The sequence below is a fragment of the Cucumis melo genome, chromosome 8 (assembly GCF_025177605.1).
Source record: "Cucumis melo cultivar AY chromosome 8, USDA_Cmelo_AY_1.0, whole genome shotgun sequence".
NCBI classification, from domain to species: domain Eukaryota; kingdom Viridiplantae; phylum Streptophyta; class Magnoliopsida; order Cucurbitales; family Cucurbitaceae; genus Cucumis; species Cucumis melo.
In genome coordinates this window covers 33,403,877-33,474,933 of record NC_066864.1, presented here as the reverse complement: position 1 = coordinate 33,474,933, position 71,057 = coordinate 33,403,877, and the positions used below count along the sequence as shown (strand labels likewise).

The window sequence follows — 71,057 nt, the reverse complement described above, 5'->3', positions numbered from 1 at the left end:
ATTTAGTGAGTTTGCTATTAAGAGAAGTTCGATTTGATGCATCTCCTTCTTCAATACAATTGTCAATCTTATTGGATTATGGTATCACTGATATTCAAACTGTGGTTCAAATTCAGGAAGATAAAGATGTTACTCGGTTTCTAAGTTTAGTTAAAGGGAAAATTACAAGACATCCATTAATTAGTTGCCCATGCTATTGCTCATGTCTCTAATATGGATTTAGAATGGTCTAGTGTTGTTGACAGTGTGATGGATAATTTGTGTACTTTACTGCCTTCTTCTTCCATTGACGATGATTTTCAAATTCTTACGGATATTCACGTTAGTAGCTTGTTTTCTACATTCGATTTGAAAGAAAAGGATATGTTTGCTAGCAAGGAACTACTATCAAAGTCATTTTACTACATTGCTATAAAGAACAACTTTGAGTTCAAGACTGTGAGATCAAATTCTAAATCTATTAAGTTTAAGTGCTCCCAAAGATAATTGTCCATGGTATGCCCGTGCATCTTGTTACAAGGGTGGGGAATTATGGCAACTAAGGAAGTATATTGCTAATCACAATTGCTCCATAAATGTTATTCAAACCACTCATAAACAAGCATCTTCATCATTGATTAGTGATTGTATTGTAAAAGACTTTAGTTCTTTTGACCATTCGACTCCAAATGATATTATGATTCACATGCGTACTAAACTTGGTGTAAATGTTAGCTACTATAAAGCGTGGAGGGCAAAGGAACTTGTTATGAATTCTTTTAATGGTGAAGCAAAGGAATTTTATGCCTTGATTCCAAACTTTTTTATGAAACTAAAAGAAATTAACCCAAGTATGTTTTTATTCTTACAATTTATATATCATCAACCAAGCTTTTAATGATATGGTCTATCACTGATAAGTTCTATCAATGATAGGCCTTATAGTAAACGAGCATATCATCAGACAACTGGTGTTATGGTGGTTTACTATAGAGTCTATCAGTGATAAACCATATATATATATTAATATTTTTTTTATTTCAGGTTCATTCACTGTTTATGAAACTGATACAGAGGGACATTTTAAGTACTGTTTCATGGCTATTGGAGCATGCATTAAAAGATGGAAATATTATAGGCCCAACATATCAGTTGACGGTACATTTTTTAAATCTAAATATGGTGGAACTCTTTTGATAGCCTCAATAATTGATGGTAATAATCAAAATTTCCCATTGGCCTTTAGTATTGTAGATTCTGAAAATGATGCATTCTGAAGATGGTTTTTTGAGAATATAAAGAAAATAGTTTAGGGGATCGGAAAGATTTAGTTGTAACATCTAATCGACATTTAAGTATCCCAAAAAGTGTTCATAATGTTTTTCCAAATACTGAATATTGCGTTTGTTTGCAACGCCTTCTAAAAAGTTTGAAGTTGATATATAAGGACCCTATAATTGATAAGCTCTTTGTTAGATGTGGAAAAACATATACAGTTGTTGATTTTGAGACTAATATGAGATGGATGGAGTCTATGTATCCTAGTATACGAGACTATTTTAGTAAGGTTAGTTTTGAAAAGTGGGCTCGAGCATACTGTACAAGGAAAAGATATCAAATAATGACTACAAACATTTTAGAAAACTTAAATGCAGTTCTAAAAGAATCTAGAGATTTGTCTGTTACAGCGTTGCTCGATTCTATCAAACAAATACTTCAAAATTGGTTTTATGATTGGAGAAAAGTTGCATGTTGTATGAGAATTATTTTAACTAGTTGGGCTGGGGGAGAATTACGAATACAACATCAAAACTCAAGAAGCTTCAGAGTAAGTTTTTGTGTTTCAATGTTTATTTATTTAATTAGAGGGTAATGTAACAAGACCTATCAATGATAGACTCTATCGTTGATAGATTTTTATTAGTGATTGTTTATATCAGCAATAGATTCTATCAGCGATAAACCATATATGTTGACTAAGTTTTTTTTTCCTGGTTAACGCTATTAATGATATTGAATTTCAAGTGATTGATGGAAGAAAACAATTTATTGTACAGTTATATTGCAAATCATGTATCCGTCGCGTTTAGGATCTTGATGAAATTCCATGCGCTCACGCTCTTGCTGTTCTTCATGGGCGTAATATGAATGCTTACTTTTTTGTTTCCAAGTATTTTTTGTCAAGTACTTTGATTTCAACTTATATTGGATCAGTTTGTCCAGTTGGAAACCATGCTAATTGAAAGTCTATTAGGATTGAGAATAACATACTACCTCTAACTTTAAAGTGTCGAGCAGGATGAACGCAAAAACAAAGAATACTATCAATTGGCGAGAAGAAAAGTCACTCAAGATGCAACCATTGTCATCGTGCTAGTCACAATCGTAGAAATTGCAAATTTCCACCATTTTTACAATGACGTGATATTATGTTTTTTATAATAATCTTTTAGCTTGAGCATATAAAACATTTATTTTGTGTGTGTAGTAAAAACTTTCTATTTGTTTGACTCAAACCGTTCAATAATAATCTACCTTTTTCTCAAGACTATAAAAGTAAAAGTGATTTTATTGTAAAGTCTATCACAGATAGTTTCTATCAAATGATAGATTTTATTGTGTAGTTATCACCAATAGTTTCTATCAATGATAGAAACCAATATACAATTGAAGGAACTAGAAGGGATAATTGATGAAAGGAATGGTTCAAACCTTTCAATAATAATCTACCTTTTTCTCAAGACTATATTGTAAAGTAGTAATATGAAGTAATCCACTATAAAGTTTATCACAGATAGTTTCTATCAATGATAGACTTTATTGTGTAGTCATCACCAATAGTTTCTATTAGTGATAGAAACCAATATACAACTGAAGGAACTAGAAGGGATAATTGATGAAAGGAATTGTTCAATAAATACTAATCTCAATGCAAACAAAGACAAAAAACTTGTAATGTTTCAACTTGTAATCCAACATTTCTCTTCATTAATATGGTAAAATCAACTAACAGCATATGAAGGTCCAATGTGAACTCTGTCACAAACATCCACAAAATAACTAATGCACTACAATATCTATCTACTAAATATTGAGAGATTTGTACATTAAAACAATGTAAACTCTATCACAAATATCAACAAAACTACTGCACTACAATATCCATCTACTTATGATTGAGAGATTTGCAGATCAAAACTAGGTGCAATATCCTTTATTCTAGGAGAATGTCTTGTTGGTTTTGGAGTATCATTCTTCTTGCCTCTTTCATTCTTTTGCTCTTTCACATTCTCCAACACTTTCTTTGATGGTTTAGGTTGTCTGTTTGGACTAGCATTTTCAATATTCGTTGCTATTTCCATAATTTTCACTTTTGCCTTTTCTTGAACAACCTGAAAAAATAATATTGAATTAGAGTTTATGCATATATACATTAAGTCTATCATAAAATAACAAAATGTGATTATTATAATACCTTCACTTTGTTTGATGTGTCATGCACCATTTTTGACTTATTTTCATGATGATTATCATCTTCCTCGGTTTCCTCGTTATCTTCAATCTTTTGCAGATATTAATATTAGTAGTGCAATGAAAAGAATTATAGAAATTGTCAATATCCTATCATTGATAGACTTTTGAATCACAATTGAGATCTCAGAATAGTCTATCACTGATAGAACCCTATCACTAATAGACTTAAATCATAGAAAGAACAATCTATCATTGATACAATTCTACCATTGATAGACTTTTCACACACAAACATAATAGTCTTGGAAAAAAATAAAAGTAAAAGAACTAGAAGCTTTAATAATTTTACCTCTTTGTCTTACATCAGCATCAATCATTTCTAAACTTATTGATGGAGGAGGATTCTTTTCCAAGGGCTCTTGAGATTTTTTTTTCACTTTTACATTTGTGCAAAAGTCTTTGATTTACCACTTCTGTCAATGAAAGTAACAAAAGAACAATCTCCTCTTGTCCCTTCTTTAAGCAGTCTAAATCTTCTTTATGCTGTTTTTTTAAATCTTTAATATCTTCATGTAAAGAAGATATTCTTTCTGCCATATTTTTGTCCTTCATAGCACATGCTTCTTCATCCAATCTATCATTTTCTAATTCCAAAAAATATCTGAAGTACTCAGATTTCATTTCTTCTTCTGATGCAACAATGGGAACCACATATAGCTAAAAAACAAAATATATAATCAGTGTTAAACAAAAAAAAACTATCACTGATAAGGATCTATCAGTGATATGGATCTATCACTTAGTAACAACAAATTTAGAAAATACTAAAAAAGAAAACAAATAAAACTTACATTTTTTTTCCAGAAAGATGTTATCTTCAAGATCTTGTCAATCGAGTTGTTCATGGATTCCCAATTTAATATTCTTGGACACCCTTTCCCTATTCTTGTCACATACCCGCTAGCAAGTTGAAGAAGTATTTCGTCTGCCTAGTAAGCTAGAACCATAGGGAAGCCTTGTAGAAAGGCATACGCTTTAGATTCTGTTTCTGAGTTCTTAGACTTTCTTTTGGATTTCACCGCATTTTGAATGAATTGCTTTGTAAGACTAAAGCACAACCTTCCCCAAGGATAATTCCTAAACTTCTCTTTATCATCCAACATTTTTACATGTTTTAAATCCAACATATTGTGATTTTGTCTAGGAATTAAAACATTGTACAAGAAGTAAAGGTTTGCTAATTTTACTAGCTCTTCTTCATCAGTGCAGGATTTACAATGATAATAGTTAAAAGCAGTCTTCAATTTTTGTCTACTAATGAAATTGTTGTTTCTAAAAAACAATTGTTTAACCATAGACTCATTTTCTTCCGTAGCATCTAAAACATTTTCTATAGGATATTCACCACAATTTAATCCTGTAATCAAACAAAAATCTCACAGTCCAAACTCCATAATGTTACCTTCGATGTTGAAAAGAAGAACATTGTTGTCCGTCGAGACACACTGTCTTCTAATCAAGTGTGCTAATAGTTGTAAAGGTATTTTTGTCATTTTTAAATTTAACAAGTGTCCAAATGGTTCTTCTTTAAACAAGTCTAGACAACTATGTGATAAACTTTCGATAATATGGTCAGAAGTTTGTAGATCACAGTACACAGTGATTCTCAAGGTTGACTTCCACATTTCTTTGGGAATAATTAATTGTTTTCCCTGTTTAGAGCAAAATAATTGTTACAAATATGCAACATACTAACTTAGAAACAAAACAATATATATATATATATATATATATATATATATATATATATATATATATATATATATATATATATATATATAATGAAATACCTTCTTTTTTTTTTAATCTTCTTTTTGCTTGATGAAGCTTCATGTGTTGAGGCTCTTTTTGCACATTTTTCATTTGGTTCGCTTTCCATAATATCTTTTTTCTTATCCATCTATTAAAATTACAACAAACACATCAACCCAATGAACTAAACATCCCCCAAATCTATCGGTGATACAAACATATCAATGATATAAACATATAATAACAATCCAACACAACCAAAGTAAAACATCTTTCAAGCTGATAGAAACATATCATTGATAGAACATAAACACCATCACATAAAAATATACATTAAACTAAATTATCTACTAACATCCCAATGCAAATAAGCTAAACATCTCTCAAGACTATCAGTGATACAAATATATCACTGATAGACCCTAACGCTATACACTAACACACAAACCTAAAACATATCAACATGTTATACATTCCAACATAAACCAGTTAAACATCCTCCAAATTCGTCAATCAGTGATAGAAACATATCATTGATAGACCCTAAGCAACATAACACACAAAATCTAAATTAGACTAGAGCTTCTACTAACTTTCCAAGTCAAATAGGCTAAACATCTTCTAAGACTATTAGGGATTGAAACATATCAACGATAGACCCTAGGCAACAACATATAAGAAGTGCACATTAAACTAAAATATCTAATAACAATCCAACACAAACAAGTAAAACATCCTTCAAGTTGATAGAAACATATCGCTGATAGAACATAAACAACAACACATAAAAATATACATTAAACTAAATTATCTACTAACATCCCAATGCAAACAAACTAAACATCCCTCAAGACTATCAGTGATACAAATATATCACCGTAGACCCTAACTCTATACACTAACGCACAAACCTAGAACAGATCCGCATGTTAAACATTTCAACATAAACAAGTTAAAAATCTTCTAAATCTGTCAAGCAGTGATAGAAACACATCATTGATAGACACAAACTGAAAAGTAGAGCACAACCAAACAAAAAATGAAGAAATCAATTTCAAACAAATAGAAAAAGAAGAAAATCTTCTTCAAACAGGTTACGACCAAACGAAAACAAAGATACCTTACGAAAATAACTTACTATTTCAAACAAAAAGCAAATTACTTACGATTGTAAGATGGAGTGGAGAACGTAGCGAAGTGGAGAGTGTAGCGAAGTGAATAACCAAAGCAAAGAAGTCTGGAAGATGAAGTGGAGAACGTAGCGCGGCGAATGGAAAACAAAATAACGCAAACTAGTACCGGCACAGGAAAACTAAATGGAGTACGAAGGAAGTAGAAAATAGGAGGAAAACATGAAGAATCTGCTTGAAATCGTATTCCAGAAGCTTAATGCGTATATGTAGGGGTAATTTCATCTTTTGTGTTAAAAATTGTCATATTTGCAAAAAAAAATTTAACTTTTGCTCTATCTTTAATTAATTTAGGACCCAATGCTATATCCCCACTCAGCCCTTTAAAAAACTCATAAATAAATATAACAAAATTTAATAATGATAGACTTTTATCTTGTTTATCAATAATAGATCAATATTTATAACATGATCAATCAATAATAGATTTCTATCATCGATAGATTTTGACAAATTTTGTTATATCTACAATTTTTTTAAAATATTACTATCTATTTAATTATTTTAAATCTAATTGTTATATTTGCAACTATACACCAAAATACCTCATAAAAAAAAACATAGAATCATATCCAAAATTATAAAATTCAGAAGAAAACAAAAAATAGGATATAATTTTTCATTAATTACTTAAACTTGACCGATAATTATTACATTACAACAATTAAAGTACAAGAACACAAACAGGAAAATTAAAAAACAAAAAAACATAAAACAATGCATATAAAAAGCATACAAATAATGCATATATAAACCCGCAGATTTGAATGCTTTAATTTTTTAGCCCACAAACTGCTTTCATTAAACTCCCAACATCTTCAAATTTTCTAAGCTTTCCAGCAGGAAGGGATGCCATGAAAAATCAAAGAATTTATGAAAAATCCATTTGATATTTTTTTGGGTCCTTCTTTACAAATGAGATTTCAAAGAAGTCCCTCTCTTTTCCAATTTGATTTTGACTTGAGAATATTTTTGAAACCTGCATCCAATTAATCATAATATATAAAGTTATTAGTCAAATTTAAATGTAAATTAAAAGTGTTTATTTAAGTTAATTAAAAGGGTGATATAATTCCCTTTTTTTCTAATTTTTACCTTTAAGCTCTGAAGATTGCTTGGTTTGAAGATTGGAGTCCCAAGTTGGGAGCATTGTTATTATCTGTGGAGGAAAACAGAAAGAGAGAAATGAATTTAGAGAGTGTTGTTTAATTAGCTCTTACAGATTCATTCACCCAAAGTGTGCAAATATTTAAAAGAGAGAGGGCCAAAAAGAAAAGAAAAGAAAAGAAAAGAAAAGGAATGACCTTCTTGTGTCTTGGAAACAAAGAAGCAAGCAGCAATGATAATGTAGCAAAGAAGAAGAACTAGGCCTTTAATATAATGAGAGGTTCCATCTTGTAAAGTGAAGGCTGTGGCAATAATTGCTAGTCCAAGTGACCCTGTTTCCATTATGTTGAAATTTAGGTCCATGTCCACTCCCATTGTCCAAGCTACTATCACACACAATGGAATCTGCAAAATTACATTTTCTTCAGGGGTCATCAAGTTTACAAATATTATTTCCACCTTCAATTTCCCAGGGAGCTTTCAAGTGTTCATTAATCACACACAACATACTTACCACAAATAGTGCAATTTGTGTTGCAGATCCCAGGGCAACCCCCAAAGATATGTCCTGTAAACCAAAACAAATTTAAAATTCAATGGTTAGATATAATATAATTACAGTAATCCTCCCTCAATTGCATCATTTATGCTACACAAATGTTAGAATTAGGTTTTTAAATAATTTTGTGATCGATTTGAATTTTTTAAAAATAAATTGATAGATATAAATATGATTTTTGTATTGAAAAAGTTTTGATTTTTAATTTTTAAGTTTAGTAAATTTGTGAATTTTAATTTATTGAGAGCTTACCAACTTATTCTTGAAGGCAAATATGATAGCTCCGGCGTGTTCGGCGGCGTTTCCAACAATAGGGAGCAAGATTATGCTAAGGAAACTCACGGACAAACCCCAAGTAGTAGATGCTTCCTACAAAATAACACAACAAACCAAAAGTCAGCATTATTCGTGAAAAATCAGAAGTACAAATTAGTTGTAAAATCTAAGACTAAATAAAAGACCAACCAGCCCGGCCCCAAGTAAAAATATACCATTTCAAAAGTTAAGAAAGTGAAGAATCAAATGAAAACTAAACTCGGATCAAATTCAAAAATTTACAAATCAAATCAAGGGTTAGTGATTTTACCTCAATTGTGTTGACAACGTACTCGGAAAGCAAAGCAATAAGGAGTGTCATTCCAACAAGCCATGCAAATGCACTCCAGAATCCGATCACTGCCTCTTCTCCTGGAACGTCATCGTCTTCACCTTCCTAATTCATTTTCCAATAATAATAAAAAATTATTTCTTTCTTTCTCAAAATTTTCACTCAATTTATCTAGTACAACAATTATAGAATAATGGAGATTATTTTTTAAAATTTATTGACAAAATAAAATATCAAAGATGATATTTTAATCCTTTTATCAAAATTTTGTCACGGTGTGGTTGATTTGTTGTCAAACAATCAAAATGATCCACACACCTTAGGTTGGTTATACCTAGAAACAAATTTCCATTCCAGTGCTTGATTCACAACCATAGTTGTCGGCAAATACTAGAGTTTGTTTCCTATCAACATCACTCACTATATCATCGATTATTCTAGTTGATTTATAACTAAAAAAAATCAATTCCATTGCGAATTTAAATTCTAAAAAATCGTGTGATCATCGAACAAAACTTTATAACAAACGTAGCTGAAATAAACATGCATTAGATCTATTAAACATAAAATTAAATATTCAAAAGAGCAGTCATCGTACCTCAGCTTCAAATAGTTGTCGATGAGTCCAGAGTTGAAAGACCAAGTAAGCAATGTAAGCAGAGAGCATCACAATGCTGCTAGCTCTGGACAGATGGAGGGTCGAGGCGGCGGCCGTGGAGGCGGAGGAGGCGGAGGAGGCAGCGTAGCCAAACAGTAACGGCAATAAGTGGCACAGTAAAGATAGCATCAACATGAGGGAGTTGACATCAGCTTGCCTCTGTTAAAAATATTACTTAGGGTTAATTTTCAATTTCTAAAGTCAAAACTATGCCATAATAGAACAAATTAGAGAGAGAGAGAGAGAGAGAGAGAGAGAGAGAGAGAGAGAGAGAGAGAGAGGTAATAATTACTCTGTCATAAATTTGTTCCCGTCTGAGATTAGCAATTCCACCACAAAAGAGAGAAGTTCCAAGAACAAGAAGAAGGTTTGAAAGAACAGAACCCAATAGGGAATACTTCACCACATCTATCTTTCTTTGTGTCAGTGCTAATATTGCAATTATCAGCTCCGTTGCATTTCCACATGTTGCATTCAAAAGCCCCCCAACTACATATACATACACATTTAAATTTCATCCATTAATTTGGAGTCCACTCGATAACGTTTTATTTCATGTTTCATATTTTTATAAGAAGAATATACTTGTCTGATAATACATCTCATTTCTTATTTCTAAAATATGAGAAACATTTTTCTTCTTTTTTTTTTTTTTTTTTTTATAATTTAAATGATTTGATGATTTGATATCAAATATATTACTTGTTTATAGTAATTAGAACCCAAAAAACAAAAAAATAGAAAACAATACTTAATCAATAACCTTACCAATCTAAATATTCTCCTTCACGGGACTCCCTTATGTATGTCAATGTCACTATCATTTTAGGTTTTCAAAATTATATAGTAGTTCATTCTTTTAAAAATAAAAATAAATGGAAACTGTTTTTGTACGGTTGGCTTTTCCCTTGAGTAGCAAAAAGCGTACATGCATTCGTCATCATCGGTATTGTGTACTTGTGGATGAGAAACGGATAAGAAACAAATAAATTACATTATTGTACCTAAAAAAAAACTCCTCTAAATATATAAACAAAAATTACATTATACTACCTCAAAAAAATTCCTTTATAGACAGATGTAACTCTACCTCAATTGATAAAAACATATATTATAATTAGAGGTGAGATATTCAAATTTTCACAAAATATATAACTTAACCAACCTTTTTCTTTTATAATTAATAATAACGATGATAACGATAAAGTTATTGAATAAATAATTATTTTTTAGAAAAATCAATGACTATAAAGGGTAGAAGACAAAGCATAAAAAACTGTATGATAATTGATATTTTACTAATTAAGCTATGCTTAGCCACTTTTCTTTTCTTTTCTTTTCTTTTTTTTTTTTTTTCATTTGAGGAACATTTGGTGGAAACATAAACAATTTGCATATTTAAATTAAAATTTCTACCTATTTCCAAGGGTTATATGTTACAAATGAAATAAAACATAAGCAAATAAATACCTGTTGGACCGGTGAAATAAGCGATTTGCCTTCAAAGTCGAATCAAAACAATAGGAAGAAGAAGAAAAAAGTTAGTATTATAATATTGGAAAAAGTCTCGGAATATAATAATTATTTAATATATTAATTACCAAAATTAAAAAAAAAAAAAAAAAAAAAGATTAATGAAAAGCTAGAAAAACTTACTCGGTCAAGAAGCTGACACGTTCAGCCAATGGCGTAAGGCCAAGCAAACTCAATGCAAAAATCCAAGGCTAAAAACAAAATAATTTATTATTATTATTATACATAAAATGTCCAAAAATAATTATAATAACGATAATAAAGAAACGACATGTAGTTTCACGAAGGTTATGGGTTCTCACTCTTCCAAAGCCAAAACTGTGAGCGACAATAGCGAACGGAATCGCGGGGAAGAGAATGGAAAGTTTAGTTCCCAAAATGACCTCCTGAAGATTAATACAAAACTTACGGAGACAGCCGAATTGGATTTTGGAGACGAGGGTTAAATCGGACTTTTTGCGTAAGGAAGAGGACGACATGTTGTGAGCTGTTCGACCATGGCCGTGTCGATGCTCTTTGGTTAGGCGCTTGAGGGTTCCATTTTCCATCAGCCAAGGCTCTGTTTGGGAAGCCATGTTTTTGTGTTTTTGATTGGAATAGGGTATCCAAATTAACAGGGGGGAAATCAGAGAATAATAATTAGGGAAGTTGGGGAAGGTTGTGTTGTGTTGTGTTGGTGTCAGATGTTTTCTTTGAGAGATATGGCGGTAGGAATAAACATTTTATAGAATGAAAGGATGGTTACGAGTGAAGTAGTAAACAAAATAGGAACCTTCCACGAAGCTTCCTACTAACTAACTTCACCTAGCTATTCTATCGCATAACAAAGCGGGTCGACCATGTTTTCCTCCTAATCGAGATAGTGATTGAAGCAATGATTTTAGAGAAAAGAAAAATGTATATATATCGAGGAAATAATTGAAAAAACCACACTAAATTACGGTGGTACTTACAATTGTAGTAATTCCAAATTTTCAAATGTACAATTATTAGAAATATTGGTATCGTCTAAAATTAAAATTATTAGGAATATTGGTTTCGTCTAAAATTAAAATTAAGAATGTTTTACAAATGTTGATCAACTACATTCTTTAACAAATTGAACGCCATGGTTTAGATTGATTTTCCATCACCAAATTACCTCAATACCAAATTACCTACCAAGTGCTTTTTCCAAACTCAACCTAAAATGATTTTAGATTTTTCTAAACCCAATCTTATTTCATGTCAATCATCACCGCTTTAAAACAAAATTAGTTGATATCATGTCAATCTATCATCACTTTAAAAGAAAATTAATTTCGGGCAAGAGAAACAGTACTTTTGAATTCTTACAAAAATGTCTACCAACACATAGCCTAAATATCTTATACGAATAATGCATTTTCTAAATTAAAATTATCAAAATCAATAGGAAAAAAATCTAAAAATTGTGTTTTCAAATATTAGAAAATGAATCAAAATATCTATAAATATAATAAAAATTTAAAATCTAGAGACGATGAATATTGATAGAATTCTATCCTTATCTATTAAATTTGTTAATGACATTAATAGCTTTGATAGAAGTCTATCAATATTGTCAATAAAATCATTTATAGTTTTAAAATTTTGTTATACTTGTAAATATTTTCTAACGATTTATTTTACTTGAAAAAACTCATTCCAACAAGGGATTGTTTTAAGTTTGGTGATATAATTTTTTTTTAACATATACAAATTTGAATTCCATATTTTATTTAAAGAAAGGAAAAAGAGCTTATCAAAAAGTAAAAGTTGAATTTTGTTTTTTAAAAAAGCATATATCATTTTATTTGATAACCCAACAAATTAAATGGAAATTCAAATTTATATATAATAGTCAAGGAATCTTTTAAAAAATACAACTCGCATAATATATTTAGTATATAATTTGGTTACACGATTGTGTAGATTTCGTTACAGAATAGTTTAGATTTCTCTAATCTAAACGATTATTTTTTCAAAATTTGGTATAGGATTGTTTAGATATGGTTAAACGAAAATTTTCAAAATTCTTTTGGTACATGATCGTTTATTTTTTTTAAGATTATTTGGTATACAATCGTTTATTTTCTTTTTACACATTCATTTAGATGTGGCTACTTCAATCTAAACGATTTTTTTGGTAAATGATATGAAAAGAAAAAGATGATAGAAAAAAATGGTAGCAAAAAAAAAAGAAAAAAAAGAAATACTATAGAAAGAAACCATACTTGGTTACCAAATCTAGACGACGTAGAGAAAAAAAAGTGGAAAAGAAGAAAGACGATAAGAAAAATCATAACGGAGGGTAGAAAAAAACGGAAGGGTAAACCTAAAATATTTTTTAAAAATTCTAAGCTTACCGTTACCCGAACAATAAATATTTTAATAGTTTGTCATATTTACGAAAATCTACCGTATTTAATTTAATTAAGGTGACACCAAAATATTGTTTTATTTGGAAAAGTTTTTGGTAGTAAAGTAAAACAAAAAGATGGGAGTGGACAACTACCCAAAGACTTTCCAAGATGATGAGTCCTAACAATAAAAGAAACTTTCACTATATAGTTTGTTATTTTTTGATCTACAAATAAAAATAATGAATGAAATTCTATTAAGTTTATCCAGCAAAATTAGATTAAAAAGGTTATTAAATTACAAATTTAGTTCTAAACATTTCATTAAGTTGGTAATCATTTAAATCTTAAAGGGTAAAATAATTAAGTTTTGTTCGCTTTTGAATTTTAATAAATCTATAAGATTTCAAGAGAGTGCAATGAATCTTAAATTTTTAATTGTAAATTAAATATAATTTTTTAAAAAAAATTATCATGAATAGAAAAAGGTTGAAACTATTTTCCAATACTCTAAAAAAAGTTAAATGAGCTATTGAGAATGTACGTGATACATTTGGATCTATTTCAAAATGTCTTGTTCTTAACTATACTTTTTATTCAATATATTTTTTAGAAAATTGTTATCCATGAATTGTTATGAATAAATAAAGACTTTTTGCAAAAAATAACAAGAATAATTTTAAATGGCTACAGAGAGTTTGATACCTAAATTTTTAAAGAAAAAAATTGTTATGGATAGAAAAAAAAATGAAAATATTTATACATATAGAAAAAAACTTAAATAAGAAGTTTTGGATAGATTTTTTATAAATAATTTTAATATTTTACTATTCTTAAAAATATATGATACCTTTTTGGTGAAGTAAAAATCTCTTTAAATGGTTATGATAATTGTATCCAACAGAAAAAATAGTGTGAATATATTTTTGATTTGATCAACTTTCTCATCCCTTTTAATGAAGAAACAACATCAACAATAATTATATTCTTAAATTGACTTTTTAAAACAACTAAATTTAATTAGAAACCAACCCTTTAATAATTAACTAACAAAAAGAAAATTATAGAGAAAAGATTAGTTCAATTTTAATGTTAATTTGGAATCTTTTTGGTGAGATTTTGAGTTGATATATTTCTTTTAAAAATAACTGCAATAATGAAAAATATTCAAAACTTATGGAACACCTTCTCTTTGCAAGTCTGATTTTATTCTTTACCACTCAATAAATGCTATTTATAAAATTATTAATATTATATCCACGTGAAAAATACATTTACAATATAACGTGAAAAATATATTATATTTAATAAAATCTTAAAAAATTTAATGGACCAGAATAACTCTCATAATCAAGAGATGAATTATATACTAAACAAATAGTCATATTCAAACATAATATAAAGAACCAAAATATTTATAATAAAATATATGGATGTCCTTCTATCAATGATAAAATATAACATTTTAACTATATTTCGTAAATATTTTTATTAGTTTACCATTTATAATAATTCACTCTTTTTGCTTTTTTTTCTTATGGATCTCTAAGCTTTAACAACCTTGAAAGTTAATGGACTAAATGTGCAATTGTAGAAGTCTTAAACTAAATCAAAGCTTTTTACAATGGTACCACCACTCTAAACTTTTCTACTTCCCTATAAATCTGTCGTATATTTCTCATATATTGGTTACCAGTAAAGTATGTATTTTCTAAAAAAAATTAAAGATCAATCAAACATTTATTAAAGGAAAGAATTGAAACATAAATATTTCTCTAATATATATCATGTCAGTTGAGTTAGAATTTTGTTGGCATCAAAATAAATAGACAAATTAAGTACTATGAATTAAAAGACTAAACTTATTCTTAAAAAAAAAACTAAAATTATAATTTATTTGGCAAACATTTACATCCTTTTGTAACCCTTTCATGTTTTTAAAATTAAACTTCTTTTTAACCACGATTTTCATTTTTTTTTAATAAAAGAGTTGAATTATTAATGTTTACTTAAACTTTAAAAATATTAATAAAAATAGTTAACTTGATAATGTTGAAGATATATTTATAGATTTAATTTTCAAAAACTAAATTATTAGCAAATAGAACCTAAAATCTGAAGATGGGTCTTTTATTTCTTAAGAAATGCTCATGAAAATATTATCAAAGGTCAAGGCGTTAGTATTTTAAGAAAAATACAAATTAATAAATAAAAAAAAAAAGTTATGTTTTATGTTTATTATTTATACTGTTTATATAAGTAATATATTTTTATTTGTTTATGTGAGTGAATTTTTTTAATAATAGTAATGGAAATATTAATTTATCTATAATAAATATATGGATGAAAATATCAACAATGTTACAAATTTAATTCATATATAGCTATTAGAAAAAAGAAAAAGAAAAAAAAAGAAAAAAAACATAATATAGCCAAGAATGTTATAATTATCACGTCACAAATGGACAATACAAGAGAAATTTCTGGGAAGTTTCTTGGGATATATAAATCACCTTCAATCATTTCCAACACACACACTTCCTACTCTCAACCTCAATCTAAAAACCCTTTCCAATCAAATTATTTCATAAAATTTTGTAAAATATCATACATTCCTAAATCTACCATATCTATCGCATAATATATTATAATATTTTTTAATTTCAAAAACTAACTTCATCATTTAAAATAATTTTCTGATTTTATCTCTCACATTTTAATAATAATGAAACATTATCTTCTTTTAAATTTATTAAAGAGTATTTATTGTAAAAAAAAAAAAATGAGATGACTCTCAAAGAAAAAAAACATAAGGACCGAAAAGATAAACAAATTTTAATATCTTTTATAAATAATTTTAATATTTATTTCATTTTTTAAATTGCCTCTTTATTTTACTAGTCTTATTAATGGATTTTTGTACTTATTCTCTCATTTAATTATCCAAGATGAACTAAAAGTAAAAAAAAAAAAGAATAATTACGGAAGTTTTAAAGTTTAAGAGAACAAAATAAACTACAATAACAAATATCAAAACGAAAATAAATAATAAAATATAGTAACAAAAATGAAATAAAATATTTAAAAATACATAGACCAAAATTTAAATAGTACTATTTAAACCTATAACATATATTAGTGTTTTACTACTTCTGTGTGGGGGTAGGATTGAATTCGCTTGAAATGTACAACAATAACAACAACTAACATATAATAAATTCTAAAACTAAACAATTACTTAATGGCAAAATTATTGAAATAGTATAATTGGTAAAAGCATTTATAAAATATGGTAAAATTTTAGATTTTATTAATATAGACGTTTACACTGCGGTCCTTGGTCCTTGGTATCTATTTCCATAAAATCTAAAATTTTGTTAAATTTTATAAATATTTTACTTTATTTTTTAATATTTAAATATGCTTTTCATTTAATTAAATATAAAATAGTGATGTGTTTGTAATTTAATTAATTAATTAATCATTTAAATGTCAACAGAAGAATATTATTTAACTTAATTACTAAAATAAATAAATAAATATATAAAAGAAACCAATAATTAGGAGATTAATAACTAAAAATTAAAAGTTAAAATATATTAATTGAAATTTATTAACTCTAAATAATATATTTATAATAAATAAAAATGAATAGTAATGATTCATGGATATTACTTTATTAATTAATCAGACTATATATATCTTTTTTTTTAAGTGTAAAACTCTCACTTCTATGACAGCCTTAGAAAACATATGTTAGGTTTGTTTTAAAGTTTACTCAATAATTATGAAAAAAATAAGTGACCGCTTAACATTCAAGTTAATATGAAATAACAACTGAGTAACCATACGAAAAAGACAAAATAGATCATCGAAAAAGATCACCCATGTTGGTAACCCAATTCGATAACGCAACATCCACGTCTGGAGGTCTTTAATCCGATTGAAATGATCATTTATAAAGATTGAAGATGATAACAAATAATTATTTATAAAGATTGAAGAGGATAACACAACTTCTATGTCTAAGGGCCTTTAGCCCAATTGAAAAGATCATTTATAAAATTGAAGAAGATCATAAGTACATAACTTATCAAGAATCAACTGTCTTGATTTATATGACTTTTACAATTAAACATTTAGGCTCCCCCTAAACTCTACTTGATGTGAACAAGGAATTCGATCTCGACTTCCCCTAGATCATATGTTTTATCCTTCACACTTGCATCTCAATGTGCACGCTCTCCTGAGAGACTCCTCTTCTCTCTGTGTGAGACTCTTCAAAATAATCTTCAATATTAAGCTCCTCTAACTTGCACGATATTCTCAAACAAGTGACTCGCAATATGCCATAGACAAAGTGTGCAACACCACACACAAGCTAAGTACTTTGTAAAAGACTTCTTCAATACATAATTTTGTTGCATGACACACTTTTGTCTTCCACAATCGTAAATCTCTCAGCACACAAGCCACATGCTGTATTTCTTTATTTATTTCTTTTTGCTTAAAATAACTAAAGCCAACTACATATATTTATTAATAAATATTAACAAATTTGAGAAAATATATAGTAACAACCATAACTTTTATCTTTATTAATAAATATAAACTATATATTTATTAATAAATATTAACCCAACAAAACAACCAAATGTCCAGGACAACTTAAATAAATATTATATTAACCAATCTATAATCTTCAAAGCCAATTATATATTTTATTAATAAATATTAAAAAATTAAGCTCCAAATTTGTATTTAATAAAAACCGAATTCCTCTTAATCTAATAAAAACGATAATAAATGTTACATAAAATCTTCACGTAAAAGAAAAAAAAAAAGACCCTTAATTATGTTCACTTTCACTTTGTCCAATTGTTTAAGCTAAATTTTAGTATAGTTTTAATTTTGTCTCAAAAGACTACAATTTTATCAATTTTATTTCAATTTAGTTACTATATTTTACATTTTTATCTTTACTTTTTCATTAAATACTTATTTTAGATTTACGGAATTAATTTTGATGTGGATTAATTTGAAAGAATTATAATTAATTATAAAATAAAAAATTCCATTTCTTAATTATTTAAAGAGCAATGGTTATATGCAACAAGTTGTACTTACTTACCATACTTTTTTCATGTTCACCACCCAAATAAAAGAAATTCAATATGTAACGACTCAACTCTTTATACTAAGCTGAGGTCATTACTAAAAAGAAACAATCACAAACACTACTTTTTTTTGAAAGGAGGGAAGACTAAATTTTCATTAAAAACGGAATATTAAAACACTGAAACATAAACGCGGAAGCAAAACTTGAGTCCCCATATGGCATGTCACGGATTCTTCTTTGTCGCTCGCCAGCTTTCCTCTACCTTTACCCTCGCCTGAAATATTAAACATAGAAAGAGTGAGTATAAACATATACTCAGTAAGGGACCTACTACTAGTCCCGCTAGGTGTCTGTTAACTTCCCATTAGAGTCCTGAAAAGTGGTACCCAAGAACTGGCACGTTCCCGAACATGTGCAACATGCGCTCCCGTAGGAACGAAATCTGGTCTTCGGCATCCCGAGGGAGCACCTAGGACATACTGGTCTGTAGCGAACCCGGAGGAAATACTAAGACAATCGGGCTGCGAGGATCCCGTCAAATCACTTCTATATCCATGCTAGACTGGCGGTCCCGTCGGACTACGCAGTCCTAAATAGGTGGTGATCCCGAAGGACACCCATGCAGGTACGACTCTAATAGACAAAGTTAACAGAACACCCTATCCATAGCATGTAACACAACATAACATCATAACATGGCATGAATATTAAACTTAACGTCCTTGATCATGTGATTAATATATCATGCATTAACAATCATCAACATCAATCTACCAGTCATTAACATAACATCAATCATCATCATCAATCATCAACATAATAATCTCAGTCATCATCATCAACATCAATACAATGAAAGTCATTATCAATAGCATCAAGTTATGCCTTTTAGCTACCATCAATGCATAATCATAATTACATGCGGTCTCTTAAATTCAGTTCGAAGGTCTAGTAGGAGAATCTCTTACCTGGAGATTTTAGCCAAACAAGGTACTCCCTAGTTGACCGTAAAAATTCTCCAATTAACTTGATCCTAGTCATAAAAGGAAAACTTAGTATCTTAATTAATGAAATTAGCAATTGGCTAACATCCAAAAATTCTCCCAAATTAATTAACTTTCTAAAAAAAGGGTTGAAACCAATTCAACCTTAATTGGGAAAAATCTAAGATTTAAATCTTAAAAAGTTTAGCCAATTGAACCTTTAAAGAAACCCCAAATAGATCCAAAATTAAATTAATAAAATATTAATTTAATTTCATTGGCTTACCAAGGTTACTTAAATGGAGGTTGGAAAATCCTCTTATCCTTGATGAAAAATTCATCACTTTAAATCCTCAAGCTTCCAAAGAGACCAATCTTAACTTCAACTGATGAGACGGCGGCGACAACAACAGAGGGTTATCTTAGAGAAGAAGATGAAGAACTTTTTTTTTTTCTTTACTTTTTAACTTAAGCATTCCAATGCTATTTATAGATCCAAATAATAACAATAATATTTATTATTATTATTTCCTTTTCCTTTTCCTTTTAGGATATATATATAATACCAAAAAATATACATATATCTTTATTCCCATTATCTTTCCTAAATAAATGTCTTAATCTTAGTCATTTATAACCATTAATAATAATAATACTTCTTTATTATTATTATTTTTCTCTCACCAAAATCTACAATAAATATATATTTATTTAAACCATTATTCTCTCTTATAAATATATATCTTTTTCGTCCAATCAAATCAATCATTTCTCTTCTCATGGATTATCTTCTTTTCCAAACAAATATAATTATATTCCATCATATAATTAACTTCACTTTTCCAAATTAATAATTAATTATATATATATATATATATATATATATATATATATATATATATATATATATATATATATATATATATATATACACACTCAATTAAATCCAATTCCACCAAAACCAACTTTTCCCTCTAAAATCTCAAATTAACTTAAATCCTCAATTATTTTAATCAATCAAATCTTTTCCAATAAATCACTAATAACTTCCCACATGAATTATCTTAACCCAACCATAACTTCACTCCAGAATCAATATTTATCTTTCTGCGGAATAATTAATTATCTTCCACGATAATTAATTATTATTTATCTTTCTTCCAAAATAATTAATTATCTTCTACAATAATTAATTATTATTTATCTTTCTCCAAAAATAATTAATTATCTTCCACAATAATTAATTATTATTTATCTTTCTCCAAAAATAATTAATTATCTTCCACAATAATTAATTATTATCTTTCTCCAAAAATAATTATCTTTTCCTTAAATAATTATATTTCAACAAATATAATTATCTTTCCCTTTCACATAATAATTATATATATATATATATAACACGTATACATATAATTATCAAATCTCCAACAAACTTTCCACCCTATGGTTTAATTAAATAACGTCTATAATTATTTAATTAAATTCAACTTCAACAACACTAAAAATCCACAACTTTACTTAATCCTCTTAACCTACCATTTAATAAAATATCAACAAACACCACGTGTCAAAACCTCTAATTAATTAAATATTCATCCAAGAAATATTTAATTAATCTTAATTCCCACATAAATCAAATAATTCTCATTAAATGGATTCAAAATAACGCCTAATAAATTAAATCTAATTAAACAAAATTAAGATAATTAACTATAAGATTATCTTAATTTTTGGGGCGTTACACAATATATATATATATATATATATATATATATATATATATATATATATATATATATATATACATGACATGTTTTTGATTGGATAACAGCCGAACAACTCAAAGAATGATTGCGACCAACCACACTGAGAGTTTTTCCTTATTTAAAATTAATTAGCTCATATTAATACCAAATATTAATTAGTATTTATTGAGATGGTAAGAATCTCACATCGGAAAAATCAAGAGACTCACTCATAGATGAAGTACTTTTTTTATTGTCAATTTGTTTTAAAATGAAACTTTATACTATCAAATATAATATTAGAGCTCATTATTCTATTCAAAATTAATGAACCAAAGAGGTACCATCGTGATGGAGTATGTTGAGAATCTCACCTTAAGAAAATGAAAGAGACACATTCCAACTCTACACTATCAAATAAGGAATAAATTTCAATATCTTAAAATATAAAAACCAAATTGAAATTAAAAGGTGAAATTTAAAGATAAAAGAATGGAATATTTAAAATGTTAAAAGACGGAATAAAAAAATATAAAAACGGGAAAAGAATAATTGGGATTTTGCAATATTTAAAAAAGAGAAAAAAGAAATATTTGAAATGTTAAATACATTTAATAGCAATAATTGGGATTTTGCGGAATGTTTGTTGTTTTATTTAAAAGAAAAGAAAAGAAAAGAAAGGGAATCACATGGGGGGTTTTGAGTAAATAGGAGCGTTTAATTAAAAAGTTGTTTGTCTTTCTTATCAAACAAACGGCCCCATCACTCTCTTATTCATTCCCTTCCTCATCTCTCTCATAATTTCACGTTTCACCCATTTGCTTTTGTTCCCCTTTCTCTTCTCTCTCATACTTTTCATATAATCTAACCAAAATACTTGATATCAGTATCCCTTCCACAGACTTAGCTTTTTTTTTTTTTTTATTCAATCCATATCGATTCGATTATGGTTTTTTTATTTATTTATTAAATATTCATATCCATTCCAATTATAAAGAAGTATAAACCAACTGTTAGTCGATCAATTTGTTTGTCTAAGCTTTTAAAAAACATTTAGTAATAAGCTAATGTAATGAAAATTGGGTTGGAGTAGGTAATGGCTATAGTCCAATTTTGTAAAGAAACACGTGTGAAACATTTGTAGTTAATTTGATAATTATTAGATAGGTAAGATTTTCATATATTCGAGAATATGAAAGAAAATGTAAGTGAGGTGGAATTAAGTATTTATTTGGTTACATACATATATATATATATATATATAGTCCGATTGTAATATGAAATCTGTTGTTGTGATATCACACATTGAAGTGTTGTGTTTGAATAAGTAACCATCTTCTTTCTTAAATTTTAAGCAAAAGAAAAAACAAAAGTTTCTTTCCAAATTTGTTTTGATTTTCTAAAACATTAACAAGGAGTTAGAATCAATAGATAAAAGTTTATACAGAAAGGTAATATTTATAAGTTTATTTTAAAAATAAAAATTTATAATTTAAATAGTTATCAAATAAACAATTGAAGTAATTATGTAGATGAAAATTTCAAGACAAAAGAAGAAAAATAAAAAAATAAGATCGTAAGTAATTCATGGAGACGAAAAATGTATGTTTGTAGAAGAAAAAATTATTAAGTAGTAAGTATAAATTTTAGTTACTAATTTAGGAGAATTAATATAAAGGATAATAAATTGTTGATAATATTTAGATTGTATCCATGTTTATTAGCAATAGATTTGAATTTTTTTTTTTGAAAATATTGATAATTTATATAAATTAAATAGGGATTAATCGAAAATTTAGAATAAATCAATAATTTTGTATTCTTACCGTAAATAGTAGTGGAAAATTTTCGACCATCAAGTAGAAGTTTGATTCTTTTTCCTAAGTGTTCTCAACACCTTAGGAATAATTAAACTTCTCTTATGTGTTTGACCTATGACTTTGGACCAATGACTTCCACTTGTCTGTAAAGAATTTCAATTGATTGTTTTTTAAATAACAATATTACCATTTGAACATTTATACACCCATAGGTGTATAGCGTATTTCCTATATGTCACATTTTATAATATATTTCTAATTGTTAGTAAATGGTTCCACGTACCTTATTTCATCACCTTCAAATTAATTCATTATTGATTGATTGGTTATGTAGTTGTTAAAGAATCTGTTAAGATTTTCTTTTCAAGGATGGTTCCATTGGTGGTTATGATTTGTTTCGATAAAATCACGTGTGAGATATGTATGATTTGAAGCAAGGAAGAAAATGCATATAAGCTTTTGATGATAAGTAGTTCTTTATGGAAGGTAATAAGAAAAATTGATAGAAGAAACAACAAGTCGTTCGAGCTTGAGTAGAATACATCATCTGTAATTTTATTGTGCTCTCACATATTTAGTTCTGATGAATCAGTTTTGTGATAGCGAATGATAAATGTGTAAAGTGAAGTGTTGTATCTCTAGTTATAATTATGTATTCAACGATTATTCCATGCACAATACATAAAATCTTCTATCCTAGGTAAATAGTCCCTTAGATGTAGATATGTAATCATCAAACTGGGAATGTTGATGTATTATTTGTTTATAAGGAAAAGTTTCTTCCGTTATGTTTCTCAATTATTTTTATTGGTTTACTTTTTCTTAATTTATTTCTATTTTTCCTTTTCATTTTCCTCGATTATTTTTATTGGTTTCCTTTTCATTTTTCTCAATTATTTTTATTGGTTTAATGTTCCTGTTTGTCAATTATTTTTATTAGTTTCCTTTTCCTTTTTCTCAATTATTTTTATTGGTTCCTTTTCTTTTTTTTCAATTATTTTATTGGTTTCCTTTTCTTTTTTCTCAATTATTTTTATTTGTTTCCTTTTCCTTTCTCTTGATTATTTTTATTGGTTCCCTTTTCCTCTTATCTCCATCGTCTTTCCCAAATAATCATCTTTCTCCTCTTACACTCATCGTCTTCTTCTGTACACCGTCACTACAAGAAGCGGGGGGATTTCCAACGCAGAAAAACGTCGAGAAAAGATATCCCAACGTTGGAAAGGTCGTCAGTGGAAACACGTCGGGAGAAGTATTCCCGACGCATCAACAATAATGCGTTGGGAATAACTTTATCTCGACGTTTGATTGGCTAATGCATGTCACACGTCAGGAATCATAATTCCCGACGTCCCTCTGTGCGTCGGGAATGATTTCTCCCGATGTACTTATAGCCTACGTCTGACGTGCGTCGGAAAAACCTATTTTCGACGTGTCGTGTGTAACCTATTCCCCAAAGTTGTTTGCGTCGGGAATTCCTTTTTATATGTTTTTTTAATATTTAAACTTTTATTTGTTTCCTAAAATATTTTCCTCAAATAAGTTCTCTATTTTGTGAAATAATCATGTTCGTTTTGGATTAAATTAAAGGAAATTCAAAATAAATTAGTAAATTACGAAATATAAACACAAATTGAACAAAAAAAATTAATATTGATAATACGAAGAAGTTCAAAAAACATAATAGCGTTCATAATACAAAAAATATAGTATTTTGGAAGCGCAAGGAAAGTCATACGTCTCCTAATGAGCCTCGTACGCGCCATTCTACATCGTGGGTCCTACAATGATACAAAAGTAGCTAAGTTTAGAATAATAGAGGTATATATACATATCGCAAAGCTAGGGATCATGTGGTAGTCCTTACTGTGCCCGAGTCAAGTTTTGTATCAGCTTTCGCATTTGTTGCACGTCTGAAGCTAACACTTGGTGATTTCTATCTTGCACTTCAATCCGTTCCAAAGCTTCATTAATTTTAGCTTGTAATTCAATCTCTTTTTCTGTGGACTGCGGACATGACATCGTGGAATTGCTTGCACTCGTCGTCTTGCAGACCTTCAGCTTGGGTCCCCAACCAAGGCCTTTTAAGTAGCCTGGTCGTCTACCCAATACCTGATCGCATATCTCATCCCCAGAGAGTGGCTGACTATCCTCTGGGGTAGGCTGAGACTAGAGTTTCAGCATTTGATTTTGCAACAAATTTAAAAACTAAGTTAGGTAATGCAAAAAAAGGATAATTAATAAGGGCATAAGTGTTGCTTCAACAACTTACATGCATATCCTTTGCGGCCTGTGACACAAACGTCTCGAATCGAATGTGTGTTTCTCGGAACAACTTCACACGGTCAATCGACTCCTCTTTTTTCTCAGCGAGCTCGTGCTGTCGTTGTAGAAACAACTTTGACCCGCTGCTATGATTGTAAGGTTGTTTCTGTTTAGCAACCTTGTTCGTTTGTGATTGCTCCTATATTAAAAAATTTATATATTGTTTAGTTCTTGTACATATTAAAAGTTAAAATCATAATTAATCATGAAAAATGATTCAATTATTCACCTGGAATGCACGACTCATATAGTGGTCGTAGAGGAAGTGCCAATCCTCATCATGTTCCACTAATATGTTGGGTGGGTTGGAACGAGTCTCCTCGGGGTCGTTGTACTTTTTGAAGTGTCTGTGACAGTTGACTCGGAACTCTTTAAAGGTGTTGAGCATCTGATGCTTAACAAACCTATTCATTGCTTGATCATTGAAATCAAGCACAAAAAACCGTTGCACATTACAAAAATAACACATTAGATTGGTTAACTTAGATATGTTTCAAATGAAATCATAAATGTATAGTGGAACTTAATTACCTGGAGATCGCCCTTGACGACTTCAATGTATTCTCTGTCAATGTCCGTCCACTTAAGGCAGCGGATGAGAAATGTCTTTCGTACACACACGTCTATCACCTGGCTGAAGCGAACGACGTGTGGGGAAATAGACTTCTCCGCTTCAGGGGCGATCGTCATCGAAATGCGCCAATTGACTGCAACGTAGCGCTCCAACTCTAAGAGTCGAGATTGCGCACGTCTCTTAGGAGTCAGAGTCGCAAGTGGTTGAGTAGACGACTTCACCCCCCTCCCCTTCAAATTTTCAATTCAACTCTAAACTTTCCCTTCAAAATTTAAATTCAACTAAACCCACTTAAATTTTCAATTCATCCTCCACCACTTTCAATTTTAAATTAAACTAACCCCCCATCGACTTTAAATTTTCCATTGAAACCCCCCTTCCCCCTAAAATTTTTGTTCAACCCACTTTAAATTTCAATTCAACAACATTCAAGGTTTCAATTCAACACACGTTCAATACAACAATACATTTCACTAACAAAAATCAATTCCAAAACAAAATCCTAAAACAATTTTTTTTTAAAAAAAACCCTAAACTATCTAAATAAACTTAAAAACTAACGATTTTAAACTTACCTCAATATAGGGCGGCAGATGGCGGCAAAGAACGACGGCGGGCGAAGGACACGACGACGAATCCTTCTTCCTTTCGCTTCTCTCTTATTTTTCTTTGTCGTTTCAGTTCTGTGTTTCACAGAACCAAAATAAAATTTATAGGAGATCTCTCGACACAACCCAAAAACGTCGGGAGATCCCACTAATGGCGTCGGGAATGCTCCTTATTCCTAACGTTGTTTCCGACGCACAACAATAATGTGGGGACTGCTCCTTATTCTCAACGTTGTTTCCGACGCACAACAATAATGTCGGGACTGCTCCTTATTCTCAACGTCGTCCCCGACGCATGATGCGTGGCATCGAGAATACATGTCTGCCATAATTAATGTGACCTAATTTTCGACGAATCTTTCCTGACTCATACACATCGTGACGGGATAACACGTAATTTTCGACGCCTACCCCGACGCATGGTGCATGGTGTCGGGAAAACATATAATGCCCGACGTTGTTCCCGACGTATATTTTACGGCGTCGGGAATAGCATTTTCTCCCGACGTCTTACACTGGGCGTTGGAAGATCCTTTCATTTTTTTGACGCTTTTTCTCCCGACGTCGTGATTTGCATCGAAAGAACCCCAATTTCTTGTAGTGCATCTTCCTCTTCGCCTCTCATCGTCTTCCTCTACAACCCGGACTCTTCCTATTCGCTGGACTGTTCCCATTCGTCGGATCTATAGTTTTCGTCTGACTCTTCCTCTTCGCCGGATCCATAGTTTTTGTCTTCCTCTTTGCGTGAATCTAGTTTTTCGTTGTGAGTTTTTTTCTAAAACATCATAGGTAGTAGAGTTAAATGTTAAATTTTGTTTTGTTTCTTTTAAATCTGAATATTGAAGACATCATAATTTACTTTAAAATTAATATTACATTCTAGATGTCACAAAATATCGATGAGGTTGTTAAAATTGATGGATTAAGAAGTGAGTCAACATTATATAAAAGAAATGGCCCGAGTGAAAGATGATATTGCCAATCAAATTTAGCAAGATTTGAAGGATAGATCAATTTTATGTTTATGTTATTATTTTTATTCGTGCATCGATACTTCTTTGTATTAAATGAATAAATTTTTGATAATTTTATTTTTTATATTTGATGGATAATCTATATTTTTGTTTAATGTTTAATTGAAGTAGATGTGGAAAATAAAAAAATAAATCCTAGAAGAAAATTAGGAAACAAGAAACAATTATCACACATTTTTTGTTTTTGTTTTTTTTTTCAAGAAACAAGAAATAGAAACAGTTATCAAACACATTTATGTTTCTTGTTCTAAAAAAGAAGAAACATAGAACCTGAGATAAGAAACAAGAAACAAAAAATAAAGAATGAAAATGTTACCAAATGAGCTCTGAAAGTTCATCTCATTACCTTATTACTCGACGTAGTCCACACATCTTATACATTCAAGTGATGTGTGCCTGTTGGGTAAATTCAAACATTAATTAATATTCTTTTGTTTAATTAATTTAAAAATAACACGCACATATATTAAATAGAGAGAAGAAAAAGGAAAACTAGTTGAGGTCGTAGGAAACTTCCTAAAGATTTTGGACTACTTTGAAATAGGACAAAATGGTTGCATGTTACTTGTCACAATTTTATTTTATTTTCCCAACCAAATAAACATATATATCTCATGAACTCTACATTTTTGTTAATGTGGTGTGTAGCATTCTTTTGGGATTTTATTTCTGACCAGATCCCATCCTTTAAAAAATGAAATTAAAAAGAGTAATGTGCACTCAAGATAAATAAATAAATAAAAAAAGAAAAAAAAAACAAAATTATATATACCAACGTGTCCTTCATATTAAAAATATAAAAAAATTTGATAAATTATTTATTCTCGATGAAACAAAATTACTAAAAACAAAATTTATTACACTTTATTTCTCTACTTAGTATAAATATTCTGTTCGTATTTTTTTATTTATTTATTTGTATTTTGATGTATAGATCTTAAACTATAAATGGATAACATATGAAACACACCTCAAAGGTACCAAAACAACTAACATGCTTCTTCAAAAAAAATTTCTTCATTTCTGTGCATGTAATTTGAAAGTGATTTGTTAGATCATTCTAACTAAAGTTAAAAGAAAAAAAACTTTGAAACATAAATTAATTCATTTAATATTAAATACATTTGTTATATCAAAATGGGTGTTTGAATGAATAAATACACATGTTTTACGAAATGATTATACCAAAAGGGATTCCAAGTAGAATCATTTTCATGCTTTTTTTTTTTCCCTTTGAAATCTATGCAAAAGATTTAAATAGTTGGAACTATAAATTCACGCCACTCGATTGAATGAAAATATCTTTCAAAGGGAGTGAGAATGATTTGTGCTCAAAATTTGGTAATATGAAAAGTTCAAATGGTTCAATTATGAAGTGTTGTTTCCGTACAAAGTGTGATGATAAATTCTCAAAGTTTAGAAGTACTTTTAAAAGGACACTGCCAACGTTTTGGTTTCTGCCCATCACGGACTTTTGTAGTTTTCTGCTAATCAAAAAGACCAATTTCATCTTTTTAACACTTTGATTGTGATTAAACTTATATGTTTATCCTAAAAATTTTAAATCCAGAAATCTAATAAAATTTAGTAGTGCGTTAGAATTATCTAGGAAAGAAAATGTTTTCTAAAAATACTTTTTTTTTAACAATTTCTTTAAAATAAATTTCAAATATAGACACTGTCAAGTTTGGAATTTTTTTATAAGTTTTCTTATAAATAATTTTATTTAAAAACCTATTTTTCACCGTTTGGTTTTGGGTGTTTTTTTAAAAAAAATGAATTATTTTCCAATCTTACTTTCTTAGAAGTTTATTTTGAAAAATTATCAAATACCTCAAATTTTTTGAAAATAATTTCCTTTTTAATTTAGATACTTTAAAAATTAATCCAAACACACTCAAATTTATGTTTCATGTTTACACTCAAATTTATGTTTCATGTTTTCACATGTATGCGTTTAGCTATAAATTAAAAAATTAAATTTGAATTTAAAAGAAGGTTAAAATAGGTTAATAAATCATAAAATTAGTGTTACTCGTGGACTACAATTTAGTTGACAATAATACCTTGCAAATTAGATCTCTTATGATTTTGTAGATAAGGTGTTGCCAGTTTAGATTTTACGGTTTCTTAAATAATTTTTATATATTTTTACTATTATTTTGCAGTATTTGTAAATAAGTTGATATGAGTTAAAATTGTCCCCTCCTTTTAACATGAAGATCAATTTCATAGTAATTATTGTTGTTGTTATCATGATCATGTTAGATTGTATTTATGGGATGGAATGAATGAGAAAACGTCTTTGTTGGAAAAGACAATTTACAATTTGTACCGCAAAAAGACAAAAAAAAGAGAGAAAATTATGAAATTAGAAGACAAAGTATAATTAATTGGCGCCGAAATTTCGAATTTTCTTATCCTTTAGAATGTTTTTCGTGGAGAGGAAAAAAATAATATAAAGTTTGGTTGAAACATTAATAAAGTTTCCTTTTTCCTTTTACTCCTTCATGGAGTTTTTCTACTTTTAATAAAATGTGTTATTTATATATTATATAAATCATAAATTTTGCGTTTTTAAAAATTAAGATGCAAAACTGTGGTAGAGTACGTGTCATCAAAAGAAAAAGAACGACACATGATCTTTACCGTCGCTTACTGCCGCAAAGGGATCGAATCCGTGACGAACTCAGGCCGACTTGTCGGTTGTGTCATATCGTAATGTGTGGGGCACCCCAACTACATGTCGTTAGTGAATAATAATTGCCTACGTGGAGGTGTGCATCTTTTACCACAATCATACGCAAAGGCCGTACAAGATGAGCATCACAAGGGACTGCCACGTTTGTTCCTTTTTCGGGTCCACGTCATGTGAGGTCTGCCCTCCCACATTTTCTTAGAAATTTCGTTTGTCAACGTCATGTACCCAATTGAAGATGAATTTTTTTATTTTTTATATATATTCATTAATTTCTTTGAAATTATCAAGCGTCAGGTTTTGTTAGATAGTAATAATAACTTTCATGCATTGATGTAGAGATTTGTTTGTTTGTATAATTAATTTTGTTAGATAGTAATAATGACTTTTATGCATTTTAATCAGAGATATGTTTGTTAAATAGCATCAAGAAGTAGTTGAATTTTTCGAGAGTGAAAATAAATAAAGGTACTTGACTCACTGACTTAATAGTTGTGTTAAGTAACTCAATTTTAATGACATTTTATTATTTAAGTTTGCAAATTTATGGAAAGTTTACATCTTCTCTCTTTCTCTTTCCCTATTATAGTTGATGTTCTAAACATGGAATTACGACCTTCTCATTAGTGCCCCCAAATGCTACCTAAGATTGAATAGAAAACTAATATACACTATTTCCCTCTCAAACCAACTGTACTTTGCCTGGGGCAGAAAACATCTGATGTAATATGCCGAAACTTTTAACTTTTAGGATAAATTATAAATTTTAGTCCCTAAACTTACATTTTTTTTTTTAAATCACAAATCTACATAATACACTCCAAAACATAGAATTTCATTAGACATAAAATTCATATTTATCTGAAAGAGATCAATTTATTTTTCAAAATTTATAGACCTATTAAACAAGATTAAGTTAAGGAACCCGTTACATATTAAGAGACCAAACATGTTATTTAACCTATGACGTATGACCAATAAATGGTTTATTTCATACCTTTGAAATACTTTTCATACAAGCATTTAAAAGAAAAAAAGTTGAAAACCCCTCAACGATAACAATAACTATATCAGACGTTTTGCAGCCCTGGAAAGAGAAAATAAACAAACAAAACCACCTTAACTAACAAAACTAGATTGTTTCCTGACAACTAACTAATATTATCCTACATTTTTTCGAAAATCCCATGACGTTCTAAGAAAATAAAGTATTGCCTACATCGTTTCTATGTTGAACTATCTGATACACCTATTTGAAAAGACTTTCTAAGTTAAATAGACATTTTCTTTTCCTATAAGAAAACAGTTTTCTAAGAATTTTAAAAAGTGATTCCCTCTAAACGCACCTGTAACTTGCTGCCACGTTGGATACAAACTTTAGTCCATCGATTTGATGCAATAGACGCGGGAGCCCAAATGTTTTACTTCAAGGCCTGCATTCTCACAACCAGTGAAAAAGAGCAATTCATCCTCCTTCCCAATTCTGCGCCTCCAGCTCATTAGAAACATTGGTTTGGCCATGGGTGCACCTGCAGTCTCTAAAAGCACAATAAGAGCCATCAGAAGCTTTTTTAAAAAAACGCTCTTACCTTGCTATGTATGATCATAAAACTAGCAAGATTGGCATTACCATCACTTCTAACGGCAGACAGAGAAGTTGTTTTGCTGTACTTTCTCTTGAGAAGATACGATAGCGTTTTTATCAAGTTTGGATACTGTTTCACATCTGAAAAGAGAGAAATGAAAGGACTGCTTATCATTATCAAGTTAAGAGATATTTTTTTCGTTTTAGTACAATTGGGGTAAGGGGAGACGAACCAGGTCGCTAATACATACAATTGTCAGTTGAACTATGTTCTCTATGCTCTCTTTGGCAATAATAACACGATCTAAAATTTACTTCTAATAATGACATTCATCTACAGCTTAACTAGCATAACCTTCGTATGGATTTCTAGGATTCTTAACATGAAGGCTCAAAAGTTCCATGAAAATGAAAAAGACTACAAACTCAACGTGTTTTAGTAAATTCAAAAGCTTTAAAAGTTATCAGTAGTACATTCTCAAACATTCTTTCGAACGCTCTTTCGTCTGTGGATCCAAACTTTAACATCAAGCTCAACAAATGCACTAGTAACACAAGTTTTCGTAGTAATGGTCTCCATAACCATCCTTAATAACGTGACCCAAGTTTAAGAACCACTATGATGGTCTCAAACAGTCCATCATAGTTGATTAAATTCATGAACCAATTACTATTATGTAAACACTTTGCTTTTTTCCCATCGAAACAGAGTTGATTAAATCCTGGAAAAATATCTCAAAGAGACAACTAAAGGATAGGAACTTACAGAGTAAAATATCGCTGGCTATGACAAGGTCCCAGTCAGGATCACTAATTGGAAAGTTCTCACCCCATGTATCTGGAAAGGAAAAAGATGATGTAAAAATATTAGATTTTTTCAAGAAGACGAGCGCAGAAAAAAGATTTAAAAGAAAATCTCAGATAATGATTACTACATAAAATAATTTTATTGGATGCTCCTGAAAGACTGGAGAAAATGCCGAAGCAGTAAAACCCAGGAAAGGGCGCTTCACTGCTTTCAAAATCCAATGGGATGTGCCCTTTAACAAAAGGATGAGTTTATGAGGTATACATCATTTCAACTCAGTTTTGTTACCTTCCATAAAGAGGAAAAAAAATACAATTTGTACCTAAAGTTTGGGGATTGTATCAATTAAACCCTCAAACTAACAATTATTGTATCAATTTAAGCCCTAAATATTTATAAGAGAATCAATTTAGGTTATCCATTAGACTTTTGTTTTAAAACCATTAATACAAGACTTTACCTGTGGAAGGCTTCTTTATATGCAAAGGTTGATGTAAATTACAGAGAAATGCAAGAGTCTTCCAGTAAATTTGAGTGGTTTTTCATATCCTTGTCCTCTAGTTTTCTCTATCTATGTAGAAGAATTACATGATACTTTTTCTTGCTACTTCAGTAGGATTTTTGAAGAACAATTTTGTTTAGATAATTTTGAGCTAATTTGAAATGAAATCAAGTGCAAATAACTACAAACCAATAGCAAATAGTCTACATTGATTTATTTATGAATGTTTAATGTTTAAATTGATATAATTATTAGTTTGAAGTCTGAATTGATACAACCCTCAAAGTTTAGGGGCACAAACTGATATTTTCTCATTAATAATTTTGTTCTTTAAAAAATTTCAGTAGTGGTAGTAGTAGTTTCCCATCGAAGATTCACTCGATCGACAGCTATATATTAGACCCCCAATTAGATTTGTTTACAGCGGAAGGAAGAGTTAGTTATATTAGTTGTAGTGCATCACACATTTTACACGTGTGAATTAGTTAGAGGTCGGCAAGGGGTAGTATAAATACTGGTAGCATCTAGGCGTGAAGGTATTATGAATTTCTGTTAGAAGTTTCATTGTGATTTCTTGAGAGAGAGAAAGACAGTTGAGAGAGAGAAGAATTATTCTGCTGTTTGTATTCATCCATTCTATTGCAATAAAGTAAAATTCACTGAAAGAAGATTAGAGTTCCATCACTATATTATCTTAGCAGTTAACATCACAAGTCTAATCTTTCTAATCTATAAAAAAAATTAGTCAACTGCGGGAGAGAGAGAACTCACGCACGCTTAACGTGAGGAAGGGCTGGGGTGATTCCATTCACCCTGCAATTATAGGTGATGTTCTCTTCAATTTCCTGATCATCATAGTCTGACGTTGTGATATCAAGATCAAATGATTTTCGTAGAAATATTGCCAATGAACCGGTCCCGCTGCAAAAACAGGTGCAGAAGTAATTGAAGGTGCATATCTATAGAGGAATGGGGAGGCTGAACAAAAAAAGAGAATAATACATACAAGAAGATTAAGGAGACCAAATAAAGAGAGAGTGCGTGTGTGAGGAATTTAAAAATGGTTTAACTTGAATTCTAGTTCCTGCACTTTCAAACTTACTAAGTTCGGTCCCTCAAACTTTCGAACATTTTATTTTAGTCCTCTTAAGTATGCATAAAAACAAACTATCTTAATCCTTATTATTAACTTTTTTGTAAGCTATTCAATGGGAAGTTGAAATGATTTTTTCTTTAATTAACAAGTAAATTGTCTATATTCCATATGGCCAAGCATTTGAAGCAATATGTAATACAGTATGTCTAGAGTACCAGAATTCAAGATGAAAATGGGCTTATTACTTGATTGATGAGAAATTCATCAAATGAAGTTACAAACAGTTGGATAAAGGAAGTAACAAAACAAGTGAACAATAGTACCTTCCCAATTCAATACATCTTTGTCCTTGGATCCAAGACGAGTTTTGAACCAACCATTCAGCAAATGCAAAAGTCCCCGGCCATAGCAAATTCGCATTCAGCTGATGAAACGAAAACTCTCGAATAACCAACTCCTACGTTCCAATGGCGTCATGTAAGAAAAAAAAAAAACCAACTCCTAAACATAAACAAAACATCAAGAACTGCCAGATAGCATTACAAGTTGAACCATTCTAAGTAAACCAAACAGCTAAAACAACCTCCATTGCCATTTCCATATTCTTAAGAACAGAGTAACTTCAAAAAGAGAAATAGTACCATTCCAGGAAATTGATGCATCCTTTCCTCGTAGCTTTGAAGCGTGTCTGAAGTCCCCGCATCTGAGGGAGAAGATCGTAACGAACATTATAAAGAAATAAAACCAAAACAAGAAGCACAAGCAGTAGAGAGAGGAGTGAAGAGAGTACCATTAGAAGACTCGTCGTCGTCGGGGAAAAGTGACGACGGCGAAAACAGAGCTATGTCCATTTTCTTCTTACAATTAGCACAGAAAGGAAGAACTACAGAGAAATCTGACTAGTGCTGAATGAAGCATCAATTCAATCGGATTGCCAGCATACGAGGGAGAGCGGGATGAATCTCGTTGGATGAAAACTGAAAACCTAATCAACTGCCCACCAGTTCTCAAACGACATGTTGCTCGCGCATAACGAGCTACAAGGATGAATATACGTATTGAAATTGGAAACGACATGTCGACTTTCAATCACTAAGAAGTAGATGGTAGAATTCAGCGGTTTATAATGTGGGCCCGTCTAGCTCAGTCGGTAGAGCGCAAGGCTCTTAACCTTGTGGTCGTGGGTTCGAACCCCACGGTGGGCGACAGTTTTTGTTTTAATCAGTTCCTTACATATAGTAATGATATGATCTCTGAGAAAAATGAAAATCTTCCTTTTAAACCACATAACCTTTTTTTTTCTTATAAGCTACCCGTAACAATACGTCAAATGCAACGTTTTATTAAAAATTTAAAATATATCTTTTTCAAAAAAATTCTAATATTTTTTTATATATATTTATAACCTATTTTACTTTTATAAACTTGTTTAGAGTTAATAAATAGGGCTAATAAATTATTTGCTTAATAGACATATTAGGTATGGTAATATACACCATAAATCAAACGTTTTTAATTATATTTTCAAATACATATATTATATTTTTCATTATGTTCTTATTAAAGTATATTTTTCATTATGTTCTTATTAAAGTATATTTTTCATAAAATATTTTCTACGTAGTACAAATACAAAGTAAAGTAAATTATTATAACAATAAATTTTTAATGGAAAAAAGTTTGCTATTTTTTTAAGACAACCCATGGTTATAAAATACAATAAAAATAAATCATAGAATCACCTTTTCATATCTTCACGTAAAACAAGTCCAAAGACAATTTTCAAATCAAACTGCTATATATAGTCAAAATGCAATTACCATGAGTAGCAATTATTAATGGAAATGACTTATTGGGCTTGGCCCAAATAGCAAAGCTATTAACCTTTGTCCCACATGTATCAAACTTGAAGTGGGATGAGAAAATATAAACTTCTATTATTAAAGGGGACTACAACCTAAGTAAGTAGTGATAGTATAACCTTGTCTTACACGTGCTTGCGCGAAAGATAGAAATATAATTTTATTTCTATTTTTATTTTTTGGCAGCTAGGACACATGGCGCAGGTTTGCCCGATTCAAACGTTTGTTCATGAAATGTGTTCCTCCGACGTTCACTCTCTGTGAAACTTTTGCGAAGATCGCTCGCGTCCTCTTCTTCCCGATAAACGTTCTCCTCCACGCACTACCTCCCTCGCCCCTCTATAAATTGGAGAACTCATTCCATCAAAACACACAAAAACGTATTCACTTCAATCGCCTCCTCTCTTCCTCTCCTCTCGTCTTCACCCTGTGTTCTGAGCATTTACATAAGCTCTTTGTTTCTATTCCCTGTACTTACGAGTGCACGTTTGTATTGGAAGCTGTGTTAACCTTGGGGAGCAAACGACATAACGATTAGCACCACGGTCAGCCGAAATTGCTTTCAGAGCAGTGGTTCGTCACGGCACAACAATAAATTTGATCGACCTTATCTTCTAACAATTATTTGGCATCGCCATGACAAAAATCTCGTGCTCACTATTTGTCAAATAGAAAATTTTAAATAATCTATTCTTGATATTACTCTAATGAATGTTGTATATACTTACCTTAATCAACAATAATCCAATAAAAAAATCTCTATTAATTTTGTTAGTTGGTGACTTTTGGTGTCTCATTTCTCTATTTTTGTTTTTGTCTCAATGGATTGGTTTCTACGTGACTTGATACTCCAATGGTATGGCCTCAAACATTCTCATATTTCTATATCGTTGTCCATCATTGTAGACTTGAGAGAATGCTATTTTTCAATTAGCATAATAAGCTTATATAGTGAATTAGATTTGTAGAATGAGAAAAGACAATAGATACAAAAATTTATTAATTTATTATTGGTGTGAATTGCCTAATTAATGTAGTTAGTTGATTGTTTTGTAATCATAAAAAAATAATGAAAAATCATTTTCTAAAAGAGTAAAAAATTTGGAATGCTAAAAGGTTTTTGAAATTAAAATAAAAGTATGAGATGTATTTAGTGGTAATTTGTTTTAAATATAATTAATATTTAGATATATTAATTGTTATTTAATTTAACAGTGACTTTACAATTTTTTTTTGAATTTTTATTTAATAAATTTTTTAATTGACAAAATTACAACGTTATAGTCGGGGAGAAAATTGAGAAAAAAAATTTCTTCCAATAAACCCTTATATATATATATATATATATATATACATAGTATAGATAAACTACATAACATAAGACCTTTTACATGAATTTGTATTTTGTAATGTTTTTTCTTCACAATTAGGGAATTTTAAATTAATACAAATTGGCTTGATATGAGATTTTGACTCCACTTGTGTTCAACTATGTAGGGAGGTTAAATAAATCTCAATCATTTAGTTATTTCTAATTATTTCATTTTGAAGTCAGAATGAAATATATGAATAATTTAATTGTGTTAATTTGATCAATTATTTAATCATTCATGGGACCAACAATCTCTTTTAACAAAAACTGACCCAATTCAAAGCCACTAAATATAAAAGATGTGAATATTTTTTTTTTTTTTTATATTTATACATATAATATAGGTATACACAAACTATAATCTTGTTAAGTAGTGTTTAGACCAGTTTATGTATATCCCGATTAGTCTTAAAGAACAACCCACCTAACCCATATTTGGATACAAAAAAAAACTCGAGAAAAATAAATTTGAAAACTCAAAGAAAATATATGTATATTTTTTTTGGTAGAAAACCACCATGCCATAAATTATTAGTTAGAAAAGCGATATAAATACTACAAATATAGATATTTTAGGTAAGGATGTGCATAGAAAAGTGATGTTAGAAACGGCCAAACCAACCATTGAATAACGTTATAGCACCCAAATTTCTTTAGTTTTTTTCATTTTGACAGTTCAATGACACAAATTGAATAGGAAAAAATGAAAGGCATAAATATGAAGTGGAGAAGTGATACAACTATTCATCCTCAATTGGCTATATTACAAAGAAAGGCATTTTCCTAAAAACCATATTTCAGAGTGCAAAGAACAAACCATCTTTCAATTTTACATGCCTAAGCCAATGTATAACACAAATCAAAGAAACAATACATACAAAAGCCTTTTTTTTAAAAGTACAAACGAGTCAAGAAGCAGCAGCACTCACTATGTCATTTGTATATTGAAGTCACTCAACTCTGGATGTTTTCTGCCAACTTCACAAGATTCAACAACGAAAAAACTCCGCCAAATACGACCGTCAAATCAAATTAATCTAAAATGGATGATGAACAAGAGAGCATTTGTTGGCCTTGTCGGTTTTTTGATCTTTTGAGTCGAGACGTACAATTACGAGGAAAGCTGGAACCTGCCTGAAGGCTTCTTTCTTCTCCATCCCTTTAAGTTAACAAAACAAGAGGAGATATACCATGGCATTAGAACCGGACTGGAAGTGAAAGCACAATCAAGTAGATTAGTTTTGGAAGCTTACAAAGGCAGCATAATACACGAAAGTCAAACCCGCCAATGCAATGAATGCTATTTGAAACACGTTATACCTGCAATACAACAGTCAAGTTTGTTCAACCAAATAAGAACTGGCAAAAATTCAAAATCAGGAAAATGTGAAGATAAAATTTAAATCACTCACTTGTACAAATATTTGATACCACGAAGAGACTGCAATGTGTGTCCAAAGATTTCTTGTGCCGCAGTTGCTCGTGCATAGTATGCAAATGCCGTGGAACAAAACTGAATCACGCTGTAAAAAAGAAAACAGAGATGATATAATCAATCAACTTGCCTAAGATACAGAGAGAACCGTCCTAATTTCGGTCATATGTGACAACTAAATAACAATTGCTCAACATTTAACAAAGACATACTTTGGGTTAGACGCCTTATTTTCCTTTGAATGAAAAGGAGTTTCATTAACAAATGAATCGTGAGTTTAGACTTTACAGAATATCTTAAATTCATCCACCAACATCTCGAAAAAGACCAACAATCATTCTCGTGCTTGCCACATGGAGATCTCCAAATCTTTAAAAAAATTTGAGGTAGTGCCCTCCTCCATTCCTTCAACGGCTTTACACATAAGCTAAAACTACAGCTATGGACCTATGGCTTACACTAACACAATGCCAAAACACATACACTCAGCAATTACGCTCCTAGAAAAGGATAAAGGCATTTGGAATAAAAGTCAGTTATTATGCAGTTAGTACTCATTTAAATTGCACTAATTAATCAGAACCTCAATATTTGGAAAGGAGGAGCAAAAGGATAAGTAATGTAGGTCAAGGGTGCTGTTTCTCCAACAGAGTTCTGCATGATTATTTTCCCTTCTTTATTCAAGGCAGTCAGTGACATTTTTACGGTTCCTTGACTGTACGTCCTATTGTATCATTAGTGAAAGGTTCTTATCCATATGTCACACAAATGTATCCCAGGTTTTATCACCCTAAACTGTGTCTTCATTCATGATCACTGTTGGCCAGTTTTCACCATAGAAGCTCTAATGCAAGTAGTATACAATAAGCAATAGTAACTGAAGATCCTAACCTGATAGAACAGAGGAGAATAAGCCCAACATTAAACAGAAAAGAGTTCATCAGCGTGGCTCCCCACCTATATACAAGGATAGATGAAAGAAAAGCAAAAAGGCAACATCAATATTGAGCAATCAACAGCTGGACAGACAAAAAAGGGAGAAGAAAATAAAAGGAACAAACTCAAAACTAAGAAAATGTAACTACTTCATCGGATGAATTGTGATAAAAACTAGTCTCAGGCCCAGCATCATGGCTCCAGCAATCACTGCTAGAAGAAGGTAGAAGCAGAAGAATGCAAATGCTGCAGTTCCAAGGAGTCCTGGTGACAGGAAAATGATCTTCATATTAACAATAATCACATTAAAAAGACATGAAAGAAAAATGTGAGTAAAAAAATGTACCCCAAACATCATCCAGCTTGATAAAAACTTCATTCAGAAAAGGAGACAATGGGGGATCAATTAGCAGATATATAACAATATGTACAACCCACGCCACTGAAACAATCAACCTGTCAAACAGGGGAAAAATCACTAAATTAAACAATGTGACAGAATATGTCTCAAGTATGGAGAGAGAGAGACTCAAGTCTAATATACTTGCTCAAGAAAAATGTGGCAATTGGATCAACTACCTCTCACGGAAAAAACGGAAAGAAAAAAAAGAGAAGTGGAGTGGACACTACCTATCTTCAGTAAAAGCACAAAAACCTGACTTTGGAAGAACATCGACGCTAATTTCTCCACCAAATATTTTTCATTCCATACAATGAGAGATCAACTTCTCATCAAAGAACAAACAAAACAAGAACAAAAGATGATACCACTTTCCTCCAGATGATCTACACTGTTAATCTAGCAACATATATAAAAAAATACTAAGATGACAATCTCCTTCACTCTCCAACAAATCACTGCGTACCATAGTTAACTGCCCATTTTTTGAATAAAGTCTGAATGTGAAATAGATGATAACAAGAAACAAACAAACAAGAATTGGTAGTGCTTTAATATAAATATCTTGGGCGATCATAACTTCACTTACCCCAAAACTCCCAACACAAGTTTTGCCAAGTAGCCAAGAACAGTCAATGCCCATGCAGTCTCCGCCTGTATCCAGTTTGGCATATTAATACTTTCATAAAGGAGATAATAGAAGTTATGCCAATTGTACAATGGAAATCAATAAATAATAATAAACCCAAAGTCCACCTTTTCTCCTTGAGGGTACATCTCTTCTAAAAGCTTTACATCTTCTTCCAATTGAAGCAACTCCTACAAAAATAAACAAGTAGATGTCTCCATAGGCACACTAAAAATTGCAAATGAACATCTAAAATCAAACTTCAGTAACTTATTGAAGCTCTCATCTGACAAAAATGACACTCTCGAGACTTCTAGGAAAAGCTGAGGTTTTACGGGAATTATGATATAATGGTCAACAATGCATGTGCTCAAAACCAAAACAAAATTCTAAAAGAAGAGGAAGAAGAAAACCTGAAAGAACGACACCATAATTATCAAAGGTGAAACATACCTTCTCTACAGCCTTCACATTCTTTCGCCATTTTCTACCCTTAGAACCACTTCTTTCTTCCTGGTGTAGTCCATCAGCAGCTTTCTTCAATTCTCTAGCCTTTTTTCCTAGTTCTGTTGCTTCCTGCAGGATATAAAACATGACTTATAAGTGATATAGATCAGGAAGTCAATCCCACCATAAAAATGATAACTAATGTACATGATAAAAGGCTAAAAAGCACCTTGATGTATTGTGAGCGAGTGATGACAGCCTTTGGACGCCTAACGAACGAGAAAATAAGGCCCAAAGGCAGACAAGCAATACCAACACCTCCAAATATCTAGTGGGAAAAAAAAAAGATCAATATGATGTCTTTAGATTATAGAAAATTAAACAATAGGCACAAATTTTCCATAGATTAAGAAGAAATAAATTTATTGACACCAAAAATTTTGCTTCGTGACCTAATTTGCTGATGTTCTTTATATGGCAAGATGAGCAGTTCAAATTTCTACATGAAATATTTGCCAGTAAATTCAACATCATACTTCCTGGTGATTTCCAACTAATAGACAAACCGGTAGGCCATCAGAAGTACACCACCTGTTATATTATGTCCCCTCTTAATTGTATAAAAGTAATTTTATACCATAATATGCAAATAGACCATCTTCTGTTCTCGTTCTCTTTCTTATTTCCCAGGGAAAGGGCAGAGTACTTGTATTTAAATTGTTCACTATTTCATAAAAGATAGAGATCCAGTGGTTTCCTCCAATCTCAATCAATGAACTTACAGAGAAGAGTACGGATCCAACAATAGTGGCAAGAGCAACAACATATTCTGGAAATGTAGTGCGCATTGTCCACGTTTTCTCTGATGAAGCACTGGTCGTGAATGCTGAACACTACAATATAATGAATAAAAGTAGTCATGTAGATGTTCAATTGTTAAAATTATGCAAATCCACAACTAAAACAGCCAACTGAAATCCAAATAGAACCATATATGACAAGTAAAGTTTCCACACAAAAGTAGAACCTGCCGGGCACCATTTCCAATGCACGGTTGGCTGCTAGAGAAATCCCATGAATTTGGAAAAGAAGCCGTGTTTGAAGAGAGATGCATAACCGTAAAGTCAACTTCTCCAACAAGCCCTGATAAATACACCAATGAAGTTTATTGGTTAAAACGCATGGCAAATTTCCAACCAAAAACTAAGGCTTGAAGGGAAATAAGAAATTATTGTGATTTAAATACACATGGCCATCAATTGAATTACATTTATATACTATTAGAAAAGCCATGAAATAGTCAATTCATCACTTGGCTATTTTTGACGTAAAATGGGGAACAAAAAATTCAAAGAACCATGATCAAGTTTCAAGCTCCCGTTAGTTGGAATGTAAGAAAGAAGTCCAAATTGCAGTTAACTAGAAAAAAGACAAGAAATAAGCGTAAAGCAAAACAGGTTGGCTTCAACTTGAGAATCGTAGCAACTTATTCTTAAATCATCAATTGACTAGAAAGCTTAAGTTAACAGTTGAAGTCAAATTTAATACTATATCATTCAACACTCTTCTTTAGGCTTGAACAAAGTACCTCCTCCGCCTCCATCTCTAATATCATCTTAAATGTCCAATTGACCCAAAAACTTAAGCACGCGAGAAGACAAATTTAATATTTTATCATTCCAACACTTATCAATATCAAATACTTATTGCACCCCAACTTAAAAACCAAATGGGGGACCAACAAAGTGCAAAAAACTACAAGAATGAGTATGAGAGCTGACCGTATAAAATTCCCAACAGAAGAGCACAAACAATGGCCATTACCACAACCCATATCAAGGCGCTCTTGATCCGTTTGCCAATACCCCTACACAAAGACAACATAAAAGTTAAATCCTCCATATAACAGACATAACTTATTTTTTCTCCCAAAAAAAAACAAAAACAAAAAAACTCAAATTCTAAGCATTACTTGTCCTGGTCTCCTTCATAATAGAACATAGCGAAAGGAATAATGAAGAAAACAAGCACCGCATCCACAATATAGATAGCAAGCCATAGATCCTTCATCGGCAATGTGAGATTACAAGCGCCATTATACAAAGCATGTTTACAAGCCTGCCGGTTAGCAACGTCGGCTGGTAACATCAAAATGGAGATCAACGCAACAGACAAGCCGAAAACAACAACAAATTTAGGAAAATACGCCTGGTTTTTGTCATCAGGATGCTGATAATTAACCAAAAGGTAAACATTGAAGATGAATACAATAACACAGACGACAATAGCTACAATTACAAGAGCGAGATTGAAATCGCCCATTGTTCACGAGCTCTCGATTCGAATTCGAAACCAGTACGAAATCGAATCGAAGAGATCGAAGAAGAACAAAAAACAAAAAAGACAATCTGGCGTCCTTCCTCTTTCGCTTTCGAAAATTCGAAATGGAGCTTCGCGGATCTGGCTCGTCTCGGGGGAAAAATGGGGAAATGGGAAAATAGGGCTAGATTCCGAAATTCCGATGACATTGTTTGTTGAGAAAAAAGCAAGTCAAGGGATGGGAGGACGAAATTACGAGTTTGTCCTTTGGGGAAAAGATGTATTTAGAATCCAACAGAGTTGACAGCGAGGAGGCGAAGGGTATATTTGTAAAATGGAATGTTTACTCGGATAGAAATAAACGTTCTTTTTCTCCACAAGGCCATGGTAATGGAAAATTGTGAAAGGATATTGGGGACAGTTTTTCTTGAGTAGAAGCGGCTTCGTGTAATGATGTGGCTTGTGATGACGTGGCAATCCTTCTGGTTCATGGAAGATATTTAATTTAGGTTATTAATTTTAATTATAATTTTTTTTAATATAATAAGATGAATCAAATATATATCTTTAAATATATTAAACCTTTTTATTTCACAGATGATAGAACTCATCGATAGATATTGATAGAAATTTATCTGTATCTATCGTTGATAAAAAGTTTGTTATATTTTGTAAATGTTTTTAATAAATTTTTTATTTACAATAATTTTTATTTAATTATAGCTAAATTGTTGGGTGTTTGAATTGGAAAGTTAATAATATATGTGCAACGACTTGTTAAGAGAGTTTGGAAATTGAAAAAAAAAAAGATAAAAGTCTTTTAATTTAAAAAATATTTAATATAATCAAAATGGATATAATTCGATTGGTGTTGAGAGATTAGTAAATTTAGGGTTCAAATTTTCTTTACTTTTATTTCATCAAGCTCGAGACGAAAAGAAAATATATACTAGATTTTTGAGGTCCAATCTAGTGATCTTTTTTAGTTCTATATTTTGAATTTTAGGTTTTGTTTAGAGTTATTATTAATATTTTGCATTCCAATAAAAGTACTAGAGACAAAAGCAAGTTTTTTTTTTCAAAGTTTTGTTTGGTTTTTCAAAGTAATATAAAACTAATAGCGAGACACACAAATATTGTGATGGAATGGTGTTTATTAATTATAAGTTCGGTATTTAAAAACTAAAAAAATCATCGTTATAAAAGAGAAACTTTGACTTTAAATGTTGTGTCTAATTATTCTCTTAACTTTAAAGTTCTCTATTGAATTTTAAAACTTTCAATTTTGTTTTTAACATGATTTTCCTAACGTGGTAGCTAATACTACACTAGCATGTTCGATATTTAAAAAAATAATATAAAGTTTAAATTTTGTGTTTGAAAGCTCAATTTTAAATCTTGTTTTGGTTCATGAATTTAAATAATCAAGTAGAAGTAGAAGAAGGACTTGTTATCGCATTTTAAAAAGAGTGTAATGATACATTTATATAAGAAGTTGAAAGATAGTGAACTTGATATAACCATTTTAAAATCTAACCTTTTTCATCGGCCTAATGATATGAATCATTACAATTAATTTTTATCAAATTTGCATATTGTACGAACCACCCAAAATTATTGTTGGTACTCTTTAAATTAATTACCTTCCAACTATAAGATTCTTAACCCAAGTAAACAACCATCACGTTTAGTTAATTGTCACTATTGACGATGTTAGATCCCTAGGTATATTACTAGTATACTGCCAATGATAAGTCATATGAAGGCGTGTGATAAATACCACCAAGTCATCATGTTTGACTTTATGTTGAGTTAGGTGACACAAGTACTACAATGAACGAAACAAAGAGTCGTGATCATGTGAGAAAGTTGTTCTAACTTTAAAAACAACATTTTGTACAAACAACAAATCTATGATATGAAAACTCAAACCTAACTTCAAGAAAACAAGCATATGTCAAATGAAAGTTATCGTTGAATTATTATTTCATCGATGTAAGTGAGAGGTAGAACAAACCATCACGAGTACAAAACATTACAAACCCTAAAATTTGTGTTGTTCAACTTGTTATTATGCCAATATTTTACTATAAGCTTTTAATAATTATCGAATTTGATTTTAGACTGGTGTTGCAACTTCTACTTAATGTGTATTAATTCATCGTTAACAAAAGCAAATGTAAAAGGTTTCGCTTTGCACCAACTATTATATTATATATATTAACCTTGTCGAAACTCACAAATTTTAAGACATCAAATTTGTTATAACATATCATTTTTATTTGAATTATTGTCAATTTCCCATAAAACACATTCCATAATAATTTATTCAAACCCCACGGTCAGAATGCTCTTATGTAAAAACGCTTTTGAAATTTAAAATGAAAATCGTCATAGTTATATAAGTTTAATTAGGGGTGAAGTACTTTGATAAGATGGAGAGTTTTGATTAAAATTAAAACTAACTAAAAAAAAAAGACTTATTAATGGAAGTAAAGATTGCAAGCTTTTAACTTTCAAATTCAAATGATTATTATTTTTGATAGTAGTGAACTCGATTTCTACTTAATTGTTGAAACATCGAACATAAGTAGTGATTTATATACTTTAAATGTAAAGACCTTAGTTGAAAAAGTAATTGTAATTGAGTTTTTCATTACAATTTGTATTTTGGTGCGATAGAGGTATGAGTTGATAGTCATATATATATATATATATATATATATCTTACCTACAAACATATAAAAGAAATAAATAACTCGTTGATATGGCCAACTTATGAGATTTTTGTATGGATGATCCAAAATTCATGTTACGAATGACAATTAAGTCGTTGTTTTTAAAATAAGGGCATACAAGCTTTGTTTTGCATTCACACCTATTCTTGCTCCTACATGCCAACTCATGTTTACGTTCAACTAATCCAACACAATTAGTTCACTCTCATACCCAGCTAGGATTCTTTTTTTTCTCCTTCACGGCCCTTAGCTTGTGCTTCTTCTGGGCCTCTTCATTATTTTCAAAATATCGGTCAAACAACATTTTATGGGCATGAAATTTGGGTCAACCTTTGGAAAGAAAAACTTCACGGTCCTCTTCCTAATCATACAGAATCCATAACATATAACAAAACCATACATTTTTCATTTTTCTAGTCTTGTACATCTAAACAACATCAAATCACACAATCATTCTAACAACTCTTTCAAATGATTGCACGTGACTTTCACACAATCCTAGAACACAATATAACAATGGGATATGAAACATATTGAAGTTTTAATCTTAAAGAATGTTGTACACGTCAATTATCGTTGAACTACGTTGATCAGTACTTTAGCCCTAGAACATCAATCAAATGATTGAAACAAAAAAGTACACAAATTCCTTGGATCGATGTCAGCTAAAGTTATATATGTAAAACAAATGAATAGTCTTCTTGAAAGCTATATATTTAGGGTAGCTCGAAGCTTATACCAACCTCTCTTGCAAACTCCAACAACCTTCCATCCATGTTCTGAAAATGATTTAAATGTTATGAAACTTTGAGTGTTTTTGCCTATATGCTTTTCCACATTCCCCATTCACAAAAGTATTGCTTCCAACCGTCCTTTTTTTTTTTTTTTGATGGAATGTACTTCAACCTAATTTTTCTTCTTCTTCTTGGGAATTTCTAGGAATGGCTTGTTTTTTTATCTATACAATTGGTTTTATAAGAACTTAACTTTTGTAACAGAGTTAGTTTCTATAGAAATAGATAGCCAGTTGGTTTTTTAGCTATGACCTCTAGATATTTTGTTATTATCTCCTAATTCTGTTTAGGGACAGTTTATTTTGTAATGATTTTTTAAGTGTTTTGTAAGAATTTTAGGTGTCTTTTTGCTTCCAATTTAATTGCTTTTCTTAGAAAAAATATATTCATCATATTTGTTTTATTTTAGATAAAAAATTTCTTAGGGGAAAATGATTCTATTTGGTGTGAATATGTTTTTTTCTAAAGTATTAACAAGGGTAGAATTATAGGAATTATAGACTTTGTCACCACCCACACATACAAATTTAGATAAGCCATGCACTATTTGATGTTATAGATATGTTTTTACTAATTTTTTTTACGGGGTTTTTTAAAAAATATAATAAATTGGTAAAATATTTATATTGTATAGACCAATTCTAAAAACAAAAAAAGTCCACAGACCCACAGTGGGAAACACAAAAATGCCCCGGTCAACACACGATTCATCGACATACGCGCACGTGAGTAATCTTCTTCTAAACAATTATGTACTACAGCCTAAACGAATAATCTTCAATCGTTTAGGTCATGATACACATTGTGTAGCTCTTTTTTAACGATAGGAAGAAAACCTTCAAATTTAAACGATCGTGTTGACTATGGCTAATGATCAATCGTGTTGATTACGGTAAGGATCATGTAGTACTAGAGGTTATCCCAACGTAGAAAAAGGCGTCGGAAGAACAAACGTCAGGAAATACCCATTTTTTCGACGCCATGTTATAGACGTCAGGAATAATAACTTATCTCGACACGACATGCAAGCGTCAGAAACTATCAGTTAGAAATTATTGAACATTAATTGTGTTAGGCAGATATTCTCGATGCATCCTGAATGGCATCGGGGAATTCGTCAGGAGTAAGGGGATCTCTTAATGCTATTTTTGTGCGTGGGGAATAGTATTGGGAGTAAGGTGAGATCCCCGACGCCATTAGTTATTCGTCGAAAACTACGTCAGAAGTAAGGGGATCTTTCGATGTTTTCATGCTGCATCGAGAGTTCCCCTATAAATTGATGTTTTAGTTCTGTGAGACACAGAACCTAAACAAAAGAGAAGAGAAGCGACGAGAGCGATTTCGCTGGCGATCGAAGATAAGAGAAGCGCCCAACGTCACCGCCTTGAGCCTACCGTCATCTGCCACCGCACATTCCTAGTTGAGGTAAGTTTAAAATCCTAAATCTTAAAAATATGTTAGTTTAGGTTAGGTTTATTTAAATAGTTTAGGTTTATTTAAATAGTTTAGGTTTTTTATTTTTAAAATTAGTTTTAGGATTTTAATGATGAATTAGATGTAGGATATTGTTTAGAAATAGATTTTGGTTTTTTAAATGAGAATTTTGAATGTGGGTTAGGGGGGTATTTGAGAAATTGATTTGGAGAATTGAAATTTTGAATGTGTGGGTTGAATTTGAAGAGGAGGAGTGAAGTTTAATTGAATATTTGAAGAGGGTGGGTTGAAAATTAGAGGGGAGAGGGGATCAAATTGAAATTTTGAGGGGGGGGGGTTGAATTGAAATTTTGAAGGGGAGGGTTGAATTACAATTTTTAAGGTGAGGAGGGGTTGAATTGAAATTTTGAGGGGGGTTGAATTAAAAACTTGAAGGGGGGTTGAATTGAAAATTTGAGGGATTATGGTTGAAAATTTGAGAGGGGAGGGGGGGCAATGGTTATTATTGTGTTAAAAATCCTGTAATATGTGTTAGGATTCGTTTTGGTTATCCTGCAGTTATGGTAGCATTTTTTGTTTTGAGTTTATTTGTATTTCTGAGGGTTTGAAGGGGCGGTAGTAGAATAGCTTGTAAGGTAGCGTTGTTGGAAGGGGTGGGTAGGATGCGAAGATTGAAGTTTTGTGGTTAATAATTAGGTCGTGTTGGCTATTCTACAATTATGGTAGACTCTGTAGTTTGAAGTTAGTTTTAGTGAAAATTTTGAGAGATTGTATTTTCAGGGGAGTAAGTTTAGGATATGAGAGGAGAGGAATATGTTTCCAATCAAACCTATTTATGTTTTAGGGACTTAAATGATGAACAAGGGTTTGATGAAACTTAGGAATAAGTTTTTCCTTGAGTATAGAGAGGGAGTGACCCAATTTTTAGAACTTGCCAAGTTTTACTTTGATACTCATGGAATGAATGCGGAAGCTGATAGAAGACATGACTCGGGTATAGCAAGGACCACCATATGATGATCCCTAGCTTTTGCGATATGTATATATGTTTTCATTATTTTTAAGTTTTTGAAATTACACTATACAATGATAATATGCATATATATGTATTAAACTTAGCAACTTTTGTATCATTGTAGGACCTATAATGTAAAATGGCGTACAAGGCTCGTTAGGAGACGTACGACTTTCTTTGCGCTTTTTTGTATTATGAACATTATTTTTTTTATTATGAACGCTAACTTCTTTGTATTATGAACATTAAATTTTTTTGTTGAATTTGTATCTGTATTTTGTAATTTACTAATTTATTTTGACTTTTCTTTAATTTAATAGAAAACAAATGTGAATATTGTAGGAAATAGAGACTCGATTGAAAAACATTACAGAAAAATATTTTAAGAAAAAAAATAAAAATTACATATTTAAAATATAGAAAATATATATTAAAAATATTTACCGACGCAATACAAACGTCGGAAATATGTTGCAAATGTTGCATCGAGGATAGTTATTCCTGACACATGGACGACGTCAGATATATACACGTCGGGAGTAGTTATTCCCGACACATCAATGACGTTAGAAATGTTGACATCGGGGATTACTTACTCCCAACGCATCAAGAACGTCGGTGAAAAAGACGTCGAGAGAAGGTTATTTCCGACGCCTTGTTGGTGACACATCGGAAAAAGGTCTCCTGATGCGTTTCTTCCGACGGTCTTTCTGACATTCCTTTATGTGTCGGGAATTTGTTTTTCGACGACTTTTCCACTTCCACTAACATTTTTGTGCGTCGAAAATCTCCTCACTTCTTATAGTGTAATACAATGTAAATGATCGTTAAAAACTTCAAATCTAATGATCGTGTTGGCAATGCTAAATGATTGTGTTAAGTTGTTAATTATGGTAAGCGATCGTTTAGATCGTGTCAACACGGTTGTTTAGATCATTTTAAACGATGAAAAAAAGTTTCGAATTTAAACGATCGTGTTGACTATGGTAAAAAATCATATTGACAATGGTAAATGATCGTTTCGATCATGTCAAAATGATATTTAGACAGTCTTGATATTCTCGAATATGTTAAAAATGAAGTAGTTTTAAAGAATTTTGCCAAAAATGGTGATTATTGAAATAGGAGATTTAAACAGAAGAACGAATCGTTTAAAAATAGAAGAAAGAAGATTTGAAAGAGGAGATGAAAAAATCTGAAAGAGAAAATAAATACATTGTAAAGAAGAAAAATAAAGAGAAGTAACCAATCGTCCGTAATATTCAAGGGAAAATCTGAAATTTATGTAAAATATTGTACTGACTTCATGGACTTTTGTCTTTTATTACAAGGACCATAAATATTTTTGTATTTTGTTACGTTTATGAAAGTTAACATTTTTTTACCACACATTTTTTGTTAATAACACATCATTTTTTTGTTTGGACTATTCATCTTTTAAATAATCTTCACGACAACTTCATTATATTGTGAAAACTTCACAAAACATAATAAAATAAACAACCAAATATTTAAATATCATATAAATAATAAATAGTCAATTCCTTTAAAAATTAGGAAAATTTTAATAAATATAACAAACTAGTAAAATATTTACGGTCCATATAACAAAATCCATGAAGTTAGCCATTCTTTACAATTCCTTTAAGTGATCGTGCATACAAATTTAAACGATCGTGTACCAAAAGAATCTTACAAAAAATTGTTTAATCAATATAAACGATCATGTCCAAAAAAAATAAATATAAATAATCAAATCTAAACGATCGCGTAACCAAATTAAACGATCGTGTACCTAGAATTTAAAAAATAAATCGTTTAGATTTGGCTACCCAAATCTAATTGACAAAATCTAAACGATCATATAACCAAATCTAAACAGCCGTGTAACTAAATTAAAACGATTGCATAACCAAATTAAACGATCATGTACAGATAAATTTTAAAAATAAATCATTTAGATTTGAAGCCAAATCTAAACAATCGTGTACCAAACAAGAGTCAAATATGAACAATTGTGTACCAAATATATTACACGCGTTGTTGATGGTGTGATTGACGGATCATTTTTGGTATTTTCCATGGTGAGCCTATGAGTTTTTTCTGTTTTCAGAATTATTCTATAAGTGTAAATATTTTGCCGCTTTGTTTTATTTTTTAAAAGACCTCTAAAAATTATTGCTAATATTTATTTACTAAGTATTTAATTATATTTAATTTTTTTTAAATTTTCAAACAAATACTCATCAACATTAACATTTTTTCGATATTTATATCTACATGTCTATAAAAATTAATTAGGATATATTATTTTTTATTGACATTGACATTTTAAACTTCCTAAGGGGTCGTTTGGGGAAGGGAAGGAAAAGGAAAGGAAAGGACTATAGTTCTTTCCATGTTTGGGACAAAGAATGGGGGGGGGGGGGGGGAAGGGATATATTCAATCCCTCTTATTCCTTCTTAATCCTTCTCTTTCTTCCTCTCAATCCCCTCTTATTCCTTCTTTTTCTTCCTCAAAAGGCGTGTGTTCACATGAGATTTCAGGAGAAATTTAATTCGTGGAATCGAACTTTGTATTGATTTATGTATTGTGGATACCATGTCTAATATTTACTCCTTTGATTCTTTCTCTCGAATACAAAAAGTAAAATTTAGAACTTCGTGGTCTTCGATCTTCAAGAAGTTGTAACTACAAGTCAATTCGAGCTTCAATCTTCTGGAATTCAAGGAAAGTTTGATCTTCCAAGTTTTCGATCTTTCAGAAGGATGATTTCGAGGTTGATGATAACTTGCACGTCTTGAGAGTCTTTAGAAGTTTTTGTCTTCAATTCTTCAGAGCTTCGATTCTTCTTTTCAATCAAAGGTCCGCCAAATGAATGGTAGATGTCTCTATTTATAGAGAAATTTTATGGGCTTTAGGTGGGCTTGGGCCCGTTTGCTTGTTGGGCTTGGGCTTGGGCTTGGGCTTATATGTCTATTGGACTTAGGCTTGGCCCATTTGCTTATTGGGCTTGGGCTTGAGCCCACCTGGCACTCTGGGCTTGGGCCTATTTGCTTATTGGGTTCGTTCCCGGGCCCACTTGTCTGACGGGCTTGGTCCATTATTTCTTGGCCTAATTTATATTTAGGGCTTAATTAGATCGGGTACGAGAAAACTTAATTATCCCAACCCAATCGAATTATGATTATCACAATGTTTAATGTGATGACGTGGCGAAATTTAATTGGCCAAAATTCATTGCTCAACAGCGTGACATCATCATTATTTTATTATTATTATTATTATTATAAAATAATAATAATAATAAAAATAAGGGAAACTCTTGTAAATGTAACAAAACATTTCATCTTTCTCCTGCTATTTCTTTCATTGTCTTCCTCGTGCGATTTCGTCTTTCGTCTTTCGTCTTTCCTCCTTTTTTTATGCAACTTCTTTCCATCATCTTTCTTATTTTTCAATTCTTTATTTACATCGTTTAATCTTTCCATCGTTTTCATCTTTTCCACATTTTTTTCGCTTTTCCATCGTCTTTCTACTTTCCCTCTTTTTTTTTTAGCTGTGATTTCTTTCCATCGTCTTTCTTCTTTTTCTTTTTTACGTCGTGTACAAAAAATAGCAAAATCTAAAAGATCGTGTATAAATAATATTGAAAACAAATCATTTAAATTGGAGTAGCCAAATGTAAACTATCGTGTAAAAAAGTAAACAATCATGTAAGAAAAATAAAAGATCGTGTATGAAAAATCTTGAAAAAAAAATCATTTAGATTGAAGTAGCCAAATGTAAACGATTGTGTAAAAAAAGTAAACGTTTAAAAAAAATTGTGTATAAAGAATCTTGAAACAAAATCATTTGAATTGGAGTAGCCAAATGTAAATGATCGTGTAAAAAAAAATAAAACGATTGTGTATAAAGAATCTTAAAAAAATCATTTAGATTGTAGTAGCCAATGTAAACGATCGTTTAAAATAAGTAAACGATCGTGTAAAAAAATTAAAAGATCGTGTATAAAGAATCTTGAAAAAAAATCACTTGAATTGGAGTAGTCAAATGTAAACGATCGTGTAAAAAAAGTAAACGATCGTGTAAAAAAAAGTAAATGATCGTGTAAAAAAAAAGATTGTGTATAAAGAATCTAAAAAAAAATCATTTGAATTGGAGTAGCCAAATGTAAACGATCGTGTAAAAAAACAAAAGATTGTGTATAAAAAATCTTGAAAAAAATCATTTAGATTAGAGTAGCCAATGTAAACGATCGTGTAAAAAAAAATAAAAGATCCTGTATAAACAATCTTGAAAAAAAATCATTTGAATTGGAGTAGCCAAATGTAAACGATCATGTAAAAAAACAAAAGATTGTGTATAAAGAATCTTGAAAAAAATCATTTAGATTAGAGTAGCCAATGTAAACGATCGTGTAAAAAAAAATAAAAGATCCTGTATAAACAATCTTGAAAAAAAATCATTTGAATTGGAGTAGCCAAATGTAAACGATTGTTATTTTACACAGTGGGCCTCTGGGCTTTTTCCGTTTTGGGGGAAGGAAAGAAAAAGGTTTTATCCTTTCCCCGTTTGGTGAAAAAAAAGGGGGAAAATGGGTTAAAAATTTCCCCCCATTTTTCTTCTCTTTCCCCATTAATTCCCTTCCTTCTCTTTCCGTTGATTTCTCCATCACTTTCTTGCATTACCGATTCACCTTCTTCTCCTTTCATCTCACCAATTCATACTTCTTTTCGTCTTTCTTCTCCATAGTTCAATCGATAAGGTTTCGATCTACTCCTTTCTGACATTTTTTCCATTTCGTCGACACCCATATCAACCCCATTCCGTCCGATCTGTTGGGCCGAGAATGATTTTCGACGCTTTGCTTTTTTTTTTTCCTTGATTTATCCCCTTTCCTTCATTAAACCGATCCGGGCATGGCTTTTCTCTTCGATTTTCTGCTCGGATCTGAAGGGGTTTTGGTTTGTGTACGCCTTGCCGCTCGGATTAGCCATTGACTCTACGATTTTAATTGTTCGATGAGATGTTGATGCTACACGATCGTCAGCTGAGTTGAACCGAGAATGATAGGGTTAATATATACATGTCGACCCATTTTTCTAATTGTCGATGATGAGGACGATCTTTCACATATTTCTTTGTTGTTCTTACTTGTCTGTTCTGTTTACATGTTACTGATGAAATTAGTTTTATTTCCTTATGATTATTTGCCAAAAAAATCTGTCATACCTCAATATCCATGCGTTTTCTATTGGGTTTTCGATTTTGGTATGGCTTTCGGTTTTTCCACGTGCTCTGTTTAACGACACAAATTATTTTTGCTTATTTCTGTCCTTTGATCCAGTTCTGTACTCCATTATGAGCATCATTTTGTGTTTGTAGCATGCATAGGTATTTCGTTTTGTGAATTTTTTTTTAGTACTATGTTCTGTGATACTTTTCCAATTTCGTGGTGTTTTTTTCCATTCGTCTGTTGGCTCACAGTTTGTTGTGGATGTTTAGGGTTATCTTTGTTTGATTATGTTGTTTCTATGTATTGATTTACATATTGTTTTTTATGTCGTTCCATATCTTTTGCTTATTGGTTATTTTGTATGTCCTTCCATATTAAATTATGTTATTTTTGTGTATTGATTTAGTAATTCTTCTATGTCCTTCCATATGTTTATCATGTTCTTTGTGTGTATTGGTTTCCTCATTTCTGTGTGTGTCATGTCTTTCATATCACCGTATTAGATGACATTCCATTTGAAGTTCAGTTTCCTAATATGAAACATATGAAACGTACTTCTTTCCTCTGAGGCAAAAAAAAAAAAAAAACACACACACACACACACACAAATTTCCCTGTTTGTGTTAGATTTTTTCTGCATAAGTCATTGTTGCATGTGCGTTATAACATTTTCAGATATCTTATGGTTACGCGACGGTAGGTCTTCAGGCAAAGGTATGCGACGACCTCCCTTTCATTTTTTTAATATTTTCACCCACACACGAACTACATTAACAATTTATAATTAATGTTTATTATTTTCATTCTAGTGCATGGGAGTACGTAGAAAGACAGAAATTAACGTTCTACAGTCCCTACGACCTCCCGCATAAAAAAAAGGTCCTTATCGTGCATTTATGTCGTTCCTTTGTTTTATTTCATATGTTTAAGTGCATTGACACATTATAAAGACGTAGTCACGTTTCTGTAATGTACAAGGGACATTGACTTAATTTTTTTTTGTTTACACTATGGTTTTCGTTGATGTTTTATGAATGTGTTTCTGTTAATGCATGTTCCACAAATTTTGATAATTCACCTTGCATGACACGTTCTATTATTTACAGCAACAAACCGTCGAAAACAATAGTTTATGGTCACTTTATAACACAATGCACGATCATACCAAAGTTTCACAAAATACGTAATTGTGAACTTGCTTAATATTTCGACCTAAAACTAAGTAAACATAGAACCAAAATTTTAAGTCAATATGCAAAGAATTAAAAAATATTTCTAACATAGCGAGTGTATGTGAAATTATGAGACAAAAAAAAAACAAAATTTTTTTTGAGTTACATATGTTTGATGAAAATTTTAAATTGAATAAAGAAGAATAAGTTTAAAATTATACTTTTGAATTGTTGTCCTAAATACAATAGTGTAGATGGAAGCGTGTTCTTAAAAAAAGTGATGAGGAAGTATGTATTGGTCAATTAATAAGATTCAACACTTCTTTAACGATTTATGTCAATTTCCTCCATCATTAGCAGGTTTCCCCTCTTACTTACGTAAAAAATGGACCCACACGAAATCGTTGCTGTTGTATCCGCATTCACAATAGCGCAACAATAGATGCTTCTGATATTGGAGGCACTGTTGCATGATAATAAGCATATAACTCACATCTCGGTCGATGCAAGATATAGGATTAGGCAACTAACGTACTTTCACATGATACACGCGTCTGACCTAGTGTGTCGGGAAAGTACGGGAATGGACAGACGTTGCTTCACAATTTTGTGCCATCTACTACGAACTAGGGCCGGTTTAGAATCTATTGAACACGTGGACATTGAGGAGATGATCGCCCTCTTCCTTCATGTGCTAGCACACGATGTGAAGAACCGGCATATCCAAAGGGAGTTCGTTAGGTCAGGCAAGACAGTCTCCCGACATTTCAACATGGTGTTGATGGCCATTCTTCGGCTACATGACGAGTTATTGGCCACACCACAACCTATAACGAGTGGATGCACAGACATGAGGTGGCAGTGTTTCGAGGTTAGGCATAAAGAACTTACCGTGTCTTTGACTAACTTTTCAAAGTTGTGCAAAACAAGAAACTGTGTTCCATATTTGTTGCAGAATTGCCTTGGGGCTCTTGACGGCACGTACATCAAAGTTAACGTGTCAGCAGCGGATAGACCAAGGTATCGCACACAGATAGACCACAGTTAATGTGTCAGCAGTTGGGTAAACTTGTATGTCATATGTTTCTTATGTATTCGTTTACCACCCTAACAAAATCGAACAACATACTCGCAGGGTATTACTACTTGCACGCGAGTTACCCAAATGCATAGGGTTTTTTAGCGCCTTACAGGGGCCAACGTTATCATCTACAGAAGTGGCGAGGTGCTGAAAATGCTCCTGAGACACCGAAAGAGTTCTTCAACATGAAACATTCTAGCGCACAAAATGTCATTGAAAGAGCCTTCGATCTGTTGAAGGGACGTTGGGCAATATTACGTGGAAAGTCGTACTACCCGGTTCAAGTCCAATGTCAGACTATCATGGCTTGTTGTCTCCTTCATAATTTAATAAATTGGGAGATGACTTACATCAACGAATTGGATGACGAAGACGATGGTGACTCGACACACGCAACTACTAGTGGGGGACGACATCACAAACATTGAGCCCTCAAACGAATGGACTGAATGGCGTGATGTGCTTGCTTCGTCGATGTTCGGAATGACAGTTGCGTAATAGTAGTACCGTGTCATTTATGTTATTGTCCCTTTCGTATACCATTCTGTATTATGAAACTCTTCATTTCAATTTGTTGTCCTCATATTTTACGTACTGATACTTGGTTTTGAAAGATGTATGTCTATATGTTTAATTACCTTACTACTTAATTGGATAACATGTTTGGTGTCTTATGTTGTTAAAATATATTTACTCATTGAATGAATAGTATACTACGTGTAATGATTCATTTTTTGTACCAGAATGGCAAGTTCTTCTAGGAGCCCAAAGCATTCCTGGACAAATGCAGAGGAAGCGTGCCTAGTAGATTATCTCGTGGACTTGGTTAACACGGGGGGTAGAGGTCGGACAATAATGGGACCTTTTGGCTTGGTTATTTAGCACAGCAGGTGAGGATGTTAGGGGAGAGAATGGTTAGTTGCAGTTTGATGAAGACCGTCATTGAAAGCTGAATAAAGTTGTTGAAGAAGACGTTTCAGGCCATTGCGGAGATGAGGGGTCCAGCAGGTAGTGGCTTCGACTGGAATGATGACGTCAAGTGCATCATCGCTGAGAGGGACGTGTTTGATCATTGGGTCCGGGTAAGAGTATGAACATAATTATATGACTAACTGGATTTTATGGAATACTAATTGCTTATTTTTTTGTGTTTTTTTCCAGACGCACCCTGCAGCAAAAGGACTCTTGAACAAGCCATTTTCGCATTACGACGCATTATCGTCGTGTTTGGGAAAGATCGAGCGACGGAGGCCTGTGCGGAGACCTTTGCAGACATTGGTTCGAACGTACCGACCGACAACGATAGTGTCCCCATTGAGGATGACATCGATATGGAATTCCCCGCTATGTGCAGCCTGAGGATGAACATGTCCCCTGAGGACATGATGGGCGGTAGATCAGGCCGGTTGAGCGATGGTAGAATGGGCTCTAGCGGATAGAAAAGGAAGCGCTCCATGCAACAGTTTGAGACGTACGACCTGATTCGTGAATGTATGGAGGCTGCGACTCATCAGCTGAGAACCATTGCAGAATGGCCGGAGAAAGCTATGAGCCAGGAGGACGCGATGACGGCGTAGGTGATTGAGCTTATGGAGGCCATCCCGAACCTTACTATGGCGGAGAAGAGTAAGTGTGTCATGATAGTGAATCAGAAGGTGTCGCTCATGAGAAGCTTCATCAAGATACCCGATTCGATGAAGGCCGCTTATTGTAGGGTCCTCCTTGGCAGTGACCCATGACTATGCTGATATCTTTCCCGTCGAGGACTTATATTTATTGCCTTTGCCATTTTGTTTGTTGTAATTTGCGTTATGGATTTATTTCACTTAATTTAAGGTTATTTGATGGTGCGTAAATAATTAATTTATAGAATTGTCGCATAACGCATATGAATATATGGTTGAAAATGATGTCCTTATCGAATTATGGTAATTGCACTTGCATTATGCTACCAATAACAAAGTTTTAAAAAAAATTCACGTCGCATGCTGAACAAACATAAATTCAATTTAAAAAAACGGAAATTAAAAATAGGGATCTTTTCAAAAATATAAAAAGACGACAAAAACGGAAAAAGCCTAGAGGCCCACCGTGTAAAATATAAAAAATGTCCCGTCAACCACACCATCAACAATGCACGCGTAATATATTTGCAATCGTTCAGATATGACTACAATTTATACGCGATCGTTTAGATATGGTTACAATTTATCTTTTCAATTCCATCGTTTTATTTTGTTACACAATCGTTTAATTTGGTTACGTTTTATTATTATTATTATATTATTAGGGGTCTTTTCAAAAATATAAAAAAGCGGCAAAATATTTACACTGTATAGAACAATTTCAAAAATGAAAAAAGCTCAGAGGCCCACCGTGTAAAATACCGAAAATGCCCCGTCAACCACGTCGTCAATAACGCGCGCGTAATATATTTGCAATCGTTTAGATATTGCTACAATTTATACGCGATCATTTAGATATGGTTCAATATATCCGCGATCGTTTAGATATGATTCAATATATACGCGATCGTTTAGATATGGCTACAAGGCGATCGTTTATATATGGTTATAATTTATACGCGATCGTTTAGATATGGTTCAATATATACGCGATCGTTTAGATATGGTTCAATATATACGCGATCATTTAGATATGACTATAATTTATACGTGATCGTTTAGATATGGCTACAAGGTGATCGTTTAGATATGGTTATAATTTATATGCAATCGTTTAGATATGCCTACAACCCGATCATTTAGATATGACTACAATTTATCTTTTTAATTTCATTGTTTAATTTTGTTACACGATCGTTTAGATTCGAGGACCTAAATCTAAATGATTTTTTTTAATTTTTAATTCTTTTGTACACGATCGTTTACTTTTTTACATGATCATTTACACTTTACTACTCCAATCCAAATGATTTTTTTTCAAGATTTTTTTTATACCCGATATTTTATTTTTTTTTACACGATCGTTTACTTTTTTAAATGATCGTTTACATTTGGCTGCTCCAATCTAAATGATTTTTGTCAAGATTCTTTATATACAATCTTTTATTTTTTTACACGATTGTTTACATTTGGCTACTCCAATCTAAATGATATTTTTTCAAGATTCTTTGTCTTATACACAATCGTTTAGATTTGGTTACCCAAATGTAAACACGAAAAAAAAAAAAGAAAAGAACAAATATGATGGAAAGATTTAACGACGTAAAAAACAATTGAAAAATAAGATGATGGAAAGAAATCACAAAAAAAAAAGAGGAAAAGAAGAAAGATGATGAAAGAAATCGAAGAGGAAGACAATGAAAGAAATCGCAGAGAAATCACGAGGAAGAGGAAGGGCAAACCTGAAATATTTAAAAAATGGCGAACTTTATAGGCTTTGTTACACGGGCCGTAAATAGTTTGGTATTTTGTTACATTTATGTAAGTTTTCCTTATTATTATTATTATTATTTTAAATTAAGAAATTTATTATTAATATAATTGTTATTATTAATATTTTTATTATTTTAATATTATATTTCAAAATAGAGTTGTAGGATATAATTGATGATCATCGTTTAACTACACTCGAAAAAAAACAAAACATTTGTTTCCCATATCTATTTCATTTCAATGCTATTACGTTGGTCGTCGTTTTTTTAAATCGATTGTTAGCAATAAATAATTTTTCAATATTGTACTTATAATATTAATTTAAAGAAAATACACGTAATTTCTTTCGCATGTAACGCATTAATTAATTTTTTGGCACGGAAAGCTTGCGTACAAAACGTTCAAAATTAACATCGTATTTAGAAAAGCTAACAAAACATGTTTTTGAACAAAAATTCCAAATTTCGGTAAATAAAATATGAATATTTGTATATTGAATTTACAATACGAATTTTAAAAAAATACATTCGTACGAATTAAAAAAAAATAATATATATTTTTAAATCAATTGTTAACGATACGTAATTTTTCAATATTGCACTTACAACATCAATTTAAAGAAAATACATGTAATTTTTTTCGCATGTAGCGCATCAATTCATTTTTTAGCACGGAAAGCTTGTGTACAAAACGTTCAAAATTAACATCATATTTACAAAAGTTAATGAAACATCTTTCCAATAAAAATTTCAAATGTTGATAAATAAAATATGAATATTTATGTATTTGATTTACAATACGAATTTAAAAAATATACATTTGTACGAATTAAAAAAACAATAAAAATTTTTAAATCGATTATTAACGATACACAACTTCTAGATATTGCACTTACTACATCAATTTTTTAAAAAAATACATGTAATTTCTTTCACATATAATGCATCAATTAATTTTTTGACATGGAAAACTTGCGTACAAAATGTTCAAAATGGACATCGTACTTACGAACGTTAATGAAACATGTTTTGCGATAAAGAAAATTTAATTTTAGTAAATAAAATATGAATATTTGTATATTGGATTTACAATATGAATTTTTTTAAAAAAACATTTGTACTAATTTTAAAAAAAAATTGTCATATTCCTTCCCACTTATTTCTTGTTCCAAACAAGGTTTATAAATAATCTCTCATAATGTCCCACTTATTTCTTGCCCCAAACATGAATTATAAATAATCCCTCATAATCCTTTCACTTATTCCTTCCCCTAAAAAAGAAATATTATAATCATTTCCTTTTCATAATCCCTCTTCTCCTTATTCCTTTCCTTCCCCAAATGTCCCCTAAGTATTTTCCTAAGAAATGATTTTAAAATTAATTAAAATCTGTAAATACTTTTTAGTTATCTCGATCACGATTGATAACCATCTAATTTTTAGTTTTTTTTTAATTAAGCTTACAAACATGTCTATTACCTTTAAATATTTATTTTATTGTCTACTTTTTACTCATATTTTCAAGAAGTAAGGCTAATTTTTGAGAAAAATTAGTTCTAAATTATGGCTAATATTTCAAGTCTTGGTTACCTACGTGATAGTGTGCCCTACACTTAAATTATGATATGTAACACACATATAAACCAACAACAAATGTAATTAATTAGACTCCACTCTCATCATTGGTGAGTTACGTTCTCCATAAAAACAAACATGATCTTAGTTTGTCTTATTTTTGTTTCCTTTAAAGAGATCAAAACGAGAAAGGGAAGAAGTATAATAACTAGCAATTATAATTTAAGGTGAAGAAAAACAGGTTGAAAACATACATACTAATATTCTCTTTGGTAATTATTTTGATTTGAAAATTAAGTTGGTAGACAATACTTTTTCTTTCGTCTTTCTTTATTTATTATCTACTTTGTGGATGGTTTAAAAAACCAAGCTAAAATTTGAAAACTAAAAAAAAAAACTATAATTTCTTTTACTTTTAAAATTAGACAAAAATATAATTATTTTACTTAAAAAAAAATGGAAAGCAGGGTAAGAAATTGGAAGATATAGTCTAAATTTTGTTATTCAGTATAATAAATTTTAGTGTAATGGTAGTATACAGTTAGCAGGTTTGCCCGAGAGGTTAAGGGGGAAGACTTAAGATCTTCTGCACATAAGTGCGCGTGGGTTCGAACCCCACAGCCTGCAGCTTTTATTTTTACTTTTATTTCATTTTCATTTTAAGAAACCAAATTTAATCCCTGTTTTTTTAAATTATGATTTCAATTTAATTTTTTTTTCAAGTTATTTTGTTTCACGAGAAACAACCTACGGTTTAAGAAACTTTGAGAAACTATTTACACTTCATAGAAAAACAAGTGTAATGAATTTTGTATGTAAATAGTTTTGTTCTATAGAATTGTGTATACAAATGATCTCTACAATCTCTATTTATAGGGTTGTGAGAATAATGGTTACAAAACCAAACATAAATAGGGGACAAGAAAGTTATGGATATTGATGAGGAGGTTATTGGATGAATTTGTAACTTAAAGAGGTTATGGACATCTAATAATATTTGACTTTAATATTAATATTCGTAACAAATTTTAAATTTTAAAAGGATTTAAAAAGTATTTTATAATTGGTTTTGGTTGAAAACCTTTAATGTTTTTTTAGATAGCCATAAAGTTTGAAAAGTTTTAAATATACTCTTAAACATTAAAAAATTAAAATTAAAATATATTCTTGCAGTTAGTACGTGGATAACATGTTTATACGTTGCAAAAATATTTCTAAACTTTCACATATTGCATAAGTACTCGTTATCTTTCAAATAAAGTTAAAAAAAGTTTTTACGATTTGTCTTCTTCGTCACTCCCCTCTTCCATACTCCAATCTTTGGTGCAGGATATGGACAAAGCTACCATCATTTTGTTTGGTTGGAAAATTTGGAAGATGAGGAACAAATTGTTGTTTGAGGGACTGATGATTGATTTTGATTCCATAAGACAGATGCATTGTCAAACATTTTCACAAACGTATGAATAACGAGCATGTGTGGGTGGCATTATTACAAAATCTGTTTTACTTGACACTAGCAACTTTTACATACTTGACGTTTTTTTTATGGACCATTTTAAAGGAAAAACGTCAAGTATAGTTTCAAAAAAAGTGTAGTTTTCACGGAATTTTTCGAACTATCTTACATTAGTTTTTACTTGACGTTTTTTCACGTCAAGTATAAGGAAGATTTTTCTTATTATACTAAATTATTTGTCATTTTTTTTGTTGTGTAACTACTGGACAAAGAGTTTATTTTGTTGATTGATATGTTTTATTGAAACAAATGTATGTAATACAGGAAATATAAAATGGAAAAGTTTGTATACACTACAAGAAACGGGGGCACTCCCGACGCACAAATACGTCGGCGAAAATGCAAAGTACGTCGGAAAAGGATATCCCGACGTACAAAACGGCGTCGGGAAGCACGTCGGGAGAAATGCGTCGGGAAAGCCTCTCGCGACGCCGTACCAAAGCAGCGTCGGGAAAGGCTTTCCCGACGCCTGAATATGCGTCGGCATGACGGCGTCGGGAAAGCCTTATTCCCGACGCCGTCTATGCCGACGCATATTCCGGCGTCGGGAAAACCTGTTTTCCGACGTTTTTTTCCCGACGTAATGAACGTCGGGAAATATTTTTTTATATATTTTTAAAAATATTTTATTTTTACTTTTTTCCTTATAATATTTTACTCAAACATTCACAATGATGTTCGGATTGCTCAAAAAAATTTCGCGACGTTTTGGATTAAATTAAAATAAATTAATAAATATACAAACACAAATTAAAAAAATAGAATTAAAATTAATAATACGAATAAGTTGACTACAACAAAATATAGTTCTCAATATAGAAAAAACATAAACATAATGAAGCTAGGGATCATGTGGTGGTCCCTGTTGTGCACGAGTTAGGTCTTCAATCATCTTTTTCATAGCTTCCACTTGTGAAGCTAATGCTTGGTGATTTCTATCTTGTACTTCAATCCGTTCCAAAGCTTCATGAAGTTTAGCTTGTAATTCAATCTCTTTTTGTGTGGACTGCGAACAAGATGTCGACGAACTGCTTGCACTTGCCGTTCTGCGGGCCTTCGGCTTGGGTCCCCAACCAAGGCCTTTTGAGTAGCCTGGTCGTCTACCCAACACCTGATCGCATATCTCATCCTCAGAGAGTGGCTGACTACCCTCTGGGATAGGCTGGGATTGGAGTTCCAGCATTTGATTCTGCAACAAATTTAAAAATTATGTTAGGTAACGCGCAAAAATATATAATAAAAGTGGATAATTAATAAGGGTATAACTTACATGCGCATCCTCCGCGGCTTGCGACACGAATGTCCCAGCTCGAACGTGTGTTTCCCGGAACAATTCCACACGATCGACCGGCTGCCCTCTTCTTTCAGCGAGCTCATGCTGTCGTTGTAGAAACGACTTGGACCCGCTACTATGATTGTAAGGCTGCTTCTGTCTAGCAGCCTTGTTTGTCCGTGATTGCTCCTGCATTAAAACAATTATATTGTTTATTTCTTATACATATAAAAACTTGTTATCATAATTAATCATGACAAATACCTGGAATGCACGGCTGATATAATGGTCGCAGAGGAAGTGCCAATCCTCATCACGTCCAACCAATGCGTTTGGTGGGTTGGCACGAGCCTCCTCCGGGTCGCTGTACTTTTTAAAATGTTTATGACAGTCGGCCCGGAACTCTTTAAAGGTCGTGAGCATCTGATGCTCAACAAACCTGTTCATTGCTTGATCATTGAAATCAAGCACAAAGAATCGCTGCACATTACAAACATAACACATTAGATTGGCTAAAGTTAGATATGTTTCAAATGAAATCATATATAAATGTGTAGTGCATTTAATTACCTGGAGGTCGCCCTTGACGACCTCAATGTATTCTCTCCCAACGTCCGTCCACTTAAGACAGCGGACGGGAAATGTCTTTCGCACGCACACGCCTATCGCCTGGCTGAAGCGAACGGCGTGTGGAGAAATAGGCTTCTCCGCTCCAGGGGCGATCGTCATCGGAATGCGCCCATTTATTGCAACGTGGCGCTCTAACTCCAAGAGTCGAGACTGCGCACGTCTCCTAGGAGTCGGAGTCGTTTGTTGAGAAGAAGACTCTGCTCAATAAATAGACAATAACATATAAAGTTAGAAAAAAGAACATGAAATATTTGTAAGTTAAAATGAAGAAAATTCTTAGACTCACCCGTATTGTCGCCCACAGATGATGACCCTCCCGCGATGTTATTATCTAAATCGTCCTCAAACTGGAGGAACATATCGTCCGTCTCCATAAAATTTGATGGTCGATATGACATAATGGCTATGGACATAGAAAACAAACATTTTCAATTTAACTTAAACCTCCCTCTCCCCAGATAAGTAGTAATTCCATTTCATAATAATTACACGACCACTGTACACAAGATAATTTTCCCCATAGAATTTCTATCAGATCAAGACATCTCGGTATAGACTTAAGCATATTCAAAAATCTCATGCTAAAACTTTAACTTTCTTAAGTTAGCATGCTTATGAAAAAAGAAACTCTTGCATTAAGCAAGTCTCAAATCTAGCTTTGCTTTAAATTATCTCTTTACTCTAATATTTTCAGAAACTTAGCATTCTAACACATTCTCATAAATCTCAGAAACTTAGCATTCTAAACAAAATTAAAAGTTTATTAGGTATTTCTCAAAGTTCAAACGACTAAGTAATTGGAGATCCTAAATCACAATCTCAAATTCAATAAACACCCCCCCCCCCCCAATTCAATATAACCTCAAAAATCTCTACACATTCAAATTTTTTATCAATCTCAAATTCAATTTCAACTTCAATCTCAACGTCAATCTTAAATCCTAAAACCACTTCAAATTCAAATTCAACACTAAAACCTAAAACTAATTCAAAATCTATATCCTAAAACTATTTCAAAATCTAAATTCTAAAACTAATCCTAAAACTAATTAACTAAAGCAAAACTAAAACAAAAACAAAAAAGAACTTTAAACAATTTCAATAATACATACATTTTTTTAACTTTGAAACAAAAAAAAAAACAAAAAAACAAACAAACCCTAAACTAATTTTTATCAAAAAAAACCCTAAAAAAACTAAATAAATTTACATATTTCACTTACCTAAAGTGGCAGACGGCGACGAGGAACAACGGCGAGGCGGTCGGCGACGGACGGCGGCGGAACAAAAGGAAAGCACGGCCGGGCGACGTTCTTCTTCTTCTCCTTTCTTTTTCTCCTCTCCTCTCGGCTTCGGTTCTGTGAATACAGAACTGAAACGAATTTAAAGGGGATTTCCCGACGCCACGTCACGGCGTCGGGAAATCCCTCAAAATGCGTCGGGAAAAGGGGAATTCCCGACGCTCATTAAACCCCTTTTCCCGACGTTTAACGCGGCGTCGGGAAAAACCCCTATTCCCGACGCCGCTCCCGACGCACTGTTCACGGCGTCGGGAAAAACCCCTTTTCCCGATTTACTTTTTGCCGACGCCTTCATGTTGCGTCGGGAAAAAAGGTTTTCCCGACGCCGCTCCCGACGCACTATTCACGGCGTCGGGAAAAACCCCTTTTCCTGATGTATTTTTGCCGACGCCTTCATGGTGCGTCGGGAAAGGTGGTTTTCCCGACGCATCTCCCGACGCGTTGTGGAGGGCGTCGGGAAAGCCCTTATTCCCGACGTTCTTTATGCCGACGTGCTTTTCGGCGTCGGGAATTCTCCATTTTCTTGTAGTGATATTTAATATATCAATAAATGGTATACATGATGTTAAATACTTGTCAAGTATATTATCTTACTTGACGTGTAAATAGTATCAAGTATACGATCTTACTTTACATGCAAAAACCGTCAAACACAACATCTTACTTGACACATAAAATGCATTAAGTATACGACCTTACTTGACATGTAAAATGCGTCAAGTGCGATAGATTACTTGACGTTAATTATACAATGTCAAGTAAACGTATACTTGACGGTTTTTTAGTGTCAAGTAATGTGACTATACTTGACAGTTGATTACTTGACGATTTTAAAAACTTCAAGTATAGGTTTACTTGACACTGTATTAACGTCAAGTAATCCAATTTCTGTAGTAGTATGGAAATGGAGTTTTGTGTGAGTGTGAGTCTCTTCCGCTCCTTCTAAACCATATAATTGGCTCAATCCCTTGAGACACCTGTGGTAGCTGAAATCTAATGCCAATTGAAAGAGATTTTTCCATGGCAACGACAAGATTTCATGAAACGGGGGTTTTGCATGTTCACTCTTTTTTTTTTCTTCAACTCTTATATTTGTATTTGTAAAAAAAAAAAAGCCACTTGATTTACGAAAGGTGTCGAGCTCAATTTCTCAAGATCGTAGAAGAATTGAAAATGACTCGTTTATTATGTCCTTTTACCTCGTCAAGCATGGGAAGACCTTCCACTCGGCCTAACTTTGTGATAGCTTGCTTAACCAAAGAGAAATAACATCCACGCGGTCAAGACTTCCGAAAGAAATTTCAGCCTCTATCTAGACCCTTGTTTTTCTTCCACTCCTTCGATCAGTGATCGTATTCAAGGCGGATGTCAACGGGATGGGGTCTCTCTCCTCTCTCTGATTTTGGGTATCGCTTTCGAAATACCGGGATTCTCATTCGAACTGTATTTACTTCAAATCTCATTGTTAACTCTTTTGATTTGAGTAGGTTCTTTTTTAGTGGTCCGAATGACCTCTTTTATCGACAAAGTCAAAGATGGAACTAAAAAAGAAGAAAGCCTATCCAATTCCATATTTGTTCCACCGCCTCAATGAACAAGGGGAGTCAGACAATGCAAAGATAGAGTCTGATCAGGTCCCAGATAGAAGTGAAGTAGCTTTCTTTACCCATATTCATAAGTTTGAAGCAACTATTTCACAATTTGATAGGTAGGAGACAAGAGGGAAAAGCCCACCCAGAAGAAGTGTTCTGAATATCGGATTATGACTTTCGTAGAGAGAAAGACAAGGAAAAGAACTAAAACCTATTCTTAGCCCAAGCAATAGGCACTGCCATTCTTTGAATTAATGAATTAAAAAAGAAGATATTGAAAAATCAGAAGTTCATCTTCGCTAGTCTTTTTTGACTTTTTCTGATTAAGAAAACCTAGCGCAAGCCTTGTAGTTGGCTAGTAAACGTTTGGTAGAGTATCAACGGAGAACAAGCCTAAAGATTCTCTTTCCATGATCTATAAAAGGAAGATGTATAATATGAATTGAATTCATAAGCTCGAGTTAGACTTTCGTGCTCATTCTTTTTTTTTTCATGGTTTTGACATTGGCTGAATGGAAATTCCTTCTATCTTGCACGACTTCTATTCTCAAACGCTTCCCTTCTTCTCTCAACTGCTATAACTCTTCATCTTCTGATGTTCCGCTCTTTGGGATTCCTCTTTCTCTCTGGTCTCGCCCAGGGGATGAAAGAGAAATGGCGACCTCTCAGGAGGAAGCATATGGTAATGGGAATTCTGCCTACCTACTATGCCTTCTTCCCTACTTGATGGGGAGGATAATTCTAGATAGTAAACGAAAGGATGCTGGATCGAGCGAGTTAGAGTGGGAAAGAAATAGGGATTCTTTTGAAGGAAGATAGCTCTAGGTAAAGCTACAAATCAACCTCCTCTTAAACGAACTCATTTGTATGAGGCTTCGAAGGTTATAAAATAACTCGACTCCTACGGGGCAGTTCGAAGAAACTCGATTAAGAAGGAGAGGAGAGGGGCGAAGCCACTCGATTGAGGTTAGGAAGGAGAGGGGTGAAGTGAATTTCTTATTCTTAGAAGGAGCCCTTTATTTTTAGAAATAACTTGACTCAAAATAGAGGATCAAAGAATTTGAGAAGCTCATTAAATAAGGAATTATCCCTTATTATTCTGAGGTCGGAGCCCTTTATTTTTAGAAATAACTCAACTCCAAATGATAAGGAGAATTTGAGAAAAATTTGAAATCAAATTCCTTTCTTATCCAATTAGAAGGAGCCCTTCAAATTAGAAATAACTCGACCAAAAACAATAAGGATACAAAGGTTAGGACTTGAAAGCGAAGTCCTGATCCCTTCACTATTTGAAGGAGCCCTTAGATTACTAGAATAAGGAGTGGGCAAATACCTTCTTTCTTAGTGAGAATCTCGTTTTCGCAAATTCTTTTCCCCTTGGCTGGATTCACCCTTTCTTTGGGTAGAAAGAATTGGCCGGACCAGTACCCTTGTTTTGATCAATTGAATTGTTGGGGAAGCAGCAAGGTAAAGATCAGAGTCCGATCGATCAATCCCTATGGAGTGGAAAGCTGAAAGATGCGATCTGGTCGTCAACCTCTTTCTTTCTTTCTTTCTTTCTTTGACTTTGACGTGGGATGCAAACTAAACCATTAGCATAGGTATTCCAAATAGGGCATCGATTGTGAAAAAAAGCTAATATTCCTCAAACAAAGATTGAGGCTCGATTGAAAGGTGAGGAGTTGAGGGTTCGAAGGCACGAAGCAAAGCAATTGTGAAGGAGCCCTTTCTTTTTAGAAATAACTCGACTCAAAATAGAGGATCAAAGAATTATCTTATAATTTTCAAGCGAATTCCTTATTATGCCAGTTAGAAAGAGTGCATTATGAAAAAACTTGACTCAAAATCAAAGGCTTCGTTAGGAGTTGAAAGCGAAGTCCTGATCCCTTTACTATTTGAAGGAGCCCTTAAAATTAGAAATAACTCGACTCAAAACAAAAGGATCAAAGTATTTGAGAAGAATTTGAGAGCGAAACTCATTATCTCCTTTTTATGATTTGAGAAATCCATATTCAAATTAATGCCACTAAAAAACCACCAAAAGGAGCGTAAGGAGTCAACAGGCACTAACTGAGGAAGGTAGGATACCAAGGGGAGAGGAAGCAATAGGGATACCGGTTAACGAACAAAGCAGAAAGTAGGAAAGATAGGCTTTCTTCCAAATATTAGTAGGGCGCACACTATCACTCAAGAAAATCTAGTGGAATGAACAAGTCCGACGGGTCAGAATGACCTCTTTTATCCACTAAGTCAAAGAAGTGAAGCATTTTGCCTCGACTGAGATCTTTCGGCAGATGGGGATGGAGGAAGAAGAAAAAGTTCTTGTCCTTGCTTTAGTTCTTTAAGTTAGATAGAGTTCTTTCTCTTGAATGAAAAAAGGTAATTCTGCTTTCGACTTTTGACCGCGAATGACTCGCAAATTCTTTGCCCCTTATTTCTTTCGATCAAAGTCCCGCTGGCTCCTATAAATATAACGATCTTTTCGGTCGAGCCTGGATCTTATTAATTCAACTGGAATTGATTCCTAAACCTCAAATAAATATGAAATTCTATTCGTATAAAGGCTCAAAGAATTTATGACAAGACTGAATCAATGAACAAGGGTTGAGACAGGAGTGCGAGTCAGAACCATTAATAGACGAGACCTTTCTCCAAAGAAAATCCTTCTTTGTGGTAAAACATATCATTTGATTCTTATTCATTCTATTACCTCACTCA

General features: G+C 31.7%; 4 protein-coding genes and 2 non-coding genes across 14 annotated transcripts; 2 read left to right on the top strand and 4 right to left on the bottom strand.

Annotated features, from left to right (window-relative positions):
* Positions 1–7,049: 7,049 nt before the first annotated feature.
* On the bottom strand, positions 7,050–11,790 carry LOC103491652 (vacuolar cation/proton exchanger 3). Its single transcript, XM_008451703.3, has 11 exons — positions 11,222–11,790; positions 11,043–11,110; positions 10,857–10,885; positions 9,679–9,875; positions 9,327–9,545; positions 8,708–8,833; positions 8,374–8,490; positions 8,077–8,130; positions 7,760–7,967; positions 7,551–7,614; positions 7,050–7,434 (listed from the first exon to the last, which is right to left on the bottom strand). The coding sequence occupies exons 1-10, from the start codon at positions 11,492–11,494 to the stop codon at positions 7,553–7,555; spliced, it is 1,353 nt and encodes a 450-aa protein (XP_008449925.2). The 5' UTR covers positions 11,495–11,790; the 3' UTR covers positions 7,050–7,434; positions 7,551–7,552.
* A 12,876-nt stretch (positions 11,791–24,666) lies between these two features.
* LOC103491642 (protein N-terminal and lysine N-methyltransferase EFM7) lies at positions 24,667–35,251 on the bottom strand. Of its 9 annotated transcripts, none has more exons than XM_051088309.1 (8): positions 30,140–30,450; positions 27,837–27,886; positions 26,424–27,231; positions 25,806–26,110; positions 25,504–25,688; positions 25,222–25,413; positions 24,817–25,118; positions 24,667–24,730 (listed from the first exon to the last, which is right to left on the bottom strand). In XM_051088309.1, the coding sequence occupies exons 5-8, from the start codon at positions 25,684–25,686 to the stop codon at positions 24,682–24,684; spliced, it is 726 nt and encodes a 241-aa protein (XP_050944266.1). In that variant the 5' UTR covers positions 25,687–25,688; positions 25,806–26,110; positions 26,424–27,231; positions 27,837–27,886; positions 30,140–30,450; the 3' UTR covers positions 24,667–24,681. The 9 variants fall into 9 exon arrangements, with proteins under 9 accessions (XP_050944266.1, XP_050944270.1, XP_050944267.1 ...); XM_051088313.1 differs by having other exon boundaries at positions 25,504–25,678; XM_051088308.1 differs by lacking the exons at positions 24,667–24,730; positions 24,817–25,118; positions 25,222–25,413; ... (2 more) ...; positions 26,424–27,231; positions 30,140–30,450 and adding exons at positions 31,535–31,726; positions 31,819–31,914; positions 32,540–32,611; ... (2 more) ...; positions 34,821–34,882; positions 34,970–35,212.
* A 60-nt stretch (positions 35,252–35,311) lies between these two features.
* TRNAK-CUU (transfer RNA lysine (anticodon CUU)) lies at positions 35,312–35,384 on the top strand. The gene has a single exon. It is a non-coding gene; the product is annotated as a tRNA-Lys (tRNA).
* A 2,718-nt stretch (positions 35,385–38,102) lies between these two features.
* On the bottom strand, positions 38,103–43,870 carry LOC103491635 (LIMR family protein At5g01460). Its single transcript, XM_008451674.3, has 14 exons — positions 43,232–43,870; positions 43,041–43,126; positions 42,287–42,402; positions 42,042–42,152; positions 41,489–41,587; positions 41,266–41,388; positions 40,941–41,003; positions 40,774–40,838; positions 40,131–40,240; positions 39,934–40,048; positions 39,740–39,805; positions 38,826–38,936; positions 38,667–38,733; positions 38,103–38,572 (listed from the first exon to the last, which is right to left on the bottom strand). Exons 1-14 carry the CDS (start codon positions 43,579–43,581, stop codon positions 38,525–38,527), a joined length of 1,530 nt encoding a protein of 509 aa, XP_008449896.2. The 5' UTR covers positions 43,582–43,870; the 3' UTR covers positions 38,103–38,524.
* An 18,698-nt stretch (positions 43,871–62,568) lies between these two features.
* On the top strand, positions 62,569–62,651 carry TRNAL-UAA (transfer RNA leucine (anticodon UAA)). Its single transcript has one exon. It is a non-coding gene; the product is annotated as a tRNA-Leu (tRNA).
* Positions 62,652–64,293: 1,642 nt separating this feature from the next.
* LOC127150519 (uncharacterized) lies at positions 64,294–65,844 on the bottom strand. Its single transcript, XM_051088373.1, has 5 exons — positions 65,733–65,844; positions 65,387–65,643; positions 65,081–65,296; positions 64,814–65,005; positions 64,294–64,732 (listed from the first exon to the last, which is right to left on the bottom strand). Exons 1-5 carry the CDS (start codon positions 65,842–65,844, stop codon positions 64,385–64,387), a joined length of 1,125 nt encoding a protein of 374 aa, XP_050944330.1. The 3' UTR covers positions 64,294–64,384.
* Positions 65,845–71,057: the final 5,213 nt, after the last annotated feature.

Excerpts from the sequence above, each read along its gene's own strand:
- LOC103491652 (XM_008451703.3), bottom strand. The coding sequence starts at position 11,494 with ATGGCTTCCCAAACAGAGCCTTGGCTGATGGAAAATGGAACCCTCAAG. Across the intron at positions 11,111-11,221 it reads ACAGTTTTGGCTTTGGAAGA|CCTTGGATTTTTGCATTGAG; the intron begins GTGAGAACCCAT and ends TTTTGTTTTTAG. Across the intron at positions 10,886-11,042 it reads CGTGTCAGCTTCTTGACCGA|GCAAATCGCTTATTTCACCG; the intron begins GTAAGTTTTTCT and ends TCGACTTTGAAG.
- LOC103491642 (XM_008451688.3), bottom strand. The coding sequence starts at position 35,030 with ATGGACATAGCTCTGTTTTCGCCGTCGTCACTTTTCCCCGACGACGAC. Across the intron at positions 34,883-34,969 it reads CGACGACGAGTCTTCTAATG|ATGCGGGGACTTCAGACACG; the intron begins GTACTCTCTTCA and ends CTTCTCCCTCAG. Across the intron at positions 31,915-32,539 it reads AGCCAGCGATATTTTACTCT|ATGTGAAACAGTATCCAAAC; the intron begins GTAAGTTCCTAT and ends CTCTCTTTTCAG.
- LOC103491635 (XM_008451674.3), bottom strand. The coding sequence starts at position 43,581 with ATGGGCGATTTCAATCTCGCTCTTGTAATTGTAGCTATTGTCGTCTGT. Across the intron at positions 42,403-43,040 it reads TCTGTTGGGAATTTTATACG|GGCTTGTTGGAGAAGTTGAC; the intron begins GTCAGCTCTCAT and ends TGTATTTATCAG. Across the intron at positions 38,573-38,666 it reads TCGTGTATTATGCTGCCTTT|GGATGGAGAAGAAAGAAGCC; the intron begins GTAAGCTTCCAA and ends GTTAACTTAAAG.
- LOC127150519 (XM_051088373.1), bottom strand. The coding sequence starts at position 65,844 with ATGTCATATCGACCATCAAATTTTATGGAGACGGACGATATGTTCCTC. Across the intron at positions 65,644-65,732 it reads ATCTGTGGGCGACAATACGG|AGTCTTCTTCTCAACAAACG; the intron begins GTGAGTCTAAGA and ends TTTATTGAGCAG. Across the intron at positions 65,297-65,386 it reads TCGTCAAGGGCGACCTCCAG|CGATTCTTTGTGCTTGATTT; the intron begins GTAATTAAATGC and ends TGTAATGTGCAG.